Below are 72,089 nucleotides of genomic sequence, written 5' to 3'. Positions count from 1 at the left end.
TAATGTAAAGTATATGTACATGTAAATGATCTACAAATTTTATATGAAATCATATATGATATTGCTACTTCCAGACTCTTCAACAACAATACATTAAAAGCTGAAAGTGTTTATGCTTTTGCTGGAAAATTCGCACTGAAAAAATTGAACAATTTGTGGTGAAATTCTTCTCTTGACACCTCTGCTGATTTCATTGTGTGTAAGTAAAGATTTGTAATGATGCTGCTTTACTCAGGACTGAAGCAAAGGTGAAGAAGGAATATGGTGTGAAGCAGGAATGTCCTGTTCTTTTTTATGCAACTTTATCTTGCTTTTCTGCAGGTATTGAGAACTCAACTGGGTTGTTTACTTATCATCAACTCGTTACTGTGTTTAATCGAAGCAATGAATGGTCAAATAGAACATGATTTATCCACAATCCAACATAAGGGATGCAACAAACAGGAAAAATGAGATAAAGAAAAGAACTCGACTATGGATTCCGTCAGAGACTTGTTGAGAGAAACTGCTGAAGGTGACTGCAGATTTCGTGGTGGTTATCGATTAACAAGCATAGCTGCCTTATGGCCTCCCTTTTCTCTTCATCCTTTTCATCCTTCTCCTTCATCCTGTTCTCCAATTCACACATCCTCTTCTCATGTTCAGCCACTCTTTCAATTGACCGAATATTCTCCTGTTTCCCCACCTCTGATCTTTCCATTTCCCTCAGCCTCCCTGCTACCTCAGTCTTCAGCTCTTCGACCTGTCCGTGTAACTTTGAAATCTCCTTCTTATGCTTTCTCTCATGTTCAGCCACTCTTTCGATTAACTTTTTCTTCTCCATCTCCCTCTTGCCCACCTCCACTTCTAAATTCTGAACATTCTCCTTTAACATCACTTCTGACCCTTCCATATCCCTCAGTCTCTCTGCTTGATCATTTACCTCAATCTTCAGCTCTTCTACCTGTCCGTGTAACTTTGAAATCTCCTCCTTGTGCTTTCTCTTGAGTTCAGCCACTCTTTCGATGAACTTTTCCTTCTCTGCCTCCCTCTTGCCTACCTCCACTTCTAAATTCTGAACATTCTCCTTTAACACCACTTCTAAATTCTGAACATTCTCCTTTAACACCACTTCTGATCCTTCCATATCCCTCAGTCTCCCTGCTTGATCATTTACCTCAGTCTTCAGCTCTTTGACATGTCCGTGTACCTTTGAAATCTCCTCCTTATGCTTTCTCTCAAGTCCAGCCACTCTTTCGGTTAACTTTTCCTTCTCCATCTCCCTCTTGCCCACCTCCCCTTCTAAATTCTGAACATTCTCCTTTAACACCACTTCTGATCTCTCCATATCCCTCAGTCTCCCTGTTTTATCACTTACCTCAGTCTTCAGCTCTTCGACCTGTCCATGTAACTTTGAAATCTCTTCCTCATACTTTCCTTCTTTTTTAAGCAGCTTTGAGATTGTTCCTTCTTTCGATTGCACCCGTCTCTCCTTCACTTCAGTCATACCAACTTGTTGTTGGAACTTTTGTTTTAGCTTCGAAATCTCCTCCTTATGCTCTCCTTCTGTTTCCTGCAGCTCTGTGATGGTTAAATCTTTCAATTGCAGCATTGCTTCCTTCTCTTGAGCCATATATTGCAGTCGTTGGAATTCTTGTTGATCCCGCTTCAATTTATCTCCCTCCACTAACAACATAAGATTTTCGTTCACCAACTCTTTGTTCTCCTCCTTTAAACTTTGACATTGATCCTTATATTCTTTATATATGGTATGTAACTCCAAGAAACTTTCTTCTTGCTTTTTAAGCAGAATTTGCTGATCCGAAATCTTGCGAGTCAACTCATTTTTCGATTCCTCCATCTGAGTCTGGTATTCTGAAGCTTCATAGGTTTTTCTTGCGATCTGCTCTTCCAAATCACTTTTCTGGGCGCGTAATGGGTCCAGCTCCTGTCGCGGATCATTTACCAGCTGAGCTGTTATCTTCTGTATCTCCTCTTCCAATTCTTTCATCTTCTTACCCACCATTGTCAACTCATTCTTCAATTTCTCCATCTGGGTCTGGTATTCTGAAGCTTCATTGGTTTTTCTTTCAATCTCCTCTCCCAAATCAGTTTTCATTTCCTCTTCCATTTCTTTGATCTTCTCACCCGACATCATTAACTTATTCTTCAATTTATCCATCTGAACCTGGTATTCTGAAGCTTCATTGTTTTTTCTTTCAAGCTGCTCTTCCAAATCACTTAGCTTCTTTCGAAGATCATTTGCCTGGGCTGTTATCTTTTGGGTCTTCTCTTCCATTTCTTTCATCTTCTTTTCTGCAATCTCAAGGGTCTCACATGACTCTTGGAACTGATCTTTGAGTTGTTTATAATTCAAATGCAACTCACTGGAACTCTCTTCTTGCTCTTTTACCATTCTTTGCTCATCCACAATCTTGCTTGCTTCCATTTCCTTTCTTTCTCCAAGATTAGTTCCTTCTATCTTTTTTCTCTTGCCACCCATTAAAGGAATATTTGAAAACCTGAAGCAAAAAAGTCAAAAACTTAGAAATCCCATATTAATCCTGAATTTCTCAAAAAATAAGTTTATCTGATCGAATCAAGCCACCTGAGGGGGGATTCCGCAACCAAGATTTCAAGAAAATGAGAGAGAGAGAGAGAGAGAGAGAGAGAGAGAGAGAGAGAGAGAGAGAGAGAGAGAAGGGCTTTTGAAAGCTGAAAAAACGGAACGAGATAAAATGGGACGTCTGCCTTCTTCTTTCTTTAAAATGTTTGGATTGGAGTCTTTGGATCTCCCATAGTCATAATACCCATTATTTGTAATGCTGGACAAAGAGAGTGGAAATATCAATTGCAATAGGTTACTGACATTAGCACTACGTACCATGTTTAAATAAGCCCGTTTGCCACATTGTGCTCAACTCGATGGGGCTGAATCAAGGCCTTTACGTTCCATGCAACATTGCCCTTATATTACAAAGGTGTATTTTGGCCCAAGAAAAACTTTTTCAAAGTTGATTATTTTTGTTAATGAAAATAATAATGGTATGGGTGGACCTACTTCCACATTTCTTTTGATGATAAGTCATGCATGTTTCTCTTGGTCCACCCTCATCATGAATTGTAAACGTAACATGTCCACCACCGACTCTTCAAGAGTCTTTTCTCTTTTGGTTTAGAGTAGGACAATTATTAGAGACTTTGTGTTTGTTAGGACTCTAGGTGATAAGTTTAGCTAGAGATTGGTTTTATCTTATCTGTGGTTACCAAATCAAATCAATATTTCTCTTTGATGTAAAGACTACGAGATATATAAGAATAATGAATGTGGGCATCAGATTGAGCTTCCACGTTTTTGCAAAGTGTATTTACTTTTCTTTAACAGAGAGCTCCATTGCATGTGACGTTTGCATGTCTCTAGTTTTCTTATTTACTGTATCTCTTGTTAGCTTTCAATAGGTAATTCTTCTTCCCAGATTACCAAAGAAGGTTTACAGAATTATCTACAGTTAATCGATGAGAAATATGTACATTAGATTAGGATGTGTGTAAGCCGTTAATTTTCTCACAACCCAATCAAGCTTTTGGGATCTCCGTTCGACATCAGACTTGGACCCACTCGGTGGTCTTATGATGTTCCAGATCACAAATCAAACATGTCAGTCAGTAGAATAATAAGAAAGATGCTTAGGCAGACGATACTAGCATCCTTCAAGAAAAGATTGGAAATAATGTTCATTTGTTTTAGCTTATAAAATCCAAGTTTTAGGCTCTGTTCGTTTTAGATTATGACAACCGATTGTAGTGCCATTGGACTCAAATTTAAACGCTAATAGGTTTTGCACTCGCAACCAATTGTTTACGGGTTTGATGGTTTTGAATGCAAATACAATTATTTACAAATATTAGCTACAAATAAAAACTCCTTAAAATGATACATAGTTAATGGTTTCCAGAAAGGCTTTAATATCCTATTTGGAAATAAGAATAAATTGAAACAAATGTTATTTGCAAATAGAAATAATTTTTGTTGCATCAAAATAGGCCCTTAGCGAGGGTACGCACATTCAGGCCCAATCAAGGCCTCTACATATCAATGGTCAACACTTTTTCTTTCTCTGTGACTGACGAATTTGGATCATCCACTGTTATTTTGTGCTCCATCTATGGTCCCATGCAATATCTCTGGATGAACACACTTTGCTCCCTTATTGAAAAAATGAAAAAAAAAATAGAACAAATGATGTATCCCAGCCCTAAGATTAGACCATGAAACATAACAATAGAACAATCAACCACCTGGGACACCACCTAAAGAAAGATGTATTAGCCTCTCTCACTCTCTTGATTCAGCATGGTCATCCTGAATTAACCAGCCCAAAAACTGTACAGATAATTTGCTAATATACTCCATCCTTGGAAATGAGGTTGCTTTGCTTGGATGGTTGGCATGCTCAGCAAGGATACCTCAGAGATTAGCGAGTCAAATCAGAGCATTCAGCAACTGTACTAACACCCTTAAATGGAAGAGATTAACTCTCTGAAGAACATTTCAAGAATCCAACCCACAACTTTGGGATCTTCCATATCTGCTTGCTCACGAGAATAAAGAATATTTCTATAATAAATGCAACCACAGCATGAGAAGAATCATTAGCTTAATTCAATGTTCTCATGAAGAGCAAGGCAGAGAACTTCGATCAACCAATTGATTGAAGGCTTTTGCTAAGGCATACTCAGTGAAAACTGTGCATTGCTCAAAATTGGCTGAACTAACATCTGTAATATTCTTGAGTGTAATTCCATGGCCCTCAGGATCAATATCATGAATTGCAGCTAAGACTCCTGCAGGTGTCAGTGCTGGACCTGGATGAGCTGAAACCTTGGACAGCCACCTAAAGAAAAAATGTTAGCCTCTCTCACTCAATCGAATTGGGGGTCACTCCTTCAAGAAGCAGACCCTCCACAGTCTTTCCTTGACATGGATTCAACATGGTTTCAACCTGAATAACACCAGACCAAAAACTCCGCATATACATTGCTAAGAAACTGTATCCTGCAATCCGAATTCGATAAGTCAGCATCACTGGCATACATAAGGTGAGACTTCTCCAAATGTCAATAGAGCTGCTAATCAGAGATGAGTCCAGCAGGTTCTCTAACTGAATTTTAAAATGGTAACCAAAAAAAGCAATAGGGAATCTGAAGAAAAACCCACCAATTCTACGCCATGCTACGAACCAGAAACTTTCACAGGACTGCAACCTGCAATCCAGTGACAGAAAACGCCTCCTGAGTCCTGAGTGAGCTGCGATGGGATACCCTGCTGCTTTTCATACCACTGATGCGGCTTCAGTTTCCGATTCAGCCGTGTAGATTACTTCCTCCCCTTCCCTTTTCAACCTGGCCTTTGTCAATGTATCTGCCTCTTCATTTGCAGACAGACTTTTATGGCATAAATTTGGGTTAACTTCACGCACTATGTCTCTGATTTCCTCGATGATGCTTGCTAACTTCTATGGCCAGAAAAATTTGTTGCCTGCCCAAGCTATTATGACTGCCGAATCCCCTTCAACAATTAGAGGCTCGAATTTTGCATTAGGATATCATTTTAGCCCCCCATAAAAGTGTCTTTGCCTCCGCCTCATTTGAATCGTATATGCCGTCTCTTCCCGAAAAGACATTATTGTTCCACTATTAAAGTCACGAAGAATGCCCCTGATTCTTACCCAGCCTGGTTTACCCAAGGAGCTCCCATCAAAAAATTTAATTTCAACAGGTGTTGGGCCTGTAGCTCAATGGTTGAGGCTTTGTATCTCAACCTTGAGGTCGCAGGTTCGATCCCAGCTTAGCAACCAAAAAAATAAAAGAAAAAATTAATTTCAACCACCCCCTTGGTGTAGACTACCATTTTAGTGCCATAACAGATTTCCTCTCTTTTGATATCACCTCCCAACATCTGAGGATTTCATTGCATTGTATGATCTATGATGGACAGATATTTCTTGGGAAATTTGTTTGTTTTTTTAAAGGTGTTCCTCAGCAATGTCATGTCAAGTATTGTTTCTCATGGATCCAAAAAAAAAAAACTTTGCCTCTATATAATGGGTCTACCATTCCCAACTTGTCTACTCACCAGCCAGATCTGACTTTCTCTTAGCCTTTGTAAATCCGTTGGTGACATTTACTTCACTTCAGATATATGTTCTAATTATCTGTCAAATAGTTATGCTCTTACCCAAATTGAATGTCTTATTGGCTTTACCCATATCATGGAAGACTAAGACTAATAGTGATGCAGTATCACTTAATTATTGCAACGCATTACTATAATGTCATCCTTGAATAAAACCAACTCACCTTATAACAATTTTATTCATCTTAGCTCAAATTCATATGGACAGTTGATGCTCAACCTCTTCTAAAGGAACTTGTTATTACTGCAGTTAGCTTATTTGATAGACAAGTGTGTCCATGCACATGCATTGTTACATGTATGTCACAAAGTTACATTATACTAATTCTGAGCACGATTCTCCAGTGACTGCTTCTGTTCATAGAATTAGCTCATTAAGTGGATCCTGAGTAAGAAAATTCATTAGGAATTGTATGGAAATTATTTCAAGATGCTAATGCCATAGCTGATTTTTCAAATTGCTTCCATATCCTCTTTAGCTGTCTCTGATTCAAATTAAAAGCAATCACCAGTAAAGTTCTCTGCTTAGAGTCTTTCTTCTACTCAATTTCATTGACTTCATAGCTAGCCTACAACTATAGTAATACCATTGACTTTCGTATCAGATGTGGAGGTTTGCATCAAAACCCTTAAACCAGCTATCCCCGCTTTTATTGTGGCCCTTCTTCCATCGAGTGTCTATAGCATGATCGACCCAAAGGTGAAGAAGGAGCATCATGTGATTTTTGTAGTAGGAAGTAAATGAAGTAAATTATAAAAAAAAAAAAGGGCGGCCCAGTGCACGAGGCTCCCGCCATTGCGGGGTCTGGGGAGGGCTAGATGACTGCATGGAATATAAATGTCCATATCTGATACAAAATCATAAAAATGGAAAACCCTGCTAGTCCATGTTTATATTCCATGCAGTCTTTCCCTATTTGAAACGAACGCCCTGTTGGTTTTTGCATTATTTGAATGCAATTAATAAGCTTTTGTTGGAGGGACTCTAATGATGGCTGTTTAATTAATATTGTCTTTTATGATTTACATGCTCATGCCATGTTCAGGACTCTCTGTATGCTGCTTTTGCTTGCTCCATGAGAGGTATTGTGAACTCAGCTGGGCCTTTTACTTATCATCAACTTGTTACTATGTTTAATCTTAGTAATGAATGTTACAATAAAAAAGATTAGCTGCCTTATTCAAAAAAAATGAACAAGTAGTACATGATTTATCGACAATCAATGTAAGGATGAAACAAACGAGAAAATGAGAAAAAGAAAAGCTCAACTTGACTCAGGGTTACTTCTGAGAATTGTTGAGAGCAACTGGCGAAGGTGATTAACTAAAGATTTGTAATGATGCTGCTTTACTCAGGACTGAAGCAAAGGTGAAGAAGGAATATTGTATGAAGCAGGAATGTCCTGCTCATTTTTATGTAACTTTATCATGCTTTTCTGCTGGTATTGAGAACTCAACTGGGTTGTGTACTTATCATCAGCTGGTTACAATGTGTTTAAACGAAGCAATGAATGGTCAATCAACAAGCTTAATTGCCTTGTTAAAAAAATGACCAAATAAAACATGATTTATCCACAGTCCAACATAAGGGATGCAACAAACAGGAAAAATGAGATAAAGAAAAGAACTTGACTATGGATTCCGTCCGAGACTTGTTGAGAGAAACTGCTGAAGGTGATTGCAGATTTCGACGTGGTTATCGATTAACAAGCATAGCTGCCTTATGGCCTCCCTTTTCTCTTCATCCTTTTCATCCTTCTCCTTCTTCCTGTTCTCCAATTCACACGTCCTCTTCTCATGTTCAGCCACTCTTTCAATTAACCAAATATTCTCATGTTTCCCCACTGCTGATCTTTCCATATCCCTCAGCCTCCCTGCTTGATCATTTACCTCAGTCTTCAGCTCTTCGACCTGTCCATGTAACTTTGAAATCTCCTCCTTATGCTTTCTCTCAAGTTCAGCCACTCTTTCGATTGACATTTCCTTCTCCGTCTCCCTCTTGCCCATCTCCTCTTCTAAATTCTTAACACTCTCCTTTGACACCATTTCTGATCTTTCCATATCCCTCAACCTCCCTGCTTGATCATTTACCTCAGTCTTCAGCTCTTCGACCTGTCCATGTAAATTTGAAATCTCCTCATGCATTCTCTCAAGTTCAGCCACTCTTTCGATTGACATTTCCTTCTCCGTCTCGCTCTTGCCCACCTCCACTTCTAAATTCTTAACATTCTCCTTTGACACCTTTTCTGATCTTTCCATATCCCTCAGTCTCCCTGCTTGATCACTTACCTCAGTCTTCAGCTCTTCGACCTGTCCATGTAACTTTGAAATCTCCTCCTTATGCTTTCCTTCTTTTATTTGCAGCTTTGAGATTGTTTTGTCTTTCGATCGCAACTGTTTCTCGTTCTCTTTAGTCATATCAACTTGTTGTTGGAATTTTTGTTCTAACTTCAAAATCTGCCCCTTAAGCTCTGCTTCTGTTTGCTGCAGCATTGCAATGGTTTTATCTTTCGATAGCAGCGTTGTGTCCTTCTCTTTAACAATATATAGCAGTCGTTGGTATTCTTGTGGATTCCACCTCCATTTATTTACCTCCATTAACAACTCAGAATTTTCATTTTTGAACTGTTTGTTCTCCTCCTCTAACCTTTCAAATTGATCCTTACATTGTTGATACTTTCTATGTAACTCCAAGAAACTGTCTTCTTGCTTTTTACGCAGACTCTGCAGATTGGAAATCTCGCTAGTTAACTGATTCTTCAATTCCTCCATCTGGGTCTGGTATTCTGAAGCTTCATTGGTTTTTCTTGCAATCTGCTCTTCCAAATCACTTTTCTGGATGTGAAATGAGTCTCGCTCCTGTAAAAGATCATTTACCTGGGCTGTTACCTTCTGGATCTCCTCTTCCAAGTCGTTGATCTTCTTATCTGACAAAGATAAGTCATTCTTCAATTTCTCCAACTGAACCTGGTATTCTGAAGCTTCATTGGTTTTTCTTTCAAACTGCTCTTCCAAATCACTTTTCCTGGTATTCTGTACCTCCTCTTCCTTTTCTTTGATCTTGTTTTCTGTAATCTGAAGGATCTCACATGACTCCTGGAACTGATCATTGGGCTGTTTATAATTCTCATGCAACTCACTGGAACTCTTTTCTTCTTCTTTTAGCATTCTTTGCCGATCCATAATCTTTCTTGCTTCCATTTCCTTTCTCTTCGAAAAAAGAACAGCTCTGAGATTAGAAGCTGAGAAGAGCAGTTTCTTCCGATTCAGCAACCAAGATTTCAAGAAAAAATGTGTGTGTGTGTGTGTGTGTGTGTGTGTGTGAGAGAGAGAGAGAGAGTGGGACGTTTACCTTCTTCTTTCTTTAAAATGTTTGGATTGGAATCTTTGGAGCTCTCATAGTCATAATATCCACTATTTGTAAGGTTATTTCCATAATGCCACTGCAAAGGACTGAGAATCTGAGTACAAAAAGCCTCGTGTAGGGCATAGTTGAGGAGGTCGGCCAACTTCTTAAAAATGTATAAAAAGGGATTGGTAATGCTGGAAAAAGGTAGTATAAATTTTTATTAACGAAAATAAGCATGGCCTGTTTACAATGTGTTTGAGCTGTTGATTTTTACATGGCTCATTCTTGCGATGAGGTTCTTACACCGGACTTGTACGTACTGGGTCGCCCTTTGATGTTCTATCAGATCAACGGACCTGATCAATAAGCAAATATGCAAATAGAATGACAAGAAAGATGAGAACGTCACTCTTGATACTGTAGAAGTTTAAGATGGAAAAGATCATGAGTGAAGGATGGAAATGAGGAGCATAAAGTTCACATTTGAGAATATTAACATTCCCTTAAACTTTTGACAGGTATATGCTTCTAGTACAAGGCGGCAGCGATATCCAAGTCTAATTTTAATGTTGATTTGGGTGTACGTAAGTCTATTTATAGCTACACATATAGGACTTTAAAGTTCAAAGCCTTATCATTACCTAAGAATAGATGTATCCCACCACTAAGATTAGAGCATAAAAGAGAACAATAGAACATTCAACCACCTGGGACACCACCTAAAGAAAGATGTATTAGCTTCTCTCACTCTCTTGATTCAGCATGGTCATCCGGAATTAACCAGCCCGAAAACTACGCAGATAACTTGGTAATAAACTCTATCCTTGGCAATGAGGTTGCTTTGCTTGGCTTGTTGGCATGTGCAGCAAGGATACCTCAGAGGTTAGCGAGTCGAATCAGTGCATTCAGTAACTGTACTAACACCCTAAAATGGAAGAAATTGCGTCCCTGAAGAACAATTCAAGAATCCCACCACCCACAACTTTGGGATCTTTCTTATCTTCTTACACACGAGAATAGAGAATTTCAATAATAAAATCAATCAAAACATGAGAAGAATCGTTGGCTTAATTCACTATTCTCATGAAGAGCATGGCAGAGAGGACTTTGATCAACCAAGTGGTTGAAGGCTTTTGCTAAGACATACTGAGTGAAAACTGTGCCTTGCTTGAAATTGGCTGAACTAGCATCTGTAATCTTCTTGAGTGTAATTCCAGGACCCTAGAATCAATGTCATGAATTACAGCCAAGACTTCTGCAGGTGTTAGTGCTGGACCTGAATAAGCTGAAACCTAGAACAGCCACTGAAAGAAAAATATTAACCTCTCTCACTCAATCGAATTGGGATAACTCCTTCATGAAGTACACCCTCCGCAATCTTTCCTTGACATGGATTCAACCTGGTTTCAACCTGAATAAACCAGACCAAAAACTCTGCATATACCTTGCTAAGAAACTGCATCCTGCAATCCGAATTTGACAAGTCAGCACAACTGTCATAACTATGGTGAGACTCCTCTAAAAAAAGAGAGCTGCTAATCAGAGATGAGTCCAGCAGGTTCACTAACTGAATTTTAAAATGGCAACGAAAAGATATTAAAAATTTAAAATCTCAATCTGAAGTGGAAAAGCGATAGGGAATGTGAAGAAAAACCCACCAATTTTACTCCATGCTGCGAACCGGAAACTTTCACAGGACTGCAACCTGCAATCCAGTGACAGCAACCGCATCCTCAAGTAAGCTGCAACGGGATATCCTGCAATCCAATGCAGACCGACTTTTATGGCAGAGATGCAGGTTGAATTCTCACAGTAGGTCTCTGATTTCCTCAATTATGCTCACTAACTTCTATGGCCTGAAAGCTTTGTTGGCTGCCCAAGCTATTACGACCACCAAATCCCCTTCAACAATTAGAGGCTTGGATTTTACATTAGCATACCATTTTAGCCCCCATAAAAGTGTCTTTGCCTCCGCCTCATTCGAATCGTATATTTCGTCTGTTCCTGAAAAGACATTATTGTTCCACTATTAGAGCCACAAAGAATGCCCCTGATTCTTACCCAGCCTGGTTTACCCAAGGAGCTCCCATCAAAAAATTTAATTTCAACAGGTGTTGGACATGTAGCTCAATGGTTGAGGCGTTGTATCTAAACCTTGAGGCCACAGGTTCGATCCCAGCTTAGCAACCAAAAAAATAAAAGAAAAATTAATTTCAACCACCCCTTTGGTGTAGACCACCATTTCAGTGCAATAACAGATTTCGTCTCTTTTGATATCACCTCCCAACATCTGAGGATTTCACTGACATTGTATGATCTATGATGGACATATATTTCTTGGGAAATTTGTTTGTTTTTTTAAGGTGGTCCTCAGCAATGTCATGTCAAGTATTGTTTCTCAAGGATCCAAAAAAAAACATTTGCCTCTATATAATGGGTCTACCATTCCCAACTTGCTAACTCACAAGCCAGATCTGACTTTCTCTGAGCCTTTGTAAATCCCTTGGTGACATTTACTTCACTTAAGATATATGTTCTAATTATCTGTCAAAAAGTTATGCTCTTACTCAAATAGAATGTCTTATTGGGTTTGCCCACATCATGGAAGACTAGAGTAACAATGATGCAGATAGCACATAATTATTGCAATGTGTTACTATAATGTCATCCTTGAATAAAACCAACTCACCTAATAACAATTTTATTCATCTTAGCTCAAATTCATATGGACTGTTGATGCTCAACCTCTTCTAAAGGAACTTGTTATTATTGCAGTTGGTAGCATCTAATTTTCCCTACAAAGTTCATGCAGGTGGATGCACTTCATTCAGTTAGCTTTTTCAACTGACAAGTGTGTCCATCCACATGCGTTGTTACATGTATGTCACAAAGTTACATGATACTAATTCTGAGCACGATTCCCCAGTGATTGCTTCTGTTCCTAGAATTAACTCATTAATTGGATCCTGAATAGGAATTGTATGGAAATTATATCAAGATGCTAATGCCATAGCTGATTTTTCAAATTGCTTCCATATCCTCTTAGCTGTCCCTGTGTAACTCTTTTCTGATTCAAATTAGAAGCAATCACCAGTAAAATTCTCTGCTTAAGGTCATTCTTCTACTCAATTTCATTGACTTCATAGCTGGCCTACAACTATAGTATTGCCATTGAATTTCGTATCAGATGTGGACGTTTGCATCGAAACCCTTGAACCAGCTATCTCCGCTTTTATGGTGGCCCTTCTTCCATCTAGTGTCTATAGCATGATCGATCCAATTCTTGAAGGATGGTCTTGGAGTGGAGATGAGAATATCGGACTGAAGCAAAGGTGAAGCAGGAATATCATGTCGTTTTTGTTAGAGGAAGTAAAATTAGTAAAGAAATCATAAAAACAGAAAAACTTGTTAGTCCATGTTTATATTCAATGCAGTCTTTCCCTATCTTCAATTAACACCCCATTGGTTTTCTCATTATTTGTATGCAGTTAATAAGCTTTTGTTGGAGGGAAGCCGGGTGTTCTGCATTGCTTTCTTAAATCCATTTTAAAAATCTTCGAATGGATTTTTAATTAATATTGCCTTTTATGATTTACATGTTCATGTCTCTCCGTATGCTGCTTTTGCTTGCTCCATGAGAGGGTATTTTTTATTTTTTTTTTAATGATGATTTGCACGTTCATGCCATGTTCAGGTTGGCAGCTGGCCGTAAAACTTCGCCATTCTTATATGAAATGAATCCTATAGAAAATCTTGAAAATTTTCTAAAGGATTCATTAGCCGACCCCAACTAGTTTGGGACAAAGGCTTAGTTGAGTTGAGTTGTAGAATGATGAAAATTTTCATTAAAAAACAGACCAAGGTGGTCAAATACAGAAAAGAGCATAAAGAAAGATCAAAACAGGAGGCACAACAATGATAACAGACTGGGCTGTTTACTTATCAACAACTTGTTACTATGTTTAATCTAAGTAGTGAATGTTCAATCAACAAGCTTAGCAGCCTTATTTAAGAAATGAACAAAAAGAACACGATTTATCCACAATCCATTGTAAGGATGCAACAAACAGGAAAAATGACAAAAAGAAAAGCTCAAATTGACTAAGCGTTACTTCCAAGAATTGTTGAGAGCAACTGACGAAGGTGATTGTAGTTTCCACGGTGGTAATCAATTAACAAGCATAGCTGCCTTATGGCTTCCCTTTTCTCTTCATTCCGATTCAGCGTCTCTGCATCCATCTCCTTCACTCTATTCTCCAATTCACACATCGCCTTCTCAAGTTCAGCCACTCTTTCCTTTAACCTTTCCTTCTCCCTCTCCCTCTCGCTCACCTCCACTTCTAAATTCTGAACATTCTCCTGTAATGCCACTGCTGATCTTTCCATATCTGTTAGTCTCCCTGCTAGATTACCTCGGCCTTCAGCTCTTGGACTTGTGTATGTAACTTCGAAATCTCCTCCTTAAGATTTCCTTCTGTTTTCTGCATCATTGTGATTGTTCTGTCTTTCGATCTCAGCTGTTTCTCCTTCTCTTTAGCCATATCAAGCTGCCTTTGCAATTCTTGTTGTCCCCCCTCCAATTTACTTATCTCCATTGACAACACAAAGATCGATTCTTGTGCAGCTTCCATTGATTTCCTCTGGTCTTCGACCACCTTCTGTAACCTTTGAACCATCTTCTCATAATTTTCAATTGTCATATGACTCTCTTTACGGATTTCTTCAATCTTCTTTTCCGCATTCTTAAGCTTGTCGTGGGTCTCCTGGAACGTATCCCTAACTTTTTTATACTTAGAATGTAACTCCACCAAACTGTCTTCACGTTTTTTAAGTAGACTCAGCTGATCTGAAATCTTGGTATTTAATTCATTCTTCAATTTCTCCATCTGAACTTGGTATTCTGAAGCTTCGTTGTTTTTTCTTTCAATTTGCTCTTCCAAATCACTTTTTTGGGTGTGTAGCAATTCCAGGTTTTGTCGCAGATCATTTACCGGGACTGTTATCTTTTGGATCTCCTCTTCCATTTCCTTGTTCTTCTTTCCTGCAATCCGTAGCGTCTCACGTGATTCCTGGAACTGATCATTGAGCTGTTTATAATTCTCATGCAACTCGCTGGAACTATCTTCATGCTGTTTTGGCATTCTTTGCCGATCCACAATCTTGCTTGTTAAGTCATGCCTCAATTTTTCCATCTGAATCTTGTATTCCGAAGCTTCGTTGTTTTTTCTTTCAATCTCCTTTTCCAAATCACTTTTCTGGGTACGTAATGTTTCCAGCTCCAATTTCTGATTATTTACCAGTATTGTCAAGTCAGACGCATTTTGCTTTACATTTTTATGCCTCTTCACTGGATTGGAAACTCTAACCCCACTTTCTCCCAATCTACTCTCCAAATCTGAAACCTGATCTTGCAAGTTGGATTGGTTTATTCCAAAGAAAGAAGTTAGCGCTCTTTCTCTACAAGAAGAGGGTTTCTTTCTTTCCAGGGGTTTTTCGTCTTCTCTTGCAAGAGCTTTTTCGTATTCTCTTGCAACAGTCTGATCCAACGTTGTTGGGTTCCTTTTATGGTGCTTTCCGGGTTGTGAAAACATTGTAAAGAGGGAGTTGGGTTTTTGCTTGGGTTGCATGAAGAGGGTGTTGGTGGGGTTTTCACCATTATTGGAGGCATGGGTTGTCATCCTTGTTGTAATTTCCCATCATTGTTAGTGGATTTCTACTTGCCAGAGGCCAATTTCCGAACCACGTAAATCTTTTGTGTCTCTTGATTTCGTGTTTCCGTTATTTATTACACTACACTCTTAGCACGTACTTTTTTAAGCTAATTCTGTGGGTTACCGAAGGAAATTTGTTATTGTTTACTTTGATTAGTTTCCGATAATCGGATTTCAATATGATAAGTACTAACTTGGTCATTTATCACCGGAGGGAAGAATAATTTCCTAAACTCAGTTCAAAAGAAACTTGAAACCATCACGATAGTAAGTTTTCTTGCTTGTAAAGGAAAAAGGGTGTTCAACGATCCGAAAAAACTACAGATGGCATCCATCTCTTTTCTACTTTTTCTAGTACCACGGAAAAAAAGAGGTAACCAAACATGAAGAAACAAAAAACAAACATGAATAACAAAGAAACACATCGATTTCCTTTTTCATCCTTTCTTTTTCTCTTTAGGGTCCGTTTCTTTAGACCTAAAAATGGACGTAAATTTTGTTTTATGTTGAAAAAAAAAAAAAAACGCTCTGTTTTATCTTTTTAAATGAAAAAAGAAAAGAAAAGAGGAGCTCAACCATGGGAAAAATACCTCAGATTCTTCATAAACTAGTGCTGGCATCAAAGAATTCCACTCCGACTCCCAAATCTCATAGAAGAAAAACTACATTTGATCGGATCAAGCAACATGAGGAGGGATTCCAAAGGCAAGATTCTGAGAAAAATGAAGAGAGAGACGTTTCTCAATGTATGCATGGATTAGCAACTCAAAAGCCACCTAAGTGCCTAACCGCTTTTATAGGTGCAGTTTGGATTCTTTGGAGTTCCTGTTGTCATAATACCCATTCTCAGTAGGATTATTTCGATAATGCCACTGACAAAGGACCGAGAAATTGAGAATCTAAGAAGCACCAGCCCTGCATTTCTCGTTTTCTTGGCCCTTCCAAAATTTGGCAACATCTCGTCTGATCCCGAGAAATTGACGTCAAATTTTTAATATTTTCGCTCGTCCAGTGCTTGTTGTATTCGTTGTGGAGGAACCGCCAACTTTCGAAAAGGGAAATGATAAATGCGACCCTTTCATTACTTTGGACACCCACCTACAGTTTATCTATGACTGCAAAAGGCTAGTATACATCACATGCGATGAATTTAAGGGACCTGATTGCATCGTACACTGCAGCTAAGTGTCCCAAGTACTGAAAAGGGGCGCATTTATCATCTCCCCGCAAAAAATGCAAGAAACATGAGACAACTGATATCAGCACTATCATATTTTGATAATGGCAGTACCAACTTTCTTTTTACAGCTCCAAAATTATCAGTGCTGCCAAGGAGACCTAGTGGAACCGATAGTATAACAGAACGAATCCCTCAACACAACATGACATGGAAGGGTTCGGTTCCACTATCCGTTACCATATCTTTATTCTAAAATTATCTTTTAGGAATTTGCTGTACAATAATAGGCACTAACCATCCCTAACTTGGAACATGAGAGAGAGGGAGAACAAGGCTCAGCACATATGAGCGACGAACACTAAGCTTAAGAGATCTAAATGCTCAATACTTGTAATCAGTTAATTTGGTAGGGGTATGTTGGGCTCTTTGTGAACGTCTTGGCCAATTTTTTGTGTGAACTTCCTACCATGATTCATTTGATTCCTCAAATTCTGAATTCACTTCTTCACTATCCTCTTGCTTAACTGGGATCAGGCTGACTAGATGACGATCATCCGCTCATAATGTTTTTTTCGAGCTTCTCTGGGATCTTTTGTGTTTGTTGGATCGTCTTCCTTTTCTGAGGATGATTCCAACGAGGAGGGAACCTCTTCAGAGTCGGAGTAGTCCTCTGAATCAGTGTCCTCCTCACTATCTATTATGTCCTCTTCGGTGACTTTGGATTCCTTCAAGGACGGGGGATTTGCTTCTTCTCCATTTGGGATCTCAGAACTTTTATATTCTTCATAATTTTCGGGAGTGTCAAAGAAATGCCACCGTTATGATACTTTTTTGCACAAACAAATACAAATTTTTCTCCTTCTTTCTTCCACCTTGCGTTCCGTATCTGAGCAAAGTTTCATGGTGGTTTTAAGTGGACCAGTCAATTACTGCACGTGGACTGAAGCCTGTTAGGCATCTTTTACCGTGGTGTGTCGATTCGTAGATCCCGACTGCACCGTAGGGGGCGGATACGATTCTTAAGGAGAGTGACCATGCCTTCCTTAATCATCAACAATCTTATCACTGATAGTGGAGTTGCGAGGATGTGGTGGCACGAGAGATGGTCGATAGGATTAACCTTGATACAGAGAGGAGGCCTACGACTTTCAAGCTTGCATGGTTCAGGAAGGAAGGAGGTACTTGTTAATCAACACTATTTAGATTCTTTTTCTATCAACAAATAACATCAAGATGTTCAATTGTGTAATGTGGCGTCGATGTATGCTTGGCACTTATTGTTGGGTCTATCATGTGAATACAATCAAAACCCTATCCATGATGGGTATAACGCCGTGAAAATGATTTTGGATCCATCTAAGATGGGAAGTATTCCTAAGCCTTTAAAAGGATAGGGAAGAAACTTTCTATCCAAGGTCAAATTTTTGAGTGGATTGATTCGAGAGAACAAATATAATGAATTGGCCAATAAGATATGGAAGCATGTGAGATTTAAAGTAGACTCTGTTTGGATCAACATGTAGAAGGAGATGTTCTAAATGCGTAGACGTGGGGAGTTGTAAGACAGAGCTAATGGACAGGCGATTTGGTGAGAGTGATTATATAATTAATCATCCGGACTCGAGGCAAGGGCGAGTCCTTTCCAACGAAGGGAGTTTGATGCAGCTGCATCTTGTGCCAACATGGAAAGTGCCGTTCTAAATGCCAAGAGTCCAAGTTACTTTTGGAAACCTTTATATCTCCTAAAGATTAAATAATCTTAAAGATTATATTTTCGAATAATGTTTCCTTCTTTAGTTAGATAGAGACCATCATACAGAGATTTTAGGATATATTCACGAATTTTATTTTATTTAAGAGTTTTAATTAAGGAGACTTGTTTTTTATTGTTGGATATATTTTAATAATTAGGAGTTTCGTTTGAGTAGGACTATATTTTTATAAAGAGATGTAAGTAGATGTTAAGAAGGGGGGATTTTTTATTTTTACATATTTTTAAGTAAAAGTGGCCATGAGCCTTTTTCTCCTCTTATTGTGTTACGGTTTTGTAAACACCGGAGATCAAAAGGTGAGAAAATTATTTTTTAGTTTTGGTTTTGCAATTTCTTATTCTTCCTCTCCATTGGTAATTAACTTTATACAACGTGAGGTCCAGTAGGGCCTAAGCCTGAAGTCCAAGAGGTGGTGCTGATATCAAAATATGGTTCTTCAGCTCTACCGGTGAAAATATCAAAATATGGTTGCCCTGGCATCATTTTCCTTTTGTTATGGTGCCCAAGCCTGAAGTCCAATAGGACCCATTTCAAAGGATGATCCAAACCATTCATTTGTTGGGACACAATGTAAATAGACTGTACCCCACAGATTATCTCCATGAAATGATCCTAACCGTTTGCTCTGTACAGGGACAGTACAGATCGTGCAGAAAGTTGCATACGAAAGAGAAAGGACCGGTTGCATACCATATGCCTCAGTGGACCCATGAGCGATGCTACAAAATTTGCACTAGGTTTACTTATAAGGGAGATTTTATAGGTGCAAACACGGGCAGCACAAAGTCATAGTGGGCCCACATGAATGAATGAGATAAACCATTCTTTTTTTTTTTATCCTCGCTATAGATAGGAAGCACCCTACAGGTGGACGCCCTAAGATGATCATACTCCTTCAATTTGTGGAATTTTTCTATATTATCATCCTATTGTACCCATCTTTGGGGCACGGCCTATTTACACCGTGACCAAAAATTGAATGGTTTAGATCATCCATTCAAGTGGGCTCCACGGTCGTTTTGGGCTGCATGAGCATGCAACATGTAAAGACTCTCCAAGGGAGGTCCATGTGTGATGAGTTGGTTTTATTGGAGTTTTCATCTGCTAGATGGTCGCCTGGCTGCATGTGTCTCAAAAATCTTCTCCATAGGATAATCTATCTATGATGGGGCCCAACAAAGGAATGATCTAGGGCATCCAATTGCGTGGGCCACTGGGCCCCAATATACTTTTGGGCTTTTGGCTGGTGAGATATTTTGTTATACTCGAGTAATTGGTGAATTGGATGCCCTTTGATTAATTTATGTTAAAGCTCATGAGCAACTTGAAAATGGATAATCCAGGGCCCTTTTGGGTACCTCAAAAAAGGAATGATGTATTCCCCCATTTTTCTTCATCGGGCCACCCCCTCGTAGTGTAAAGGGGTAGTCATAAATACAATAGAGGGGATGGCTAGGGAAGAAAAAAGGGCGAATATATCACTTCCTTCTAAAAATTATGAAAAATACTAAAAAGAAAGTCACTATTAATCTGAACTGCAGCAGTAAATCCGATCAAATTGAGAACACCTTGACCGGATGATCGTAGGGTCTTGATCAATCAAGCTTTGTTTAATGTTCCACCAATAAAAAGCTAAACCGTTGATTTTTAGTCTTTTTTATTTTAAACATGGATGTCCATTCAGGATGGGAGTAGTCTCATGATGTTCTAAAAGATGGAACGGTGTTACTTCTGCGTACATGCGCCATACTAGTAGACCCCACATAGGTGATAGGACTCAAAAACTGCCTTTTACCATCGATCATAAAAGTGACTTTACGTGTGGTAGTTGTCAAAAATTCTAACCATTTTACCTTGAGGACGTCTAGACTAAAGGGAGCCCTTGCAAAAAAGAGGAAGTCTAGACTGAAGGGAGCCCTTGCAATTGTGATGTGTAGCCAATAGGAGAGCCCTTTCACCTCTTTTTTGCGAGGGCTCCCTTCAGTCTAGAATTCCTCTCTAACCTTATATGCAGATGGTTTTGAAGTTAAATATGATTACTTGCAAATAATAGTTAAAATAGTTTTAAACAAATGACAGAGTTAATTGCTTCCAAAGAGGCCATAATTTCCTATTTGCAATGGCATCCAATAGATCCTTTAATACTTTTATCCAATTTCGGTTCGACAAAAAAAAAGTGGATTCCTTAGAAAGTTGTCATAAGAGGTTCTCAATTCCATATTAAGAGAATTTTAAAATTTTCTGACTAGTTATTAAATAAAAAAAATTGTATATTCAGTCTCTCTTTTTGGCAATCCTACTAAATTTTCTCTTTATTTTACACTTCTCTAATTCTATATAGGCGCTGATATTCACCCCCCCACGGCTGGCTAACGTTTTCCCACCATTTGACCTCTCTCTCTCTCTCTCTCTCTCTCTCCACACACACACAACAGGAACAGTTGGTGGACCCAACAGAAACCGGGGCCCATCTTTGAACAACGTAGGCCCCGCCCATACCACACCATAGGATAATCCAAACCGTCCATTTGATGGGCCATAAACGTAAATAGGTTGCGTCCCAAAATATTATTTCCATAGGCTGATCCTAGCCCTCCGATCTAAATAGAAACTACATCTTATGCAACCTCTATAGATTGTAGGGTTGTGATCATCCGACGGAAATGATTTTTGGGGCACAACCTATTTACATTGTGGCCCATCAAATGGACGGCTCGGATCATCCTATAGTCTGGACGGTACACTTCATTTTCAAAAATATGGGTGGGGCCTAAATTGGTACGAACCACACCATAGGATGATCCAAACCATGGACGGCTTGGATCATCCTATGTTGTGGACGGTACGCTTCAATTTGAAAAAATATCAGTGGGGCCTACGATTGGGCCTTAATGTTATTGTACGACCAACTCCATAGGATTATCCAAACCATGGACGGCTTGGATCGTCCTATGTTGTGGACGGGCCTTAATGTTACTTTACAACCAACTCCATAGAATGATCCAAACCATTCATTTGATGGGCCACAATGTAAATAGGTTGTGCCCCAAAGATCATTTCCATAGGATGATCACAACCCTACAATCTATAGAGGTTGCATAAGATGTAGTTTCTATTTAGATCGGAGGGCTAGGATCAGCCTATGGAAATGATATTTTGGGACGCAACCTATTTACGTTTATGGCCCATCAAATGGACAGTTTGGATTATCCTATGGTGTGGTATGGGCGGAGCCTACGTTGTTCAAAGATGGGCCCACCAACTGTTCCTGTTGTGTGTGTGTGTGGAGAGAGAGAGAGAGAGAGAGAGAGGGGGGGTCAAATGGTGGGAAAGTGACATATACGTTAAATCCTAACGTTTAACGTTAGCCAGCCGTCAAGGGGAAATAGCCTACAAGGGCGGCGAGGAATATCAGCGCCCTCCTATATGTACTAAAATTAAAAGATGAGTCATTGACCACCTACTTTCCTTTTTATGGGAGTCAATATTTTTTCTCCCTTTTTTTTTTTGGTTATTTTCTCAGCAGGGTAGAATTCTAACCCTTTCAGCATGTACATGCCAATATAAGGGCAGCTACCCTTGATATTTGATCCAAGGATCATGAGGATCCTTGACTTTATCCTCTTGATCAAATATCATGGATGGCTGCCCCTGCCATGTATGCACCCACACCATATAATTTATCCTCTTCAATATACTCTCTGTCTCATAAATATTTTTATTCATTTTGTGGTTATGATAGATTTTTAATAGACCACTTTTTATTTTACTGATTCTTTCTCGTTACTCAACATCCTTCTACATTTTATGCCTGTAGAATATTTTTAATTCAATTTAGTAAACTATTTATTTAAAACAGTAGCTGAAATCAAAATTATTATATGTTGATAATGGCAATGGGAAATGATTTTAGCACTCCAATGTTTTGATATGTCGCACAAGCTTCTTTTCTTTTAGTGTCTAAAGGGCTGTCAAAAGGTTATTTACAGTTCCCAAACAGCCCCGACAACCGCAATTAAAACAGTAGTTTGCATGGATAAGGTTATTTTGGTCATTTTCCATGGCGAGTAATTTATAATTTTTTTTTTCCTTTTTTTAGAAAATTTTCTACTTTTTCTCATTTTCATGAGATAAGGAGTATTGGTTATTGTTCACGAGAAGGGAAAGAGCTGCTGATTAGAACTTTAAAGTTGTTTGAGAAGGATTCCCGAATGAGTATTTTAACGAGAGAATTGGATTTTGGTGTCTCTGGACTAAATCCCGAACCTCCCGACTAACTTGGGTTTTTAGAGTGTAAGCTAAAAGTCAGGTGGAACTAAATTACTACTTCTCAAGTCCTAAAGAGTTACTTAAAGTTCATCCTGACCACACACACCTCCCCCACGAATGTATTTGGATTACAAGAATAGTGAATTGTTATTGACATCAAATTCCATTCCTATTCCAATTCCCTGGCAACTAATTCCGATTCTAGTACTTGGGTGGAAAGATTCTTGTCAAGATGGAGATTTATTGCAACATGGATAGGGGGAGCGTGAAGATTCACCAACAGAGAGGGAGAGAGATTTTTCTCCATGAAATCGGCAATTGAGATTTTCTCCTTGAAATGCCACCGACATAATTCATAATTGCGCCTGCTGTCAAAGATTTTTCTCCGATCTCATCTTTATTTTTCGACAGAACGGAATCTATAAACTTATGAAAATCTCTAAACATAGAATTACGGAACAACAAATTCAAAATAGATCTTCGACATATGGTTCAGAAGAAATTTTCGTGGAGGGCATTGAGAGGAGGTTCCATGCGGAGGGAACACTTGAAGTGGCGACGTTCGACGATAGCTTCTTTAGGGTCGAGAAGCGACGACGTTTGACGACAGCTTCTTCAAGTTCGGATAAGGAAGAGAGAGAGAGAGAGAGAGAGAGAGAGAGAGAGAGAGAGAGAGAGAGAGAGAGAGAGAGGGGGGGGGGAGGTGGTAGGGCTTCAGATTTTGAAACAGAAGTACACGGATTTAGATATGGAAGATGAAGCAATATTTAGAGAGGAGAGAAAGATAGAGAGGGAGATAAACAGGAGACGGGAATCAAGAATACCACATGGGGGTATTCTTGTTATAGTCAATCGTCGAAATCGGTGAAAAAGGAATAAGATGCCTATCGAAATCCTTTATCCCGGCATACCAAACGCATCATTGCGGTAAATCATTCCAATCTTCATATTCATTTAGAAGTAAGAGAACATTTTCTCTTCCCCACTTCTTCCTTTTCTTCTTTTATTTTTCGAGTAGTTCTCTCGTAGACTCATAAAATCTTAAGAAGGATGAGCTTTTTGGGCAATAGTAAGGAAGCTCACTCACGGGTGTCCCTCACGGCCTGCACACACAAAATGACGATAAATCGTTTAGAGATGCAAATTTTATAGTTAATTTTTAAATTACATACTAAAAGAGATCTTTGGTTGATTCACTTGTTTATCTAGATGACTAGATCTCATGCATGGTTTGTGAGCACCACAGACAAATGGCAATGAACTCCGCCTTTTTTATCATCATTTTCTCATCGGAATGACTTGATTCTATCCAATGATAGGTCGACTATCTCTTCACCCGTTGGAGAAAGGCGTTATTTATCTTTTATACTTTAACACTCCCCCGCACGTGTGGCCCACTTGGCAAACACTTGACACATGTGGTCCCACTTTGGGCCCACCATCGAATGTGGATTTTTGCTATCCGGGAGGTTTGAACTCGAGACCTTTGGCTCTGATACCATGTTAACTTACCAACTTCTCCAATAGCTCAAGCTGTTGGAGAAAGACAGTATTTAATCTTTTATACTTTAACACCTCCATCCCAATTGCCTCATTGTCTCCATTGATCATTTGCCCGGTCCTTTTACATGCCTTTGTGCCAACCACTACTCCTTGCTTATCATGGTAGTTTGCCACCAGGCCATCAGCACAAGCAAAACTTCGAAAAGATTCGATTGGGTGCAAATTTCACTGAATTCCGATTTGAATTGAGTGAGTTATGGTTGTTCAATCAGAGTTAGGTCTGAAATCAGTTAGCCGAAAACAGGCGAGTTTCACCACTTTTCATCATAACCGTCTAAATACTTGTAATTTTTTACTTCCGTTTCTTTCGTTGTAAACTAGATTTTGAAAGCTTCGATTGAGTACAAATTTCACTGAATTCTAAGTTGAATTGCTTGAGTTATGGTCGTTCAATCAGAGTTAGATCTGAAATAATTTCGCTGAAAACAGGCGAGTTTTACCATTTTCATCACAACTCTCAAAATACTTGAAATTTTTCAAAAGGATTTGGCAGCTACCTTTGGGAAGAATTTTCTTTCTGGGTGTGAGAGCATTCATATTATATTAGTCATTTTAAGACTGGATTTGCCTCTCTCATCCATCTCCAAATCCTCATCTATATTTTGTGGAGATCTCCGATTCAAAGATGAGATGATATGAAGATCACTCCATCAATACATTCCTAGCCATTCTATTTTTAAAATTGAATGTGCATAATTGTTTTTTCTCAACCATTCAATTCAAATCAACTAATAATCGTGAAGTTTATTAGCCATACAATGAGCAACTAGGGCCAATTCAGTCATATTTCCCTGCTACAATTGAACACTTTCCATTTTTGTCATGATCCAAGGAGAAGATTATCTTTTTATTATGGGATCAAATGAAGATCTTATAATAAAAACAAGAGATTTTTATATGATGGACCCCACCAGCACAAAATGGGATCCAAATTATGCTAATGGCATGTAAATGAGCTCAAATCAAGCACCTTATTCTTTCTTGGTAGTAAAGTAAGGATTCCTAACAATCACAACAAGGCCCATTTTTAACTAGGCCCATGGGGAAGCTAAATAGGGTTTTGCTCTCCACGAGAGACCCGCCTCCCCCTTTCTAATTTTAACTCTTGAGTCTTGACCCTTCTTCCTATTCTCCTCCCATTCAACACAAAATCAGAAGAAAAGATTTTTCGCCTCTTCTGTTTTTAATTTCACACAGCAGACACCAAGGTAACGTATTCAACAAGATTCGAAGCCTCCTCTCTTTCCTTTCTTTCTTGTAGAAAGAGATTAAGAGTTTATTATTTGTGGAGGCTATAAATCAAGGGGATGGGATGTTCAAGGCATAACGTTCCTTCATGGTTGAGTGCTGCCTCTAGAATGGAATTCGATGGAGGGGCTAATGTTGCCACGTCGGATGTGGGTTTTTCCGAGGGATTGGAATCCTCTCCTCATCACCAACCAAACACACTCTCTGATTTCAGTATGGGTTTTAGAGAACGTGCCTTTTCTGCAGCTGGGGCTGCCTTTATCTCTGCTATTATTGTTAATCCACTAGATGTGGCAAAGGTACCTTTTTTTTTTGTTATTTGTATGTTCTTATGTGTTATTTTGGAATCTATGAGGAGAACTGATTGTTATTTTGATGGGTTTAATGGGATTCTTTGAGAACCCTAATGTTGGATTAATTCATTTTTGTTTTGTTGTCTATCTAGGAAATATTTGTTTTAGAAATCCATTTAGGCCGTGTTTGGATACCTCATGTTTTTGTATTTGGATTTGGGTTTGAGTTTTGGATACAAAATACATCAATCATCCTGTTGCTCATGTTGTACCCTAGCAAATCCCTCTGGTTTTTGGCTTCTTCTTTGCGGGTTTGCGTTTCTGTTTTCATCCATTTAATACAACTTTTTAGAGCCCTGTTCGGTTGAGATTGTGGCAACCGATCGTCACCCCCCAATCCGATTATTGGACCCAAAATTAAATGGTCCAGTAATCGGATTGGGGGTGACAATTGGTTGTCATAATCCCAAACGAACAGGGCATAAGACTGTTTTCTATATGCTTTTCTGATTTCCACAACTTTAGATACAACGTTAATTTTCGATTTGTTTTCATCTCTTTTAAACGATAGATCTTTGTTTCTTCGTTTGTCCCTTATTCTCCTCGGGTTCGGGTTTGCAGTATTGAATGTAATACGACTTTTTTAGGGCCTTGTTTGTTTAAGATTATGACAACCGATTGTGTGTGCCAAACCGATTATGACATCCAAAATTATGTTTAAATTTGAGTCCAATAATCGGTCTGGCACTCACAATCGCTTGTCATAATCTTGAACGAACAGGTTAAAGACTGTTTTCTATATTTTTTTTTCAGATTTCCATGACTTGAGATGCAATGTTAATGTTTAGATGCTTTGAGTATGATATATGGATTTTGGACTTTTTGTTGGATACTGATGGTCATCGTCCTTATTCTCGCCTCTTCAGATAAGATTGCAAGCACAGGCAGCTGGGGTTCCTTATTCAAATCCGCAGCATCATTTCAGCGGGCATGTGGCATCTCTAGGTCCAAAAATGGTATGCTAGAATTGTTTTCTTTTGTTGTCCTTCGGAAGTAATAGAGTGAATTGAGTGATTTGTGGATTAGGTGCAGTGTTTTCTCATAGTTATTTATGTTCCATCAGAATTGTTTAGAGAATTTTATAGGAAAGGTAATAGGAGAAAAATGTGGCAGTGTTGAACTTTTGGTCTCTTACCACCACATACCATAGTACCTCACAAAGCAATGACACGGTTTAAGATTGAGATAAAATGTTTCAGACGTTCTGTGTTGAAATGATGTGGCCTTGTAACCTTTTACAAGACTTTCGTAAAAAAATAGACAACATATTCTATTAGGATATGTTTGTAAGCTGTGATGAATTCCTTTGCCTAATTTCGCTTTTACGCTGAAAATAACCATGTCACTGGCATCTGGAGTTTTTGGTATCAAATGTATATTCAGTTGGTCCAAGTGCACATTCTGTGGAGAATGGCCTGAAAAGCACAGATGATCATGGTCAAATGTCTTGAAAATTGTTTACAGTGTTATCATATCATTCATTTTTTGGATTTGGCACCAGTTTCTGTTGTGTGTTCCAATCCATATGAAGTGGAAGTGATTAAATGCAGTTGAGTTGATTGAGAGATCTTCAAGCAGCTTCTTGTCCTAGGTTCTTTACCCTAGCAACTTTGGTTCTTTTCTTGAATCCTATCTGATTTCTGTTCTAGTCCATTCTTACTTTTAGGGCTTTGTGGGAGGGGGTGTTGTGACATGCAGACCAATGAAAAAGAATGTGTGGCCTTCAATGGTGTGGGCTGATTTCTTTTCATCCAATTTGCTATGAATTTGGAGCTAAAGTAATAATATAGTTTTCAGAAGAATGGTTTACATGTTGAGATGCGCTTCTAGGGCATGGTGGATAAATCTGGAAAGACTCAGTACCTTCTTTGCTTTATTGGGTTTTCTTTACCCTATTTTTGTTATGACTGGAAAAAAATGCACGAAAGTCTTCACATGCATCATAGGTCCTAAATAATGAATCCCCTTCTCCCTTCCTCTCATCTCTCTCTCTCTCTCTCTCTCTCTCTCTCTCTCTCTCTCTCTCTCTCTCTCTCTCTCTCATGGTTGTTTGGACTTTGGATCTTAGGCTTGACCATAGTTAGCAAAATGTGATTCACCAAAAACTTGGGACGGGAAAAATACCGGGTTTAATGCGGTATTGTTTCAAAAAAAAAAAGGAGTAGTACAGTCAAATAAATGAAAACATGAAAAAATGCACTTAATATGTTTAAAATTTTGTCATTTACAAAATATAGCGGGGGTGAAGTTGGAAAGTTGGCCCAGAAAAAAAACACTTTTACTACGTTTACAATGTGTTTTAAACGTTTTCCTCAAAAGACGGAGTTTTTTCCTGCAAAAGTTTTAAATTGAGTTTTAAACGTCGAACCTACAAAATGCCTGTTTAAAATGAAGTTTTTCTCACTATGGGTTTGACTGGAGTAGTAGCCTTTTTTTTTTTTTTAGGGGGGTGGGGGGTTTTGAAACCTGTTACTTCATAGAAGGTTCTATGACTCTGAAACTATACTCAAATAACTTCGACACGAATCCCAGAAAATGGTCTCCATTTCTGGAGCCTTGCCTCGTTTGTTATTGATGCAACCTATAACCTCCTAGAAAAGGGCCTATAATCAATCTTGCTTTGATGAAAATTTTCATCCATGAGATAAGGTCCTATCATCCTCCGTTGAGTAAGGAGCCTAATATTGATATCAAGAAGCAACTCCAAATTCCACCAAAACCACATCTAGAAGATGGATTCTTGTAGCTTGTCTATTTCATATAAAGAAGGGGTTTGCAAAATCTAGTCTATATGCCCACCGTAGCTCTTTCAGTCAGTGAAACGAGGGACAACTGAAGAGCTTGCAGTTCCCTTTCTAGCATACTTTAAAGTGTCGGACAATATGAGATGCTTTATTCCTGTATATCTTGGATTTTATCGGGGTTTATATGCTGAGATGCCTTATTTCGTTGTTGCATTGTATCATCCAAAGTCCAAAAACCTACATCAAACACAATTTGACCGAACCCTATGAAAATCCCTCCATAATCAAAATACATGCAACTGATAGGGACCACATGCATTGGTCACTTAATCTGTATCTTCTCCCTATCTCTTCATTATTTTCTTTCTCTTCTCCCTTGCAATTTGAGTGTGAGGGTGTTCTTGCACCCAGACCATTATGAGAGAACAATTTATCCTGTATCTGTGCATGTAGCACTGGGTTGCACATCTCTTGAAGTAACAGGAGTTCTTGCATATATTTTTAATGGAATTTGGTTTTCTTCAGCACTTTAGAACACTTGGTACTTTCTCATAAATCCTTTGTAAATGTTATTTTTTGATAGGGTAGCCCGTGTAAATGTTACAGTCGTTATTTATTCAGAATTGAAGTAGTCTTTTTACTGTTTTACAATTGTGCTTCTATACCTCAATATTGAGAGTTGTAGCCCTTTTATTTGACTAAAAAGAAAAAAAAACCTATGTGGACTGCTGGATCCCTTATCCATTTCACCTCTTCCTTTGGAATTCTAGAGCTGTTCCTTTTCTATGACACATCTTGTCCCCAGTAATAGATTGACTGACATACATTTTTTGGATGTAAGATGTTCTCCATCATGCACCCCGGTCGATTCTTGGGACTGAATTGTCTTGTCCTGATTGTTTTCAGTATAAAGGATCAATGGATGTCTTTCAATACCAGGGGACAATGGATGTCTTCAATAAAATCATTAGACAGGTATGTAAATCTATTTAGTCAATTGCGAAGATAGTTCTTGCTATTATTGTTGCCAGTTTGCCATGTTTGTATTCAGTACTGAAATCACCATGAGCAGTTAGAGCCTAATGAAAAAAGCTTTTGCAGGAAGGATTTACTAGGTTGTGGAGAGGTACCAATGCAGCATTAACATTGGCCATACCAAGTGTAAGTTTTTTTAAACAGTTTGATAGCCATGATTCCATTTTTGGATGCTCTATATGAAAGATCATTATCTATGTTACTTGGACTTATCTCTTGGTATCAAACATGTGCATGATGTTTTGACAAGATGTCCTTGCAAACCCAATATTTGGATTTTTCACCATGTCTGTATACAGTTAATTTGATGATATTAAAACTAATGAAGTGATATTTTCGCCCCTTTTCATCCTTGGGCCACACCTCTTCTAATGCAAAAAGAGTAGTCCTAAATACACTAGGAGGGGTGTGGCCAAGGACAAAAAGGGGGTGAAAATATCATTTCCCTAAAACTATATTACTATATCAATATCTTTGGTTTGTAATATACAACTAAAGAGAAAAAGTTAAAATCATACAAATATCGTAATATATAACCAGCATGTAACTGAAAGCAAGTAAAAATATAAATTAAGATTTTGCACTAATAAGCATGTCAGTTGTGCCTGAAATGTGTCTCAAGCGCGGATCGCTCATCAAGTTGAGAGATCAGTTCATCTAACATTGAAAATATGTAAGATTTTGAAATTACACCAGTTACCAAGTTCCCAAACCTTAATAATGTTGGGAGAGTTGTTGCATTATATTATCAAGCCATAAAAATGTTGATTGGCTTTTTTTTTTTTAAATATTTATGCTGATTGGCTTTTGATAAAAAAAAAACCTTTTCTCACAATTTCTAGTCTAGAATTAATAACCATCTGCCTACTTCCAAAATCCTTTATTAAGTGGACATATTTATCTCTTAGTTGACTGGATGCTTTATCGTCCTTTTGTGGCTGCTGTCTTGGAGTTATTGATGTTGCACATGTTTCTTAATGGTAAAAAAGGGCGGCCCAGTGCACGAGGCTCCCGGCATTGCAGGGTCTGGGGAGGGCTAGATGTACGCAGCCTTACCCCTGCTTTGTAGAGGGGCTGTTTCCGTGTCTCGAATCCATGACCACCAGGTCACAATGGAGCAACCTTATTGGTGCGCCAAGGCTCGCCCGCTTTGCCACCTCTCTCTCTCTCTCTCTAATAATAATCATTTACCATTAAAAAATATTTTTTTAATGGTAAATGACTTTTATTAAAAAAGAGAGAAGTGGCAAAGCCCACAACCAAGATATTCATACAGAAGGTAGAAAAAGAAAAACCAGGAGAATAATTGAAAGCAAAAGCAAACCATCCCTTCTTGCGGAGGGAGAAAGTCAAACACCTCCAACCACGGCCTACTAAACCTTGCCCGAGCTAGGCTATCCGCTTTGCTATTAGTAGACCTTCTGACATGCCAGAATGAAACTGAGGAGAATCCCCCGCACGATCCTGAATCTCATCCACCAAGTATGCAGATATCCAATGGTGGAGATGACTCCCAAGCATCTACCAAATGACACTGAGGGAGTCTCCACCAATGATTGTAGAATGCTCTCTTCAGTAAGTCCAATACCCAGAAGGACCACCCTTAGTTCGTCTTCATTTGAATCAGTTATCCTAATAGGACCAAAGAAAGCCCACTTGATGCCACCCCTCTCATCCCCAAGAAGACCACCAACCCCGGATGGGCCCGGGATTCCAAGACTTGAACCATCAAAGTTTAAATTAGACAATTATTGTCTAGGAGAATCCCAACTAGGGCAAGGGGTTTCATTTGGCTCTTCACCTACACAATTCTCTCTCCAACGATGCCATAAATCAAAAGAGGAAATCAACTTGAAGCCAAGGTTGGCTTTGGCCCAAAAAATGGTAAGTGAAACAATTTTTGCCCCCTCCCTCTCTCTGTAAGTCCGTTCTCAATCAATAAAGTCACCTTTATTAAAAAAAAAGGGTGGAGAAAAGAGAGAACGTATAAACCCAACTGAAAAGGGTGAGAGGGGAAAAGGTTAGAAAAATGAACGTAGGATGTAATAAGGGAGAAAAGGAATGAATATAGGACGTAAGTAGGGAGAAAAGGGATGAATATAGGATGTAAGAGGAGAGAAAATGGATGAATATAAGATGTAATAAAGGAGAAAAAGAATGAATATAGGATGTAAGACGGGAGAAAAGGGATGAATATAGTATGTAAGAAGAGAGAAAATGGATGAATATAATATGTAATAAGAGAGAGAAAAGAGAGAACGGTTTATAAGCCCAACCAAAAAGGGTGAGAGGGGAAAAAGTTGGAAAAATGAACGTAGAATGTAAGAAGGGAGAAAAGGGATGAATATAGGATGTAAGAAGAGAGAAGGATGAATATAAGATGTAATAAGGGAAAGAAGAGAGATGGAGACACCATTCAAAAAAAAAAAAGAGAGATCGAAAAGTAAAGGAGGGGAGGAAAGAAGAGAAAGAGCGGAAGAGACAGGGAGAGAGGAAGACGCACTTTGACGCAAGGACTTCTTTTCACATTTCTTACAAAATTTCCAAGACGTCCTAGGGCTTTCTCCTTTATATCAGTAGTAAGTCTGCACTTACTAAGAATAGCAAATCTGTATTTATTAAAAAAAGTAAAGCTCGTCTTTACTAAAAATAATAAGTTCATACTTGCTAAAAATAGTAAGGCTGTGATTTGTGAGGCTTGGGCTTGTGTTTAAGGTAGCGGGCCATAGGTAGTAAGCAAATAAAGTGGGCCATATGGTTGATGTGGACAACCCCCACATCTAGGCTAAATAAAATGTTAATAATCCAAATGGTAATAAAGGAAAATAACACGTGTCCGATAGGGCAATAGGGAAAAAACTAAATCTAATGGCTAAGATGACTAAATCACATCAACCTTAACTACCGCAATAAGGCATAGAGCTTGCCAAGCAGCTATCGAGCGCTACCTATTTTCATGGTCCGATACTGGTGGGAGATTGAGCAACTCTCCGGTCCAAGGATTAGCGTCCCTTTCGTTGCCGAATTTTTCTTTAGCTTGTGCTTAACTAACTAATATTTCTAGTAAGAATGCACTGGAAGATACAGTCAGTACCTTTATGGACATGACAATGTCCTGGGTTTTCCAAATTGTAGTGTGAGAGACCTCTCGTCCATGGCTTTGTTTCATAACTTGAAACTGAAATCTAGTTGAAGTGTGAGAGACCTCTTGTCCACAAGTTTTTACATAGCTTGAAATTGAAATCTTGTTTCAAAAGTTGGACTCAATATGGAATTTATAGTTCGGTTTTATTTTTTAGACTGGTTTTCTGATTGACCAAGTACTTTTCTAATTTTCCATCTAGGTGGGTATATACTTACCTTGCTATGACATTTTCCGTAACTGGATTGAAGAATTCACAGCCCAGAATGCACCATACTTGACACCATATGCCCCCCTAGTAGCAGGCTCAATGGCACGCTCGTTAGCTTGCATTTCTTGTTCTCCTATTGAGCTGGCAAGAACACGGATGCAGGTATCCAATTCTTCATCCCGATGCTTTGATTTACGGTGCATTTCTTACCTATTGACAAATATATTCAATGGCCTAACAGTTGGGACTTGAATTGAGTATTCACCCTTTATTGACAACAATCATGCATCTTAATTTTTCTGATCTCCACTAAATACGTCTTATATTTTCTAGAGAGGGAAACACATTGGCTGTTATAGCTGCTCTGGTTGTTATATGAGGCATGTCTCAGTTCCCAACTGTTTAGTTGCAAGGATTTTCCTTGTGTAGACTCATAACTGATAATTTTCCATAATTGATGGAAGGGAGTATGTTTTTTTATTGATAACAGGAAATTTAATAAAGAAAAGAAGATACGAAATTACAAAGAAAATGACACAGCAATCCATGAAACAAGAACTTCTCAATTTAATGCACATACCCTCTTTTGACAGCCGGCCGAAAAACCTTGCCAAATGAAACAAGCCGACCCCAACTAGTTTGGGACAAAGGCTTTGTTGAGTTGAGTTGACCCTCTTTTGAAAGAAATTGGCCTAACTGTTGGCGTTTCTATGGGTACGACCTCTAATTCCCCACTAAAATTTGAATTCTCTTTGATGACTTACCACTTGAATAGAAGAATGGAATATATAAATGCAGTTAAGGAAGCTTAAACTCCCTTGCCTCCTTCAAGTCTCGAATGGCAATAGGACCACAAAAGTCAAAGCCCAATTCACCATTTTTTTTTTGAAAGAATGCCCAAACCACCATTATTATCACATTTAAAAAAAAAAGCCCACCGTTTTTTTTTGAATGGTAAGAAAAAAACCACCACCATATTTTTTGAATAGTTAAAACGACCATTATTATCACAAAGAAAGCTTTTGATCCTCGAGCTCTTGGATAGTTGTAGCACTCCCTACGCAGCTGGGATTGGTTTCCTAACAGATATTCTTCCTCCTTTGCTTCACTTGCCTTAACAGCGCTCCAACTCATGAAGAACATTACCTTTGACAAAGCGGAAGTGCTTGCGAGCTAAAGAAATAGTAAATCCCAATATACATTCGCACTGATTACATCCTTGGCTTTCTCTTAAACAGTCCTTTTCTTTCACTCACTTCGGAAACCCCATGTAATGGCTAAAAGCGCTCATAACTGTTAGCCTCCCTATGGGTATGATGAAATAAAACTTCTAAATCCCCATAAAATTTTGAAACATCTCAAGTGCTCTGCTAATCTCCATGGAGACAACCTTTTCTCAATCCATCTTACGATGTTATGCAAATCGCCGAATCCTCCTTGATGACTACCACTGGAATAGAAGAATGGAAAATACAAATGTAGTTAAAGAAGCATGATCTACCTCGCCTCCTTCAAGTCTCTAATGGCGGTAGGACCACCAAAAGCCAATGCTCAAACCGCCATTATGATCGCAAAGAAGGCTTCTGATCCCCGAGCCCTGGATAGTTGGATCACTCCCTACTCCCTGCCCCAACTGGAATTGGTTTTCTATCAAATATTCTGCCGCCTTTGCTCTACCTGCCTTAACAGCCCACCAGCTCGTGAAGGATAATCTTTGAGAAAACGAAAGTGGTTGCCAGCTTAAGAAATAGTAAATCCCAATATTCATTCTCACATTGATGACATACTTAGCTTTCTCTTAATCTATCCTGTTCTTTCACTCCTTTAGTTAACCCCGTGTAGTACCGAAAGTGCTCATAACACTGATATAGCCAAGAATACACCACTTGACCATTTCCGCATCAAATCCAAAACCAACAAGTACAACGCATTCTACACTCATCAGACCAAAAGGAAAACACCTTGTAAGTGAAGACTTAAGCTCTTCCTTTAAATATTTAATTTCTTTTCAAAATCATGCTAACATTAAGTGTTTATTTTCTCCTGTTTCATTGCCTAGGTGACTTGGGCATCCATAGCAGGGGGGATGTTGCCTATAATGCCTAAGTCACCTGTCTTTTTCTTGTTTTAAGTGCGATATTTGGTCACCAAATCAATGACTAGCAATGGATTCTTAATTTATTGCATGTCTTGGCGAGAACAGGCATATAAAGAGTTTCAAATTGGAGCAAAGCCTCCGGGAATGTGGAAGACTTTACTTGGGGTCCTCTCATCTGTCAGGAGTACAAATGCTACTCAGAATTGTATGTTATTTCATACCTGCTTTTTTTTATAGCTCGTAGTGTCCAAAAGTTTAATTTAGCATCTGACACGTACTTCTGTTTGATTAATATAAGATGCTTACTTTCTATCTACAAAGTGTGGAAATTAGCACCCTTTCTCTAAGCATTTGCTCTTCTGTGTACTTAAGACTAACATAGATGCGATGTGTGTGCATGCCTCTATCAAATTGAGCATGTGTTACTCATCCCATCCTTGCCCCAATCTGAATGGAAGAGCCAAGCTGAATAATCTTTAAATTAAAAATTCAAGCATGCACACACACATGTATGTATGTATGAAAGGAATGCTAAACTGAAGGGCGCCCTTGCAAAAAACTAGCTACAAGGGCACACCACCATTGGCCATCTCACCAAAGTGCATTTACTATTCATATAATTTTATATTTTTCTGTGCCATTATAACTATGATTTAGCCGACACTTTGAATTTATTGCTGACACGTGCCGTGTCGTGTCCAACACGACATCCATGCCCATACTTGTGGACACTCCTTTCAACACTTGTAATGTACTACTCCAAGACTTAATGTAGGTGTACCAACACATTTTTTGTACCGTGTCAAGCGTGATTCATCATTGAATATTGTGTTTACCTCTTTTATCATTAACTCTTCTTTTTGCTCTTCTTTAACTATTTGATTTTATATTCCCTCTCCTAAACCTATAGCCCTAAACAAACTCTTATTCCAATATTATATTCCTTGTATCCTATTGGCTTTCCGTGCCCCATTTCTGGTTTAGCCGTGTCCCCGTTTCTAAATTTTGGGGGTTTGCCGTGTCCGACACTGTGTCCAAGTTGAAACGTGACACTTGTGTCCATGTCCAATCATAGCATTATAAATGCACTTTGGTGAGATGGTCCACTGAGGACGTCGTTGTAGGTGGTTCCTCTCTCTCTCTCTCTCTCTCTCTCTCTCTCTCTCTCTCTCTCTATATATATATATATATATATATATATATATATATATATATATATATATATATATATATATATATATATATATATATATATATAGTAGAAGAGAAAAGAAGAGAATTTTTTGAATTTTTTAAAAATTCTATGAGAATTACCCATCACTTTTTTTGACTTTTTTAACAAATGCACATATTTTCAATCCTCCCCCCTCCTTTATGCTTTTTAACAAAGGCACCCATTAAAGCCACATAATTTCAATCTTACCCCCCTCCTTTATGGTTTTTTAATAAAAAATCTATAGAGTGATCTTAACCATCCGATTTAAGAGGAATTATGGAAACCTCTATAGATTGGAGGGCTAGGATCAGCCTATGGAAATGATTTTTGGGGCACAACCTTTTATGTTGTGTTCCATCACATGGACGGTTTGGATCAACCTATGACGTGGTCCGTACAGTTCTTTGTCGGCCCATGCATCGCACGGGGTTTTTTACTAGTATATATATATATATGGGAAAGGTGAGCGTACTCGGTCGAGTAGATAAGCTTATCTACTCGGTCGGGTTAAAAACAGTGAGGGGCCCACATTTTTGGGGTGATCCAAACCATTCATTTGAAAGGCCCTTACCTAGATAGGGTGTCCACAAAAATTCAGCCCCATAGGATCATCCTAACCCATCCAACAGTGGAGGGAAAAATGGGGAAAAATGGACAAACACAGCTTGTCCACAAATCTGCCCATTTTTCCCTCCACTGTTGGATGGGTTAGGATGATCCTTGCAAAAACCCATCTACAAGGGCGCCCCATCTCTCTCTCTCTCTCTCTCTATATATATATATATATATATATATATATATATAGAGAGAGAGAGAGAGAGAGAGAGAGACAGAGAGAGAGGAATTATAAACTGAACGTGACCCTTGCAAAAACCCATCTACAAGGGCGCCCCATTGGTCAATCTCAACAAAGCGCATTTATTGTTCCTTTGAAGTTTGTATTTTCTGCACCATTTTTATACTTTTCTGTCCTTATAAATGCATTTTATTGAGATTGACCTATGGGGGCGCCCTTATAGCTGGTCTTTGCAAGGGAGCCCTTCACTTTATCATTCCTCATATAACGGCACCCTTGCAAAAACCTATCTACAGGGCCCCCCATTGGTCAATCCCAACAAAGTGCATTTATTGTTCCTTTGAAGTTTGTATTTTCTGCACCATTTTTATACTTTTCTGTCCTCATAAATGCACTTTATTGAGATTGACCTATGGGGGCGCCCTTATAGCTGGTCTTTGCAAGGGAGCCCTTCACTTTATCATTCCTCATATACATACATACATAAACATTGACTTGGCCACATCTATTTATGTTGTCATTAACTTGGCTTAGTGAAGATTTTAAACCCAATTGTAATATAAACATTGATCTACTTTCACTGCAAACAGTGCATTCCTATCGCATCCTATGGACAGGTGTTGGGGCACAACTTGCTCGGGATGTTCCTTTCTCTGCAATTTGTTGGTCGACCCTTGAGCCTGTGAGTTTTCTTTCTCAATTTGTCAGTGTAGCTACTAATTTTGATACATAAACGACGTGTATAATTTGACTGTAAAACACACATTTCTGCATTTTTTGCTAATTTCATGCTCTATGATGTTTATGCCTGCTCTTTTTATACAGATGAGGAGAAAACTACTTGGATATGTTGGTGAGAAGGCCAATGCTGCAAGTGTTCTAGGAGCAAACTTCTCCGCTGGTTTTGTTGCAGGAACCCTTGCTGCTGCAGCTACATGTCCTCTAGATGTGGCCAAAACTCGAAGACAAATAGAGGTTGGTTCTTTAAGTTGACCATGTCAACCTAACCTTGTGCTGCCTATTTTTGGCAGTCTTTTTCATTTTTGAATTTTTTACATTGATGTTTCTCCGTTGTGCATGCCCAAATAACAAACTTTACTTTCTGTGTCTAACATTTCAGGACCATGTATTAATCTGTTAATGTTGGGACACATGTTCTACTCTTGACCTTGTTTACTAATTAGTGAAGTTGGAAATCATTTTTCAGAAGGATCCAGTTAGGGCAGCAACAATGACGACTAGGCAAACGCTAACTGAAATCTGGAGGTAATTTCCAGCATAATCTCTAGTCCCTGTTTTCATGTTTTTGGTATTTGGATGATTGTGATGGAGATGATGTCAATAGCAGTGAATAAACAAATGTGTGAATCACATTTGTATACATATACTGATATACATGTAAAGTATGTAACTACCAGATACGACATCTGTACATAACATATACATATGTGCATGTCCATGTTGCTTGTAGAATAGCTTCTAATGGCATCGTCCTCTCTCAATAGTTGCTTAAGAACCGAAGTTATATATTTTCCCAATTCTTTCATTGGTAGTAATTGGTTTGTTTTCATTGATTTAATGTTTGGCATTTATTAATCTTGCTATTGTAACAGGGGTGGAGGGATGAAGGGACTCTTTATGGGTGTTGGACCGAGAGTTTTTCGTGCTGGTCCTTCGGTTGGGATCGTTGTTTCCTTTTATGAAGTTGTTAAATTCACTCTGCATCAAAGAAGCACAAACCCATGAAGGGCAGCGAGTTTGTATGACTGTTCCATAATCCAATTCTTCCCCTTGAGCTACAGGGCGGTTCCGTGAGCAAAAGATACCCAATTTTTCTGAAAGTCTACCAGGCGTGAAGATGGCTGCGCAGATTTTGACTTGAATGCAACAAAGTGACTTTAGATTATGGTCAGCCCCAGCTGCACTTGCTTTATCATGACCTAATCGGAATTTTGTAGTTACAGAAAAAATAATATTCTTCTTTGTGCTGTATGACCTTTGAAACACTATTTAAAGCATTTATTTGAGCATTCTGGGGAGGTCATGACTGATTTCATTCCCCCTTTTGTCCTGTTGTTTTTTTTAATCTGAATGTAATTGGCGGGTGACCTTTAAGGTCTATTATTCATAAGCTTCTGGAGCAGAACCTTGTACATTGAAGTTTGAATTATTGGATGATTAATGATAAGATCTGTTGGAGCAGACCTTAATTCATATGATGAGAGGAAATGAGGTTTGGGTTTTGATTGGAAAGATGTCTGATGCTCACAATGATGATGGGGGCAATTGTCCTTGTGATGATCTCTGTGTTGATTAAGCAGAGATATAAAACAGGGGGAAAGGGAGGCGAGATAATAAACAAGTGTGAGGGATTGAAGGCAAGAAAGTCTCATGCCTTCCATGGTAATTCAAATTAGATTACTTGACTTAGTGCCCCCAAATGATGATGGAAATATTGATATGATTTGCTTGCAATCAATCAAAGCTTAGCCTCATGAGAGTAACACACTTCGATTCCATAATATTCTACAATGACTAGCATTTGGTTTCTATCATCTCGACTTAACCTCTGGCAACTTCCGTTGTTCTTGATGTTTTTTTTGGGTGGTTTAGTACATGGAAACCACTATGTCATACATAGCCACTAAGCTGTGTTTGCCTATCCACTGCACGGAGGCTCAAGTAGGGGTGTAAACGGATCGAATTCGAATCGGATATGGCTATATCCGAATTCGATTACCGTATACACTATTTGAATCCGGATTCGAATTTGAATTTGACGGATATTTAATATCTATTACCGAATTCGTATCCGTCGGATATTTTTCGAATTCGGATATTATCCGTATCCGTTTATCCGGTAAATTCGAACATTTTATTGCAGCACTTTATCTTTCTTCTCTTTCTTACTCCTCGAATAAATTTTCCAAACCTTAAAACCAAACCTCTACCTTCTCTTCACAAAATTAACTCTCAAACCCTAAAATATATGAGATCCTCTTCTTCCTTTTAAAACAAAGTCAGAGAGAGAGGCGGTGGGGATGGATGATGGTGTTGGTAGTGATCTTTGGGTTATATATATATATATATGAGAAAATATTTCCTACACACTAGCTTAAAATACAATGGGGGCCCACATTGTTTGGGTGATCCAAATCATTCATTTGAATGGTCCTCGCAGAGATAGGGTGTCCACAAAAAATCAGATCCATAGGATCACCCGTTCCTTATATTCGCATTTAAATATTCGCCTGGACAACGCAGCAAATTTTGGGTCAATGATTATGAAAGATATTTGCTGGGAAAATTCTGGCAGGCTTGTTAGAAGAGTAGCCTCTGACCGGCTTGTTGAAATTCCAATTTCTGGAGGAGAGACTTTTCACTTTTCTGCCTGTGGTAGCTGGTAATATGGAATTCTCCTACAAATACATACTTTAAAAAAAAAAATTCACCCGCTGTTCTAATTATTTATATGTTTAAAAACTTCTTTAAGCATTTCATGAAGACGACTGTTCCCCAACCAAGTCCGTCCTCCTATCCACTTCTTTCTTGTTTTCCATGGAAGCGTATGGGCCCGCTTTCAGAATTATGCAGACTTTCGGCTGTGTTTGGATTATCGGGAATTGGCATATTCCTATTCTATTCTATTCTCCTGTAAACAAACTGGAAAATAAAAATTTCATTCTAACCAAGGCAGAATCACAATACCACCTCCTTTTTTCTGAATGGTAGGAAAATTTCATTAGATAAAAAAATCAAATACTGAAGGAGTCGATGCTATCACTAGACCTGGCAAACGGGTGGGTCGGGCCGGGTCAACCCGCGGGTGATGCGGGTGCGGGTCCACAGGTCGGGTGAGGAAATGACCCGCATTTTTGCGGGTCAGAATTTAGGTGACCCGCGCGGCCGGCGGGTGGGCCGGGTCAACACGCGGGTCACCCTTCAAATATGGGATTGTTATCTGGATTTGACCGCATCGGTTTTTCAGATAATTGTCATAACTTTTTATATTTTATTGGTTTTTTTTTTCGTAATTTTATAACTGTATAACCATTTGTGGGTAATTTTTCATCTAAAACTTTATAATTTAGCAATTTTACTTTTTCTCTGATTACTTTTTTTTGTTTGGTAGCAACATTTGCCATGTGCGCATATTTGCACCCCGCCACATGCCGAGAAGTTCCCGGAGGAGAAGTTTGGTAGCAAATTGTTATAAAATAAAAAACATAAGAAAATGTTATCAACACTCTTCTTATGACCGCACTCTCACTTTATTATAAGTATGGTATGGCCCACACCATAGGATGATCCAAACCGTCCATTAGATGGGCCATAGCCTAAATAGGTTATGCTCCAAAAATCATTTCCATAGGATGATCCTAACCCTCCAATCTGAATGTTAGAGGGTTGATCCTAACCCCCTATAGATCGGAGGGTTAGAATCAACCAATGGAAATACTTTTGGGGCATAACCTATTTAGGATATAGCACATCTAATGGACGGTTTGGATAATCCTATGGTGCGGGCCATACCGTACTTCCATACAGTACTTTTATAAAGTGAGAGTTCCCTCTAAAAAAACAGTACTGCTGAGTGATGATGACATTCTAAAAAAAAGATTAAAAAATGCGGGTGCCTGCGGGTTGACCCGACCCGACCCATGTTTTTACGGGTTGGGTCACCCGCGGGTTAGATTTTCACGGGTCACTAAAACTTAGACCCGTGCCCGCAAATTTGCGGGTGGGTCGGGTCGACCTGCGGGCACGGGTAGCTTTTGCCAGGTCTAGCTATCAGAATGCCGCCTCTTAGGATAAGAAATAGATTCCAGCATTTTTATCCCCCTTTGATTCTGCACCGCTACCAATTCTATCCCCCTAATTCCAGCAATCCAAAGACTCAAAACGGACAAGGCATAAACCTTTTTTTTTTTTAAAATGGAAGAATCATTTCTCCATGCGGAGAACGTTAGGTATCCAACGTCAACCCCCAACATTTTTTTTTGGATATGGGTCTTGCTCTAGGGATAACGTATGACCCGAGGCTCACCAATTGCACAAATCCAGCTCATGTATTTCTTTTCTCTTGCTTGTTTTGCATTTGTCATTAAAGGTATCACGACCCTAGTTGTTCTGCCTTTTCTTTAGACATTGTTCTAAGAATTAGGCAATGGTCTTGTTTTCTACTATTGTATCACTTTCTTTATTTAATATACTGGAATTAGTCCCCACCTAAACCCAGCTTACCCATAAAAAATGATTTTTTGGGTATTATCACTCCATTAATTATACAGGAGCTCCCCTTCAATACGTCCAGTTCTAGTTTTTACTGAAATGCCGTTGCAGAACGGAAATGTGAAGATAAGGAATGAAATGGAGAGAGAAGGGTGAGGAAAGAGAGAGAGGATCATTACCAAGATATCATAAAGCTATTGATACCCGCACGACCACGCTTTGATAACAAGACTCATTTTGTTTTACATCTCTTTGGTTGGCTGCCAAGAGCATTATGGGAATTGTAATGGACCAACTGGAATAGAACCAGACAGGGCAACACCTAATCTAAAAGTACCACAAAACCTCGGGGGAGTTTAAAGATGAGACGGAGAGGATCTTTGGTGTAATTAGAAGAACGAAGCATGGGTCGACAAAACTGCCGATCAGATAAACCTTCGAATCCACAACAGAATGCTCTACGTATTGGACCCTGACAGTCTTGAAATATGTGAGTGCTATTTAGAGAAAAACATAAACAAAGCTGCAAACTTAGAACTGGGGAAATAGCTTGCCAAATTGAAGACAAGCCCGGGTCCAGAAACTTTATCATTGCACAAACCCCAACCCAACAGAAACATTAGCACATTCCTACGGAGCTCAACATTATAGCCTTTCACAGCTAAAAAGTAGAAAAATTTGAATGGGGAAGTGGCTTAATAACATGTCCCAAGGATCACTCAGCAAGATTATTCCAAAATTTGAAGTTAGTTTCGTTATTCAATATATTTGGAAAAAAAAAAAAACAATTGGAATGAGATTTTACATAGAAATTGCATAGAGAATGTAGTTAGATTGAACAACGAAGCGAACATTTGATAGTGAGAGATAGCTAGCGAGAGGGAGAGAAATGTAATAAGAGACAAGGCAAAAGAAAAGAATCTGTCAACTCTCCCAAAGCAAACAATTAGAACAGGTAAATTGAGTTTCTGGGAACAGAAATTAAAGAAAAGAACAAAAGAAAATGAGAAAACCAGAAATCCCAAACCATCAGCGAAGAAATTGGAATGTCAAAACACAGAACATATATGGTACACAACATCTCCCAGTCTTCTACCTCCCACTTGTTTCTCTATAGAATCTCCATAGTTCACCAAATCAAAAGAGCTTGTATGAGGAGGATGCATCCATGGGGTGGATGAGATATGTGAGAACCAGGGCTACCAGCATCAGCAAGTATGCAATTCCTTGGTCAATAGAAGTCCCTGACAAAAGCAAAACAAATTAACAAACATACATTAGAATTTTAAGCAACAAAAATACAGTTTCCAATGGGTGGGCAACCACAAAGACGATCAGAGCAAGGTCGCTCACATAAAAGGCATGTATGGCAGCAGTGAAAATTATTCACAGACAATTATGAGAGAGGGGCAAGGAAAGAGGGAGAGGGGGAGAACTGGGATGACCAGGATTGGAGAGAGCATGAGAAATCCATAAAAATGGGCAAAAAATAAGCCGCTTCAAATCATGACTTATTTTTCATGTGGCTCGGGGCTTTTCATGTTCCCTCCTCCCACCCAACGTCTCAGGTCTCTCATCTATTGCCCATCTCTCACAACTGGCCCCAAAACTATTCCAAGGACTATTGTTTCATGGTTGTCAAACATGCCCAAAAACATGGTAGAGTTCTCCCCAACAGTGAAAGAAATCAAGACAAATTTCCGAAAAAAGGAGGACCTTTCGATGAACACTGGGACGAAGAAAACTCAGTTTAAAGCATTTTCACAAAAACAAATCTCTTTTCAGAAAATGGGTGCCATTAGGAAACAGATGTTCAGAAGCCCCAAATTTTCGAGGAATTCTTTTAAAATGCATTATATTAGGCATTAGCACCAGACAGCGCTGCCTGAAAAGCAGAGCACTTTCGTAACCAAGAACATCTGAAAATGGAACTAGAAGGAATATACAGATGGTGAGAGAGTTAAAAACGATGGGAAGAAATTAATTTTTCTTCAGAAAAATGTTGTATCAGCTGAAGAGTGTTCAACAGATATTGTAATGAAAAACATGTCATAACAGAAGCAGATGCTAAGAGGGTAATATTTTTCAGAGACAGAGAAATTCAAACAGATCTGTACAGGAAGAGAGAGATTCTTGTTGGAGAGACCTTTTAGGAGAAAAAAGAAACGCCCTAGGAAGAAAATCCCTGAGATCTGAATGAATATGGCAAATATGTGAAGCCTTATTAACCTTTTTCTCTTGAAAGCAATGTGAGGGAAAGAAATTCAGCCTTACATACAACAGATCTAAAAATAATTCAGTAGAAAATGAATGTAAATCAAACAACAGAGTGATGTTACGAAAGACATTAGAAAGAAGGAAGAATTCTCGAAAGATCCTAAAAACGAGAAGAAGAAAAAATACCATCACTTGTGGGAGCTGGAGCGGGAGCGTGGCCCAGTGCCTGAACTGCAGGCAAGACAATGCCGAAAATGAGAGCAACGATAGATATAGCAACAAATGAAACCCTAGAAACCGCCATATCCTCTTCTGAAAGAACGAAACCCTAAAAGCGACGAGCTCAAACGATCTATAAGCCCTAGATCTGTAATGTGTAACCCCCCCCCTCTCTCTCTCTCTCTCTCTCTCTTCTGGTTTGAATGAACGCAGAGAATTTGGAAATTCTCGAAGAGTCGGCGAAGAGAGAGAAAGAAGAAAAAGCTCTCAACCACAAACCCTAGAGTTGGACCGGGGACTCCGTTTTATACTCGCTTCCGGGAGGCGGACGAGGAAACCGGGGAACCATTTAGCAGCCGGTATAGTGGGGCCCGCCCGTATACCTATGGCCCAAGTGATTGCCCGTTTATTCGCGCTTCTTGGCCAGTCTGCCCTGTAAGCCCCTGTTTGTTGTTGCCAGTTGCCACTTGCCAGCTGGGTATCATGAGGATGTATACGCGCGTGCCACTCTGTGATGTATTTGTTAGATTATTACTATAATAGCCCTTGAATATTCTTAAAATCAAGATGCTACCCTTTTATTGTACCAAACATCGCTCTCTTTGGTTGTTTGTTTTGGCAGGATTGTAGGAGTTTCAAATGCATGAGATCTCCCAGAGATCTCTCCGAAGCATGTTTGATTGTCATTTGCACCTTTGACCACTAGACAACTTCTAGACATCATTATTTGTTTTTATCCTAGGTGGTGGAGATGTTCCCCCCATAATCTTCTCCGCTTTTTTCACCAAAATGGAGAAATTTGTTGGGGGGAGTTAGGAGAAATTCTTGTCTTATTCTTTTTATCTCTTTATCTCTCTTACTTTTCTCTCTCTTCCACTATATTTTGATAATGACACCCTACATCTTCCGCTAATTTCCTCGCGCAACCAAACACCACTCGCAAATCTTCCTCCTAATAGTCTCCCCATCTTCCATTCTCTTCCATTCTTGTCTGATTCTCTTTGACTCATTTTTCTCCTATTCTCCCAGCCATCTACAAGCAACCAAACACTAATTGATGTAGGTGAACCGTGGCCTTCGCAATTGATGTAGGTACCCAAAATCTCCCACTTGATGATCTAGGTACCTAAAATCCCAATTTTTCACTAAACTGATGTTTAGCTGTAGGGGAAAATATTTTGGAATTTATTTTTCCATGGGCCTCTTTCCAAAAAAAATAAATAGATCTGTTTTTAAAAAATTTGCAAACCTACTAAACCTTGGAATTTTATTTTCCCTAGATTCAAACACTTGAGTAAAGAACATCCCCTTCTTTTGTTTTTCTTCTTCTTTTATTGTTCTTAAGAAAAAAGTTGGGTGCATTTCGTATTGAAAGATTCATGAACCTTCATCTTCTCTATTGTCGTTTTCTCATTTTATTTTGTTTTCATCTTTTGCACAGCCTGTGCATCAAATTTTACCTATATGAGCCCACTGGATGGGGCGCCATACCTAGGCTCGGAGAGAGATTGGTCTCCATTAAGACTTTGACTTTGCTGCATGCCACCTCCACATGGAAATGAGACCCTGTGGATGAGAGTCTAGACGTCTATTTAGTGGGCCATAGTTCGGAGTGAACCACTGTTTGAAAACTCCCAATAATAAGTTTGGGGCTCACAATCAGTTGTCACAGCCCTGTTCGTTTGAGATTGTGAGAGGCGATTGTGAGTTTAATAATTGGTTTTGGACTCACAATCGGTTGGCATAATCTTAAACGAACAGGAAATTAACAAAAAAAAATGTGCAATTTCTAATTTCTGAGCGACGCACTTAGTCAGGATGGAGGTAAACCAATCTCTCAAAAATTTTATAAAATATGGGAATTAAAAAATCGTCATTATTTGGGTAATAGTTTCAAAAGTTTGCCGACCATTATGGCATAGCATTACTTTATACAATTTTCAACATGGTCACTCCATGGTGAGGGGCCACTAAATGATGATCCAGATCATCTTCCATGTGGTTAGGTGGAGGTTTTCAACATACCATGTTACAAAGCTCTAAAGCATAACTATTTCCAAAAGAAAATGCCGGTAACATGGTAGCTGTTACACTCATTCCCAAGTTCATGATCGAATGAGTCTCCTTTATGATTCTGCAAACAAACAAAAGGTAAGATGTTGATTTTTTTACTTCTTTAGCTCAAGGATGGGTGTTCATTTGACACGGGACAAGAGGCTAAGTGGTCACCTTCAATGGATCTGATTGCACATACATGTCCTCGTGTGTGACCCTAGAATTACGGTCATCATTGTTGTGACTAGTCGTTTGCATTTCTAAGGCCCTTTTTGTTTTGGATTTTAAGAACTAATTGTGAGTAAAAAACTTATTATTTGACTCAAAATTATGGCCGTTAGGCTCTCTGTAACAATTACTTTTGGGGCCAGCATATGTGACATGAACATATGAGGGTTTGGATCTTTGATCCAAGTCATCTCCATAGGAGGGTTTGGATCATCCTATGGAGATGATTGTATCCACTTTTTACGTTGGGGCCCAACAAATGAATGGTTTGGATCTTTGAACCAAGTGGGCCCGAATTATTATTTTTAAATATACTATTTATGGGGTCCACCTTCTCCAATGATCTAAACCATTTATTGTTGGGCACACCGAGGGTTTGCCCTCAAAGAGAGAATAGATAAGAGAGAGTACTTACAAGTGGTGCTAGGCCCCACGAAAAGTTCGCCTAGGGAGGCAACCTGTTCGACGTCAGAAGTGACCCCCTCATGGTTCTTTTCTGGGTTGGCCATACAGGCGCATTTTTAATATAACGGAGTTTTCCGAGAGGCAATAGCTCTCATACCCTATTGGTTTGAGGGTTTATCTTCCAGTATCCCGTTGCAGATCTCCTTGTATTAATCTTTTGTTGTGGTCTGTGTTGGATTCTTATCCCCAAGTTGTTAGCTTTTAAGCCTCCTTGATTGTAATTTTTCTTTTATAAATGAATTCTGGTAGGGGTCTGCCTAACCCCAGCTTACCAATAAAAAAAAAAAATTACACAAAAAAGCTTAAGCAGATAGAAATGGTGTTATTTAATTATTTAAATTTCAACAAAGCGAGATACCTTTAAAGATAGTTTAGTCACTGAAATGAAAACAAAGGAAGAATACACTCGTCAGCGAGAGCATTAAAAAATAGTTTACTCATAGAAATGAAGAAGACACTTGTTTTTCTTTCTGATATTCGTTTCACATGGGTCACAACGGAGTTTTGAAAACATTAGAGTCCGAACTGCCACGGCCTCATATTTAATTTCACTTCTCTACGACAGTTTTTCTTAAGTAATTTACGAGGATGGCTAGTGCCAACTCGTATTCTATCTATGTCCATCTCACCCTACACGTGGTATGGGAGGGTCAATGATGAGGCGATGAACGATGCACATTAATTAATCATCACCATTTCAAAAAATAAAATACTGACTATACTTCTCAAGTGCATTCTGGTACTACTGATTCCTGAATTGTTTTCCTAGCAAACGAATTTTTCATAAGAACAGCAAAACAACAGAGACATGGAACTTTTCTCTTTTCCTGTCCTTATTATATGATGTGTCTCCATAGTCCATACCTTCACCTCCCCATATGGGAGGCATGTTCTAGAGTAGGCGACTTGGTTGGTAAAGGGGAATAGAATCGTAGACATTAGCTTTTCAATGTCGGGTTCCCCTTGCAAGTGGGTACTCAAAAATAAAATCATGAAAAAATTTCCAATGAGGTACACACCAAAATACGAGAATTGGCAACGAGGACACTCTTTTGAAAAATTATAAAGGGGAGTGGAAAACAGAATTTGCAGAAAAACCTGAACAATATATCACTATGGGGTTGTCAAGTACGTAAACAGGGATTGTAAAGTTCATAGAGACTTGATAACCCCTGTTTAGACTTGACTTGATAAACCCTTGTGAGACTCAATAACCCTGTTGAGAACTTGATGTCCCCGGACATGATAACCCCGTGTCGGATAGAGTTGTTAAATCATGTTTAGACCTGTTAACTAGTTGACAACCACTTTTTAGACTTGATAACCCAGTGCTCTGTTTGGTTGCCAGGTTTTTTTTGTTCCTGGGAGTTTTGTGGGAGAGTAAGTTAAATTTTGGTCCCATCCCATGTTTGATTGCCTTTTAGCACTAGGTTTATTTTAATCCCACTCTTGTAATGATTACTTGTGGGGTGAATTTTTTAATCCCACTTTTGTAATGATTGCCTTTTCATCCCATCCCAAGATAACCCCAGGAACAAAAATAAACTCAGGAACCAAAAATATGCTTGAGAAGAATTTTTTTCTACCCAACAGTTCAAGCAACCAAACAAAGGTTTTTTTTTTTCCCACCATATCTCCCAGGGTATTTTTTTCTCCCACATAACCAAACATGGGATTTTTATTTTACCAGGATACTTCCAGGACTTTTTTTTTCCCACCTATCTCCCAGGGTATTTTTTTCTCCCACATAACTCCCGGGAACCAAAAAAAAACCGGCAACCATACAGAGCGGGGAATTTTGGTCAGGTTTTCTGCAAATTCCATTTTCTCACCCCCTTTATAATTTTTCAAAACAGTGTCCCCCTGTTGGCAATTCTCGTATTTGGGTCTCCCATTGGCAATTTTACCTAAAAGATTTTCATTAAAATATCTTTGAAAAACACATCCCTGCGTTTCTAGGAAAATTCACTAGGGCCCTGTTTCAAAAGGAAAAACTTCAGGATTTCTCACTGTCTCACTTTCCATTTATCTCATTACACATGAAAAAAGTAGCTTAAACCAACATAGTTAAAGTTTTATTTATAGGAAGTTTTAGGACGCATTAAGCTACCAAGAATTATTTTTTTCGTAGGAAAAAATATTTTGCCTAAAAAACAACTTCCACAAACTATTTTTCAGTGTTGCTAACAATGGCCTAAGGGAAACTAAACAATCTTTGATATTACACAACCAGTCCATAGCAAAGTAACCTTGAATAGCTTCGAAAGGGGTTTCTAAACATCAATATAAATTTGAGAATTTATATGAAGGGTGGCCGTGAAAACACTTGAAGTCTAAAAAAGTAGGTACCGCCCACTTTTCTTGATGATCCAAACCGTTCATCTGTTTGGGCACAACGTAAATAGGATGTGCCCCAAAAATCAGTTCCATAAGATGATCCTAAACCTCCAATCTGAACTGATCTGAAAATGGAGATTTCCAAAAATCATTTATGGAATCTTCTACAGAGCAGAGGGTTAGGATCATCCTATAGAAATGATTTTTGGGGCACAACCTATTTACGTTGTGCCCAAACAGATGACCTGTTTGGATCATCAAGAAAAATGGGCCGTACCTACTTTTTTTAGACTTCACGTGTTTTCATGGCCACCCATCATATAAATTCTCTATAAATTTAATGGGCTAAATGTTAACAACATTGCCCTGAATGTGGCATGTGGCAGCATAAATGAAGGGCGTCAATGCAAACTCGTGAGGGGTATATCATATATGCAAAGCAGTTCAGGCCCATTCATTTATTTCCTCATCAACAGTTGCATTTTTGTGGAGTGCAAACACTATAGCATCAGATTCGAAAAATCGAAACTGCCTTACTAAGTAAGAAAATAATTTAAAAATATCCAAATGATTACTGACAGAAAATGGTAATTTTAAAGCAATGCCCATGATTTAGCATTCCAAAAGAAAATGTTCCATAGAATTTTTGTTGTTGATTGAAAGGACAAGACCATTCACTGATTGAGTGATTGTTTAGATAAAGAAACCCCTTTCCTGAATTGAAGCAGTTTTGAAAGCTAATTGAGATGAAAATGCATTCTTTGTGCGAATTCATGAACGCAAAAAGAAAAAACAGTTTGAAAACATTACCACAAACCAGATGTATATCATAAGCATTGGACTCCATAAATACTTGGCTAGTACTACATGATCTGTCTCATTGGCAGTATCAATGTATAAGCAACAAACTGGGAGAGACGGCTAGTGAACTGAAGACTGATAGTTTCAAACTGATTAGAGAAATATACAGTAACAAATTCAATAAAAGAGGCTACTTATAAATAAAGAGAATTTCACCTATTTCAGAAGATCATTACAAAGATAAATGGGCTGCTAGCAAAACGGGATTTCATTTGGAAAATAAAGACGAAACTGTGTCGCGATACATGTGCAAGAAGACAAGTGAACGCAAATCCCCACAAAATGCAAAAATCACTATGGAAATGACCAAATCGTTGGTCAATTTTACTTTCATCTTTATTGTCCAAACGAAATCCCATTTTGGAAGTGTTTTCCAATTTCCCAGGACTAGATGCACGTAGCTTACTTGATATTTACAGTGCTAATTTAGGATCAACCGTTCCTGTGACACTCCCTTCTCCCGTCATAGTTCGATCAGGGTCCTGAATAAAATGCAAACCCAGTGAAGTTAAGATAGAAATTGAACTTTTTTCTGGGACCTAAAAAAGAGAGGTTTCGCATAAAGATACCTCCATTCCCCACTTGATATAATCTGGTGACTCGCATGCCTTGTATTCATCAACCAAGCTCTCTATAATTTCCCGAGACTCATCAAATTCGGAAAGATCATTGTCCTGATGGGAAAAATTGCTCGAGGTAACTAAAGATGCATTATTTCATTCATAGTCAAATGAGCGGAAAAAAAGAGAGCAGTGTAGAGTTTCCACAATTTCAAAAGAAATTAGAACTAAGGTATAGTTCCAATACTGGCAATTCATGCTATTTGGCATCTCATTACACCATGCCTAGGTTAGCCTTTTATACAACTAAAACATCTATATTAGGAACTTCACCTTTAAAGAAAGGGATTCGTTGGCATCATATTACCTAACTAAAAATTAAAAAATCCTCACCCATATGGCTGTTAAACAAATTGTAACAATGACGCAGATTGTCATTCATAGCCTACAAGGCTTGGTGAAGATCAAAACACTTAGCAGAAGTAGAATAGAGTATTCAAAGTTGGGAGTTTTTTTTTTATAAGCTTGAGCTTGAGCGGGAATATTAATGTATTAGAATATGTTTGTGTACTGAGTAGCATTATTGTCCTTATTCATTCTTTTGTTAATAATAAAATAGAGAGTCAATAGGGATTGATGCAACTCCTCGTGTCCCTCCTCTATTGACGCCATCATCTTCCCCGTCTTCTTTTTTTCCTTCTTTCCTTCCTCCTTTCTCCTTCTACTACTATTTCTGAGAGCATTGCACTACTAAACTTATTTATTAAAAAATGTAAAAAGTAGAGTGAAATAACAGTATTTTCAGTACGTAACATTTTTTTCTGACTGATAGATACAAAGTATCACAGTAATAAATGATTTCCGAAAAGTCATGAATTCCTTCTTTCAAAACAACACAGATTTTTATCAGCTGTGGTTAAGACAAAACATCAAGTAAGCAATGTAGAAAATAAAAATAACCAATCAAAATACCTGTAAGCACAAATTATTTCGACACTTCAAAGAGGAGGAGAAAAAAGTAGCAGAAGAATAGGAGAACCTGGTCAAAATTGTATTGCATAAATGTATGGGAGTTCACAAAACAAAACTCGAAAATTCAAGTATCACATAGACTTTCTGATTAGTGATATCAATGGTTATGTAATTGCCTTTAGAAAGTGGAAATTGACTCTCCACAATACACCTCTATGTTACGCGACCTACATCGGGATCTAGTCAGTACATAGATGATGATAAAGGATCTACATTTCATGATGAAATAACTCTGTAAATTAAGACATCTAAAAGTAAATGCAACTAAGGTATAATTATGCAAGTGGTAGTAACTTACTTTAAACATAGGGAACTTCCGGTAATTGTCCAGGAAGGCCTGTTTCTTTCTCAACTTTTCATACTGGCTCAAACACTTGCTGAAGAGATGCCTTATACTAGTGTGGCTTGCTAACATCAAGCCACTAACCTATTAAAGAATGTTCCAAAGCATCAAAATTTTAAAACTTTGGATATGTCCTAGCATTTCGACAGTCCAATCAAATGCCACCAGATCCAGCAGTAACCAGTTGAAATTTCAAAAGGCAAAATCCATGATGGGGCGAAAAGTTTCAAATTGGTTTAAAATTTCTTGGGAGGAAACAGGAACGAAATACAGATGGTGATAGAAAAGAGAAAATAAGACCTAGAAAATCAACAGAATATCTCACTCTATGAGCAGTTTGAACATACGGAGACTTTCTAGACAAGGCAACCTGCAAAAGAATGATTAATCCATGAAGATAATAATAAAGGAATTGAATGACATAATTTAAAAAAGAGGAATTGAATGACATAATTAATTTATAATTTCTTTTTTACAGCAATAGACCTGAATGCTTGCAGGACCCCATTCAATGAAATTCACAAGTTTTCTTTCACGTATTCTCTGTAAGCTTTCATGCACCTGATTCAAATTACATGATGACAACTGGTAAGCAGATAAAGAATTGCCAAAATTCAGATAGATAATTTAATAATAAATTTCTAGGTTTGTTGTGAAGGTGAATGTGACTTTTTATTTCAGAAAAACTCGAGGACATCAACTTCAGCTGCTGCAATTAATATTGAATTAAGAGATTCAACACATTCAAGTTTGCCTCAGCGAGTTAAACTGCATGGAGTAGATAAGCTATGAATGATGACTTAGTGTAGCTGTAACAATGAAAAAATGCAAATTGAATTTTTTTTTGTTTTTTTTTGTTTGTGTGTGTGTGTGTGTGTGCCGCGGGATGGGGGAGGGGGGGGGGTCGTCTTTGTGGATTGAGCTGTCAATCTGAACTGTAATTTCCAGCAACAAAACAATTACACATGGTTCAGCACGTTGTAGAGACATGGTTAGCAACGTCTGTTAAGTATCTTCACACTCCACAGCATATTCCTAGACCATTTATGTACGTCTTGGTACAGGAATTGAGTTAGTGAACTTCTTTTTGTATTTTTGGCACCCAGTAGATGATCACATTTTTCTTTTGCCTTTTCTTTGGCATTTCAAGTCGTTTAGTTCATGAAGAAATATAATATAAAAAACATCAGGATTGTGGATAACAATTAGAAGTTAAAAGACAAAACTCAACGAACATTTACTATGACAAGATACTTAATTTTTCTTTGCAAATCAACAAAAATGTCAGCTGAGAAAAAGTGCCCATCAGTTCACCTATAAGTGGACTAAATTCAATTATAAGTGGATCATAGACAAAGTAATAAAATGTTTTCTTATGGAAAAACTAGGAATATGACAAATCAGTTTCCTAAACTCCAAAAAAAAAATATTTATGTAAACATTTACAAAAAATGGATTCACTAAAAAAATTAAAATTAGATCAAAAATAATTTAATTATATAAAAGAATCCCATGACAATTATTTAGACATGTAACAATAACAATTAAAATTTTGAATCTCATTTCATTTTCGTTGAAATGCGTAAGGATCATGGTTGTTACATATTTTTGTACCAGAGAGAGTTGAAACTTGAAACTCATTTCAATGGTTTTACTATATTTTAACTCAATATCATTTGGACCAGTTCCCAGAACAGGGGACAATCATGGCAGCACAAGATGTAAGATAACTCAAGAACGGTTTCAGCTTTCAACCATAATGAGAATATTTAATTATTGATTTGAGGCCGGTCAGACGTGCCAAGACCTCCACTTCATTTGAGTCCGCCACCCCCATTGGCCAGGAAAAGGACATCATAATCTCCCCTAAAAATTCCAAGAAACACCTCCTACGCTACTTGGACCTGGATTCTCAAGAGAGGACCTGTCAAAGCTAAGGTTAAGATATTAGAGCCAACTGGATTCTATTTCACTATCCTTTTTCTCTTTATGCCTTCTAATCATGATGATCACTTCCCACTTTCAAAATCTATCTTAGAATGTATAACCCTTGAACTATTTCACTGCAAATGCAAAATTAACAATGAGGCTCTTAACATCCAAAATAAAATTTACCACCAATCTATTTTTGGCCTCCAAGATTTGTTATTTTTCTGTTCCAAAAATCCAACATCATCACAGAAGAGGCCATAATTCAAAAGGACGGTCTTTCTCTCCCAAAACTAGCATCGTCATTCTCTAAAAAGAAGGGGGGGAAAAGAACAGCGGAAAGAGCAAATGAATGCAAAGTTGCAAACACATCGACTATAGGGCAGGATATGTACATAAATAACTGTATTTGTGTAGAATTATTTTTGTCGAACAATCAGGCTGTTAGAGTAGGATATGAACAAAAATAACTGCACCTATGTAGGTTTATTTTTGCCAATTAACTGTTACTTATGACTTGATTAGATATTCTTTAATCAATGCGTATAAGTCAAGGGAATTGACTTTTTGGTTGGAGAAGTTAATTAAGCTCTCCAGAGATTTCTCATATGCATATGCAACTATTAGAATTAAAAGACATTGCTTAGTCACTAATTAAATTTCTTAAGGAAAGAAAAAAGTGATTAATGGAATCAATTAAATTATAATCTCACTCCCTTTCAGCAGGAAACAGCTCTTACAATTACACACTTTCTGCTCTGCCGGAATTAGGCACAAACAAGATAGTTTGTATATAACAGTGAATAGAATGGTGTGGAACCTTCAGAGCAATCATGTGAACAACTGCAAACCATTCTTCAGGCCGGATAAAAAATATCTGAAATGACACTGCTCTCTTTATTTTCCACTTTTCCAAAAAGCTATCAACAGCTAACCAAAAACATGTTTAACAAAGAGAGAATTTCTATTATCAAATTCAAAACAAGGGAGTGTGGATATAATTTCCCTAGACTTTTCATAAAATAAAAAAAGCATAATATGTTCTTTTCATTCCAAATGGATTTGTTGTTTGAATTTCACACTTATCTATCAAAAGGAAAAGGATTCATTGTATGAGGTAAATACAAAAGACATGGTCACATAAGGAAAAAATAGAAAGGAACTTATTTGGACCTACCTGAGTCGGATCAACTTCTCCTTGAATGATGTTCAATATTGATATATATTTTGCCTGACTAGCTTCTTTCGTTCGAGCATAAGAAGAAACCATGATATTCTTTGTCTGCAAAACACCAAACAGTCAAAGAATGCAAGAGCAGTCCAAAACATTTCAAAAAACAATGATCTTGCCTGTAGAAGTCTTCGCATAACGTCTAGTACAGTTGTTTTGCGAATCACATTAGCCTGCTCACAACAGAAAGGTCTATATTAATATCAGACAGACGCAATTAACTATTACAAAGAACCATGCAATGATTATTTCAATGGAGTAGAAGTTAGTAATACTATTTAGTGGCTCATTAGCAACATGATAGCTGCTTGGTTCCAATAGGTGTTTGCCCACTTCAAATTTGAACCAAACAGTTATATATATTATATACAAAACATGAATGTTTCCTTTGTCATTCGTTTTTTTCCCTAGAAAATTGTACTTGGAAAACTTTTTCCATGCGAAATTTTTATTAGAATTTTCCTATGGTAGATTTTCTCATCTAATGCATAGCATGTGCGGGGAGCACCATTTTACATCACATGTTTTGATAGAGTGAGCCCCACCATTTCACACCCCGTGTTTTGATATGTTAGGCCCACCATTTTATACATGTTTTGATAGGGTGCGGTCCACCATCTCCCATGCAAACACATGCATATGGTTGGCCCCACCATTTTACACCATGTTTTGATGGGGTGGGGCTGACCATCTCCACCTAAACCCATGGATATGGTGGGGCCCACCATTTTACACCATGTTTTGGGGAAGTGGTACTGATATATTAGCCCCCCTTTCTTCCTTGGGCCACCCCCACCCCCTCTCTAGTGTATTTATGAATACTCATTTTACACTACAAAGGGTGATCGAGGGAAGAAAAGGGGACAAATATATCATTTCCCCATGTTTTGATAGGGTTGGGGGGTCCTCTGACCAACTCCACTCAAGCCCATGCATTGGCGAGGCCCACCATCTTTTTTGAATGATGATGGGTGAGGCTCACGACTTTGCTTCATTTTTTGATGGGGCGGGTCCAACGATCTCCACCCAAGCCCATGCATAGAGTGGCGCCCACCATTATACACCTCATGTTTTGATGGGGTGAGGCCCACCATCTCCAAGACTCCACCAAACCCATGCAAAGGGCGAGGCCCGCCATTTACACCTAAGAGTTTGTGTAGTGGGGCCACTATGTTACACCTCATGTTTTGATAAAGTGGGGCCCACTACATTACGCCCATGCATAGCATGGGCCAAGAATGGTAGCATAGGTATAATTTGGTGACGTCAGAGCAGTACTGAATTGAGAAGTACAAAATAAAATACCACCTCAGCAGGTTCCACTTGAAGTCAAACATTAGCATTTAGCAAGTTCCAAAGATTAACTAGTCAGCCTTTAAGAGTTCCTATTCTTAGCTGACCAACCCTCGTCACAAAATGGTTAATATATACAAATTAAGGAATGCTCCGAATCAAAACAAGGGCTCGCTTTCTCAATACACCTCAAAGTTTCTGAATTAATCAAGGCTGATGCTAAATCAATTATCATGCTCCAAAACAGATATTTTTTCAGGCATGTCAACCATGAAATATATGATCCAAATAGCTTTCCACGTTCCGTCTATACATATATTTCATGCTTGAGATCTTAAGTTAATTTCATTTTTTAATTCTTGTAAAGTTAATTCTTGACATTAAAAAATGAATGAAGTACAAAAACAAGAACATATCCCTATGCATATATGCAAATATGGAGGAAAAACTGTGTCAAAACCCCACAAAAGAAGACATTATAATGCACTTGAGAGGATGAACAAGTAAGCAGTTTCCAAAGCAAAGACATGGTGGCATGATGCATAATCATAGATCATTCTTCTAGGAAAGTGTATCATCTGTGTAAAACCTAATGTTTCTTGGATGAAGCACACTAGAATCCTTAGCCGTAGTAACTATAAACATAAAGAAGTGTGAGCATGCAATGGTGAAATTGCTGAAGCAGCACAGAAACAGAATAAGCAGTTTTGGGGCCTGAAATGTCTGGAAGGAAAAGAAGCACTCCCAAAAGGCCAAACCCTCGTATTTTTGCTCTTTGGTAAAATTATGATATTTAAGGGATTTTACTTTAGAGTTATTTTTTAATTTTCTTCAAATTATTAACTTTATACTAACAAAGAACTTTGAACACAATTGTGCAACCTAATGTCTATACCCCACATATTGGTTAAATCGTCTGATCCTTTTACAGATTTTTTGTAATTACTCCTCAAGGACTGAATTAAATATAAAGATATTGGAGAAGGGTCCTGCTCATTGTTTAAAATGTTGTCTGGTAAGGTCAGTCATTGACTTGCCCAAGTTTACCCATTTCTAGCCCTACCAAGCCTATAAAAAGTCATTCAACTTGCCAGATGTCAGAAACAACTTGTTACATTAATCATTAACTCGCCTGAGGAGACCTAATTTCGCAAACTAAGTTAAAGTTCTTAAACATTGATCATACGATCCAATTGATTCAAGACAAAAATGAATTAAAAGATATTTTATGCTTAAGATAGTATATATCGCGGCATTTTGTTTTTGTCTACGCCTTTGCCCCAATGCAACATGGCATGCCATGGGATACACTATATAATTGTTATCCTTGCCAAAAAAAAAAAGTAAAAATGTGAGACACAGGCCATGTTAAAACGAAGCTGTACAATTAGTTAATGATGAGTTGATGACACATCCACATGAGCCCATGGTTTCTAACTGCTTAAGAGTCCAAAGATGTCTGATTTTACTACTGAAATAACATATCTAACCCCAAGTAACATAGAAATTCTGCCTTCTGAAAGAAATATTAGATAATCAAAATCAAACCTGACGCTCCACAGTGAGTGGTGTATACCCTGTCATTAGAAAATGACATCTTGGAGTTGGAATCAAAGAGGCAAGAAGGCCAACCAAGTCATTGTTCATGTATCCTGGATAGCGCAGGGTAGTTGTGCTCGCGGACATGACTGTAGAAACCAGTGAATTTGTTTGTGCAAAGGTTGGATTAGTTAGATGAAGGCGTTCCACAGCAATCCTATTTAGTGCAGTATTGTCAAGAACAACAACACAATCAGCATTTAGCGTCAGCCTCTTAAGAGTCAAAAGTGAGTTGTAGGGCTGGACCACAACATCACTTGTCTCCATTTGATTGGGAAATACACTATATGTCTGAACAAGCTTTTTGCTATAACGATCATTCAGGGTCTCCAACAGATATGAACCCATTCCTGCAAGAAAGCATGGACCCGTTGTTAAAGGGAAAATATGCTGAAAAGGCAGTAAGAAAAATACTTGAAGAGACTACCTTGGAAGAAGAGGCACAGTGAATGGTAAAAGAGCCATTCAATGCGAAACAGGTAGCTTTAGCAAAGAGCAAAACATAAAACAAAGGCAGGCATTCAGAAGAAAAAAATAGATATGTATTTAACAAGGGATTTGCTAGCGTCCATCGCAGAAGGCGTTTCGCAGATGGTCTATTGCATCTGACAGCAGCCACCTCGTGAATGAAAACAAAATCTGCTGAAAAGTGAGCCCCTGTGGCTGCTGTCAGATGCAACAGACCATCCGCGAAATGCCTTCTGCAATGGACGCTAGCAAATCCCATTTAACAATTCTATAACAAAAGAATTATAATTTGTTCTTTTTCTCAATCTATCAATGTTACTGATTTTAATTGCTGTTTGAAATGATACAACAACATCAAAACTACGAATACCATTTAGATAGCATGCATCACCTGTTGAAACCAAGGAAGCAAGATTCTTCCATGGGAGTGGGGAACCTCGATTCCCGGGTTCTCGAATCCGAAATGGAAATCTTTTCGAATCCCCAAAAACTGAAAATCCCAGTTCGGATTCGCCGGAAACCCGATTCCCACTTTTGGGAATCATGGTTTATGATTCCCCGGAAAGCCGATTCCTACTTTTGGGAACCGCTGTTTAATGTTATGAGAAACGCGATTTCCTGGCGATTCCCTGGAGATGCCCAATTCCCCGGCGATTCCCCGGCGACTTCACGATTCCCGCTTCTAACCATCCCAGGAGACTTCGATTCCCGCTTTCGATTCCTATTCTGGCAACCTTGGTTGAAACATTAACCTCACAAGAACATTTCTAGAACATTGTAATATTCTCCTAATCCTAATCATGTCAAGTTGTCAACCATTTGAAAAATTAACAAGACAAGATATGTTAATGTAGATATACCAGCCATGACTGCCTGCTAACTGCTAACCTATTTCTGAATTCTGATAAATGCGATTCCTTTGCACAAGTTCTCACACCCCTCCATGCCCTGGGTGATGAGGAAGAAGAAGCAGAATTATGCATCATGCACAACAAAAATGCCTCTTAATAAATATGTTTGGGATAAGAGAAATGGTTTCCTCGATCGTCTCATTGTAGAGGGAAATTCCCTCAACGTAACCATTGGACTAAGTCAAGTTTGGGAGATTCCCTCAACGAAATCCGTTGGACTAAATCAGGTTAGTCTTTCATAAGAGAATGGCAGACACAGTAAAAGAGATTTTGGACCAGATTGAGGGACATTCAATCACTATCCAACATGTTTGGAGGCCAACAATGAGGCAGCTAGGTTGGCTAGGGTCAAGGTTAACATAATGAAACTGGAGTTTTTTTATTATCTTGATCCTTGATTGTATTCTTCTTTTCTATTATTATTTTTTGTTTGATTAGAAGCTGGCCACCTCAGTCCTTTTCATTAATAAAATCATTGCCATTCAAAAAAAAATCCCATAAAGTGACCTGTGATCCCTAAGTTTGCACCAACTCATCATCTATAATTCTATACTACAAATATCGAGAACCTCCTCTACTACTTTTTAAGGAGAAATCGTTGACCATCTCAAAATAAGTTTAACTCCAACTACCCATATTATATAAAGAGAATCCTCTCCTACTCTCTCCCTCCCCTGTTCCTTAATGGTACATTATGAGGAAGGATAAGTTAACCAATAAGTTTGATAGCGCTCTCAAAACTGAGTTCAGTATACCAAAGCTAACTGTGGCATAGGCCTGACTGTTTCATATGATACCCATGTAGCGGAGCGCATTTAGGATATAAAGAGACAATGAAAGACCTTAGTGATGTAAAAATAGAAGGTATACAAGACTAATCATTCTACTTCCCAATACATGGCATCAAGAATTCTTTACGTTCAGAAAATATAAGAGAAATTGACTTCAAAATTGGAGAACAAATGATTTCTGCTGTATAGAAATCGAGTGCAGAGGCTCTATTTATCCATGATAGAAACAGTCACCAACTCTGAGGTGTAAAAACATGCAATGTAAATAGTTCTGCTATAAATAACCAGGGAGATCCAATATACCTTGTGAACAAAAAGGATTGTCAAGTAATACAGAGGTATTTGACAGGCAAGACTATAAGAGCTCAAAGATCAGAGGGTCAAAGACAGGAAGTTGAAGAACCATTAAAAATGTGAAAAAAAACCTGAGCCTGTCCCTCCAGCTATGGAATGACATAGAACAAAACCCTCAAGGCTATCGCTTCCATCTGCTTCTCTATCTACCATGTCCATAATATCCTCTTGAACCTGCTCTCCCTGATGAAAGAAGCCATTGTTTTAAGGCAATACTCTAAGCTATTGGCAACACAGTGCGCATGATCCAACTTACCATATGCTTTCACCACTGAGTTTTTTCGAAATCCAATGGGGTAGATAATTGATGCATTAATTAGAAAAATGTTATATTTGAAGGGGAAATAACAAACCTGGTGATAACCACTAGCCCAATTATTTCCAGCACCACCTCCGTGGTCTGAGACAAATATGTTTTCATGATTGTAAAGATTTCGATATTCACTATTTTGAATGCCATTAATAACTCTGGGCTCCAAGTCTATCAGAAGAGCTCTTGGTATGTAGTGCTGATCATCAGCTTGATAGAAAAACACATCTTTCCTATCACCTCCCTGCAAGATCTCATATTAGATACTAACCAAATTTAAAGCTCTGTCCATCGGAATGATTAAATAAAACTGCTCACGAAGCTCACAAAGCACGAGGTCGCATATTTGATACAATCAAATGTAAAGTTTTATGTTCATACTTCATACCATTAAAAAAAATTCTATGTTCATTGGTATCATTCCATAAAACTGCTCACGAAGCTTACAAAATGATCAACAAAAGAAAGAAAAGACATTGAAATTGCAGATAAGTATCACAGTGTCTACAGAGTCAAGTAATCAACCATTAGAAATTGCAAAGGGAAGAAAATATTCAGAAAATTGATTCACTAATAAATTTCTTAGAAATATACCTAATGATCAAATTAAGGCCGGTGCCACAGTTTAAAATAGCTTTTAGTAGTTAGGCATTGCCCTGTCGATTTAAAAACAGAAAACCAACAAGCAGAAACCAATATCATCACAACACTGATAACATCTTGATGTTAGGATTTCTTGGCATTGTCAACCATTCATAGGCAGGATGCTAACCATTAAGTGGACTGGCTCGGGATACAACCAGCGCAAAGAAAGTTTTACAGCTTTGGATGCCTAACTCTGTTTTGAAGTAGTACATATAAAGATGAGTCTCTTAAGAACAGCATTAATGTAACTTTTTGGGAGGCATTAAAATTCTCTTAAGTCTCCCCGCTTAGGGTTGGTTTTACTTTACCTCCTTATTGCGAAAACAAGTTTTCCATTGTCTATTATTGTGATGTTAACCCATTAGGAGGTCAATAAATAACTCAAATAAGTTTAATTCCTTTCTAACAATTCCTGCAATTTATTGTTAGGAGCAGCCACGATCAGACTGTAGTGAAGCAACAAAGCTCAGAGATAATTCCAACATTTTACAAAGTTCCTGTGCATATCCAAAACATCACATTAAACAATCATTAAATAGATATGGAAAGCTATTTGCTCTATCGATTCATGCATCGTGGTGGAATTTCTACGGAGCTATCATGATTTGTATGTCCATTCCCCTAAAGTCACGGCAGGAAGGCCCTTAATGCGATTTTTCTATTTGTCTCATCCTACAGAATGCGATATATGTACATTTCCAGTACATCAACATTCATTGCAAAAAGCAATACATGGATGGATGTTCCCCACATGAAGTAAAATGAAGTGGTGAGACTTCCTGAGGTTAATAAAAAAAGGGGTGCGTTTAGGGTAACTCTATTTTTGGTTGAGAAATTGGTTTTCTAATTATCAGTTCCAAAAGGTTAAATATTATTTTATTTTGTTCTGGCACATGGTATTGGTATCTGTATATATGCCTTTGTAGATTAACATGTGGTTCATGGTTTTGTGAATCAGGTCAGCATGATTTCACATCTGTTTATAAAATTTCCCACAGTAGATGTTAAACAATTCCACTGAAATTCCTGTCAAACTGACTACAATCCCATTGCATTGAGTCAAAATTGCATGTAGAAATGCAGATTTAGCAATTTAATTTGAGTATTCCACTGAAATGAAATTATCAGAACACAGTCTCCCAAATTCACAGCAAACAAAGTAACATAGAATTTTTTATAAAACTGACTTCAATCCATAACATTGCTAGGTTATTGCATGTTAACATACTCATTTTGGCAATCTAACCTAACAATTATACTAAAACCAAATGATCAAAACAAGAAAAGGTAAGAAGTAGAGAATCAATAGATCTTAGATAAAAGAAAGAGATATCAATCGATCTTAACATAAAAAATACCTGCGTGGCGAAATCTTCGAGAATCCCTTCCTTACTGATGCCGTGCTCGAGGCAGAGCTGTTTCCAAAATTCCATTCCGATCTGATTCCCACATTGTCCTACCTGTAGAGTAATGATCTCTCGAGGCATTTTCGATGAATCGAGGGTTGAGAGAGAGAAGGAGAGGAACGCTAGGGTTTTCTCTCTTTTTTCCCTTTTCTTCTCTCTCTCTCTCTCTCTCTCTCTCTCTCTCTCTCTCCACTCTCTGTGGGGTTTTGAAAAAAAAAGAGGGAAAAAGCGACTCCGATCTACGGACAGAAACAACGCGTTTCTGGATGGCGCGTTTTTACGTGACGAGAAAAGAATCTTCCGGCCGGCTAATCGCTGTGTTAAGGGCTTAAATTGATGCGTGGCAGCGTTTGGATTATCGAATTAGGAATCGGAATCAACTTCATAGTCCGACTCCTAGTGTGATTCTTCTCTAAACGGAATGAGAAAAAAGTATAATAATAATTCTATTCCAACTAGGGCTGAATCAGAATAACACGGGTCTGACCAAATGTTAGAATTGGAATTGGAATTGGAATTGGAACGCAACCTCAAGTGTTATCCAACAGGCAAGATTGAGAACTGATTGGTTAGATCAGAACAGCAATGCAAATAATAGATGCCTTTTTTAACAGGCAAGATTGAGAACTGATTGGTTAGATCAGAACAGCAATGCAAATAATAGATGCCTTTTTTTCTCGCTTGCTGACTGATCAACTATCTTTTTATTTGGCTGGGAGATTAGTAGAAGAAGAAGTCAGAGGGAGGAAGACAAGCATGGAAGATGGGTAGAAGAATAGTGAAAGATTGGTAACATTAGTGTTTGGTTGTGTAGCAATCCACGAGAAGATTAGCAGAAGATGTAGGGGTGTCATTATCAAAATAGAGACTGTAAAATAGAGAAAAGGAAGAGAGAGAAAAAGAGAAAAAGAGAAAAGGGAATAAGACAAGAATTTTCCCCCAATGAGGAGAAGATTAGAGGAGGGAACATTGCTGCCATGTAAGTGCCACGTAAGAAAAAAGCTAATAATGATGTTTAGAGATTGTCTGGTGGAAAGGGAGTTTGGGCAACCAAACATGTTGTGGGCGGATCTTCAGAAGATCAAACGCTAATGATCTCCCATGTTTGAGCAACCAAACATAAGTGAAAACAATGTACAAGTAAAATATCCTATTTACGTTCTCTTTCCTCTAGATTTGGGAGGAAACTCAAAATGCTACTATTTAAAAAATTCATTGCAAACTATCGTTAACCATAGAACTAATCTCTTTTGTTCATGTTCCTATGAGTGCAGATGATTTAGCCGACCGCTTAGCTATATAAGGGGCTTTGAGGGACTCCTTTTACTATGGGTCTACTCTCCTTGTTGATGTGAATATGTAATTTCTTATTTTTACTTTCAATATCATTACGTTTTAAAAAAAAATAAAAAATCCTTGCAAACGAGGAAAGTAGAATGAAAATGTGTAATGACCCTTTTCTTCAACCTCTATAAAGAACATTAAACACTCAAGAAAAAGACTGCATTGCATTCATATAGCACTAATGGCAGCACTCCATTTAATATACCATATGCAAAAACACAATATAAAGATAGGTGGAAGATGGGCAATCTAAAGTTAATCTCTTCATGTATCAATTCAGTCACATACAAAAGATTGGGGGCATTACATGGAGGGATGTTGTGGAGAATATGTAGGGAAGGAGAAGAGTAGATGGGGAAGGATAGATGGTTGCCGCATCCAAGGGCGCACTGCTCATGGAAGGGGTGTTCTCTTAAATGATTGTGGAAGATGGGCGATCTCCAAGTGCACACTGCTGCGAGGAGGATGGGGGATTGAGGAAAGATGGGGTGCTCACTGCACCTTCACCATGTAGAAGATGCACTATCTCACTACTACGGCTGATCGGCTACACTAGCCAACTTCACTTCGAGACAAGTAAATAATAAGCAAGCATAAGCCCTTTCCTTACCTATCCAACCTACTTATAACCAATACAAAACAAGGTGCCCATATCAAATCAATGCCTAAGCAAAAATGTCAAAGAGAGTGGCTTTTGCCCAATGCACACAGAAGAGGTGCCCCTATCATTTCAGCACCATGAAGAGATTGCCCAAAGGAGCCCTTGCATAATCGTGTATTTCTTGGCCCAAACCCACCAAAAGTTCCACTCACCCGTACATGGGTGCCAATATCATTTAATCCCCCAGGCGGAAATAGTGCAAAATAGTACAAAATATGGCCACCTCTCATACCCTTTGGACTCTAGATGGCTCTCCGACCAATGCTCCAAAGACTCCCACTCCAATGGCCCCACAAGTGGACCATCTCCACCCGATCTAACCCCACAGATGATGCCAAAACACACAGAAAGCGGTCACACACGGCCCAATCCCTGCACTTCCATCCGATCCGTAATACTCGTTCAATGTTCCTAAAAAGGAACATTACAAATCTCCCCCTCTCAAATTGCTTGCCCCCAAGCAATTGCAAGAGGGATGGTACTACCATGTAAGTGTATCATCCACGATCAAATGGGAACCTGGGTGGTACGTCGGGATCATCTGCTTGATGTCGTCTATGAGAATGGAACAAGAATTGAATGCAACATTGTTGATCAATGTTGGGGCCCAAACGGTCCCATGACATTTCCTCTAGACCAAGAAGAATTACCAATCGAGATCCTCTAGATGGCATGCCCACAAGAACTCCTTCCATTGAGTGGGTTGATGAGCAAGGAGTGTGCGAAACAAAATCCCCATCACAGAGTGAACCATACACCTTGATTGCCTCCTCTTTATATAGAGAAACAGTAATGATCTCAACCTGAGGCGTGCGTGCCTCGTCCTTGTCGTCACCCACGCTCTCACCACATTCCTCTTGGACCTCTTCACTCTTGACCTCTAAATCAGCCCCAATGGTCTCAATGTCTATTGGACTCTGTTGTGTTGGCGACTGTAGTGGCTGTGTAGGAGTGCAAGTCACCATGGCACTCACATAGCTATTGACCGATGTATTAGTAACAATCTGAGCTATTGGTCGGTATGGATGCTGCGTTGGTATGTCTATGGTAAGGGATGAAGAAATGGATCTTTCCAAATCAGGAGGCTCTATCACTGCCATGAACTCAAAACCCCTCTTGGACTCAGCCGCCAGCCTCTCTATAGCCTCTAGTAGGGTGCGCTCAAGATGGGCAAAGCGGTTGTCAATAGCCTCGACGAAGCGTGCTACCAACGGTGCCTCTGTATTGTCATCCCTAGACCTCCTCCAAATTGACTCCATGAGGTCTTTCCAAATGAGTCCACCTAATGTGTAGGAAGTGCTTCGAATAACTCTAGGTGTGGCGTCTCACAGACCACATAACGGATACTTTGTGTGCAGCCATATATTGGATGTACAGTCCCACACAGCCCACTCGACAAGCAGTTGGTGTGCAGACTAGAAGGCCTTGCTATCCCTTGTAGAAGATCATGTACAACGCTTGCATTTCTAAGATCCAGTCCCAACTGCTTCTAGGGCCAATGCTTGATGCCTCATAAGAGGGGTGGCATGCCAAGTGCTCCAATCAGACCAGTCAACAAAGATGGAGTATAGATGTGCCAACTACACATTCAACTATACATGCCCCTCTCACAAGCAATAGGTGTACAACTTCAAGCTTCAACTTGGTGCATGCGGCCTCGTGGGCAAACATTGACACAACACAACCCACCTAATAACAGCTCTTTCAACAACTACAGATGTGTCACAGACCAAACAATAAGCACTTGTTGTGCATGCCTTTCTAACGTCTCACAGGGCACCCAACAAATGGTTGGTGTGCAGGTTCGAGCAAACAAGTTGTGTTGAATAAGGTATGTAGGTTTACGCTATGCCCCTTCACAATATGGTTCGCATAGACGTTTCTTCAAACACCAGGTGGGCATCACTGCTGGAATGTCCCTGCAAACAATAGTTTGCAAGTCTCTTTGAGGCATTTCATCAAACATCAAGGAGGCGTCATTGCAAGAGTATTTCTGCAACTTTAAACTGCCTAGAACCGTGCCCTTCACTGGAGAATTTCCTCAAATAGTTGGAGAGTGTTGTAGCTAGAGCAATCCGGTCACCCAATGCGGACCAAACATTGCTCCATTTTCATTGCAGCTCTTGTGTGACGTCGACTATATCATCGGCAGGAGGCTTTTGCAACAAACAGTTGGCAGGCTTAGTGAAGCATTTCATCAAACATACGGAGGGCGTCCTTGGATGGGCATTTCTGCATCCAAAATTTGGCCAAATTCGTGCATACTCTTGGGTCTTTCTTCAAACAGTTGGTGTGCCAATGATAGAACGACCCTAAAACTCCCAGTTAGCCCATCTCATTGAGGCATTTCTTCAAACACTTGGAGACGTCCTTGGGCAAGTCTCTACAGCAACAAAAAAAACATATGAGAAGTGGCTCGAATTCTTCCCAGCTTCTTCGTGACTTCTTGGGGCTACAAAGGATGGCAGGACGCAACTTTGATACCACTTGTAATGACCCTTTTCTTCAACCTCTATAAAGAACATTAAACACTCAAGAAAAAGACTGCATTGCATTCATATAGCACTAATGGCAGCACTCCATTTAATATACCATATGCAAAAACACAATATAAAGATAGGTGGAAGATGGGCAATCTAAAGTTAATCTCTTCATGTATCAATTCAGTCACATACAAAAGATTGGGGGCATTACATGGAGGGATGTTGTGGAGAATATGTAGGGAAGGAGAAGAGTAGATGGGGAAGGATAGATGGTTGCCGCATCCAAGGGCGCACTGCTCATGGAAGGGGTGTTCTCTTAAATGATTGTGGAAGAAGGGCGATCTCCAAGTAGACACTGCTGCGAGGAGGATGGGGGATTGAGGAAAGATGGGGTGCTCACTGACCTTCACCATGTAGAAGATGCACTATCTCACTACCACGGCTGATCGGCTACACTAGCCAACTTCACTTCGAGACAAGTAAATAATAAGCAAGCATAAGCCCTTTCCTTACCTATCCAACCTACTTATAACCAATACAAAACAAGGTGCCCATATCAAATCAATGCCTAAGCAAAAATGTCAAAGAGAGTGGCTTTTGCCCAATGTACACAGAAGAGGTGCCCCTATCATTTCAGCACCATGAAGAGATTGCCCAAAGGGGCCCTTGCATAATCGTGTATTTCTTGGCCCAAACCCACCAAAAGTTCCACTCACCCGTACATGGGTGCCAATATTATTTAATCCCCCAGGCGGAAATAGTGCAAAATAGTACAAAATATGGCCACCTCTCATACCCTTTGGACTCTAGATGGCTCTCCGACCAATGCTCCAAAGACTCCCACTCCAATGGCCCCACAAGTGGACCATCTCCACCCGATCTAACCACACAGATGATGCCAAAACACACAGAAAGCGGTCACACACGGCCCAATCCCTGCATTTCCATCCGATCCGTAATACTCGTTCAATGTTCCTGAAAAGGAACATTACAAAATGAACCGTGCATGGCAACAAAATGTCTAGGAAAAGGATAAATTACATCAATTTATTTCCTTTCCCAGACGTGCACTATTTCGATGACAAGCAAACCGACCCAAAAAAATAATAATAATTAAGGAACATGAAGGAAAAGCAAAAGAAATTAGAGCACCTGGTTTTCGTACGACTTAATCAAATGATCATGATTCGCTAGTGATTCGCTAGCCGATCTGCGGGAATCCTATTGAACTTGGGTTTTGGTCTGATATCATGAAAGGAGTATTGTTTATGGTAGTATAATGTTGTAAACCCTTGTGGCAACACGGATGTTGGCTTGTGGGCATTGATTTGTTGCAATAGCACACCTTGCTAGGCTCAACAGTTGCCCTCGCCCTATATGCATAAGGTTGCATATGCAACATCTTTGGTGGCCGATGCTGGCCTGGTTGGGTGGTTACCTTCCCCCAATGTGCACAAGGTTCCTTGCCTTGCATGTGCACAGCTATCCCTTGCCCTATTCGGTTTTGTCATGCCCTAGCATCATAGATCGCCCTCTCTGAAACAACCAATTATTCCAAAAGCTTAATCAATTAGAGTTGGTATGTTATTTAATCATTTATAATTCTGCACCCCCCCTCCTCACGTGTGGCACCTCTTTTTTTGTGTTGGCCTTACACTGGACTATTAATATCATGAGTTGTGAGTTTTGAACCCAGAACTTGTTGTCATCTGCACAAGGGCGGGATGATCTGCATGAACATGGCTACTCGCATGGTCTTCTTTGCTAGGCTTGGTTTCGCTTGGCTTCTCTTTGGATGTCTTTTGGGTTTAAGTTTGAGTTTTTGTATTAACCAAATAAAATGGAAATCATGGGGCAAAAAAATTAGTATTGCCACTCTTTATGAGCAAAATAGAAATAAGAGAAATTTGAAATTGTGTTTTAATCGGTTTAAAAATATGAAGAAAATCCTAGTTGACTTGGCACGACGCGGTCGGGTACTCGGTTGACGCGGCTGAGATCTTTAGAAATCGCTTAGGGCCTATCGATGGATGGTCTAGATCAACCCAAAGGTGAAGTCTTCCTCTTTATTCATCACATCAGCTTCAATCTTAACACGAGTCACCAAATGGACATACACCCTTTCCTAAAGTGGGATATGTGGGACCCAAGGTGATACATGGGAGGTGTCCAGTTACATAGAGATGGGCCCACAAGGTCACCATGGGTCCTATATTTGATTGATCTGAAAAATCTAATTGATAGGTCTTGCTTTTGGTCTCCTATGTTCTATAAATCACGCCAATCATCCGATCCTAATATGTATATGTACACATAGGGGCGACAAATCAGGCCGTTCATTTGGTGGCCCCTACATTGATCAATCATGATTTCACAGCAACAGCACAATCCTAACAATCTGATCAATGGTCTGAAATGAACAATTGAGTACCAAGAATTCGCATTGTGCGGTTGGGATTGCAATTGTTACCAAATCATGGTTGGGATTGCAATTGTTACCAAATCATCTGACCAATGTGAATCCTGAATCGTCCATCACCCTTGGCAGGGGCCACCACATGAAAAAACATGTGGACTGTAGAACATGCTGGGGGCAGTAATTGGGAATGGTTGGATGGGTTACCTTTCCATAAAAAATGCAAATCGACAATACAAATTACCCCATCGAACTCATTTTTCATAAAATAAATTGTAATTTGACTCCACTACTTAATTTCGTAAAAATAAATTCACTTATTATTTATGGGGAAGGTTCAGGAGTTTTCGAGAGTTAGATGGATCATGACTCCTTCGTTTGGACTCCAAATCGCACACCGTTGGACTCTTTGCGGTAAGGAGAATCCAATGAACCTAATTTCATGCTTTGAATTGGTGTGGGTAATTTTGGTATGATTTTTACTCAAAGTTAAATTTGATTGTGCCGTAATAAGGGGGAGCCATCTTTGCAGGGCATCGCTCACGTATTATTGGATGAGAGAGCAAGAAGTTGCAATTAGAGAAGCGGGTGTTACTTTGGAGGAAGCGAGGTTGGCTACGAAGGAAAAAACATAAATCATAATTGAACGTTTTAGTTGTTAATGATGCTGAAGGTCTAATCTTTGGTGGCTCTGAAACTGCTGAACAAATCATGAAAGAAATGGAGCAAGGTTCTACGAGTTCTCAGTCAGGCTTTGGGAGCTCTCAGGACTATTCACAAAAAATAGAAGGACAAAGCATTTCAGACTGATGAAGCATACACCGACAAGGAGAGAGATCGAAAAGATTTATTTGACTCCGCTGCATTGGCCACACAATTGAAAGTGGTGGGTAGTGTGGCATCTAATGGAACTATCACTATCAACCCGTCGGACGCAGCTAGATTTTTCTCCATTGAGCATCCCGCTGGATTGGGACCTCAGTCCCTTCCTTGAAACCCGCTCCACGATGGAACCGATCAAACAATTTTACCCCCTCGATCTTACAGTTGTAGGGGAATCAAAAAATAAAATGGATGAACAAGAAAAAAAAAACCCTAAGAAAATACATCAGATAAGAGTGAAATTCTTATGCCTTGTTCATAGACTAGGTCATTCTCCCAACGACACGGTGGCCGCTCAGGTTATATATCGGCGGAACCTTGCTGAGGGGATCAGACGAGGGAGACAAACCAGTCCAACTTTTACCCTTGAAGCAGCAAAAAATACGGTATTGAAACTTGAAACATCCAGGATGGATGATTTGCAATGTTCTAATCCTTGGGAAAAGTGGAGTGAGTAAGAGTGCTACCATAAACTCCATTTTCAGCGAAGAAAAGACCCCATTATTGCGTTCGAGCCTGCGACAATCATACTGAAAGAGATTACTGGAAGAGTAGGTGGGGCTAACATTCGTGTAATTGATACGCATGGTCTCAAACATTCTGTGATGGACCACACTTCCAATAGGAAGATCTTATCATCTGTAAAGAAGCTGACAAAAAAATGCCAGCTGATATTGTTTTGTACATTGACAAGCTTGACTCTCATACTAGATACTTTAATGATTTGCCATTGTTTAGATCGATTAGTAATACTTTGGGTTGACACAATTGTTTCTCTGACCCATGCTACCTCTGCAACCCCAAATGGACTCAATGGGTCCACTGAGTTACAAGGGATTCGTTTCTCAACGGTCCCACATCATTCAGCACTCTATCTGCAAAATAGAAAAGGAAAGTAAAATGACATCGCTCTGTTTGGTTGCTTGAATTTGGCTCGGAGATTAGTAGAAGAAGA

The 72,089-nt window shown here is 38.8% G+C and overlaps 4 protein-coding genes across 5 annotated transcripts; 1 reads left to right on the top strand and 3 right to left on the bottom strand.

The window, feature by feature from the left end:
- The first annotated feature begins 25,037 nt into the window (after positions 1–25,037).
- On the top strand, positions 25,038–39,064 carry LOC143860634 (mitochondrial carrier protein MTM1-like). The gene is made up of 10 exons (XM_077371378.1): positions 25,038–25,566; positions 26,487–26,576; positions 29,271–29,339; positions 29,466–29,525; positions 32,744–32,914; positions 34,956–35,055; positions 37,453–37,544; positions 37,688–37,837; positions 38,070–38,128; positions 38,476–39,064. The coding sequence occupies exons 1-10, from the start codon at positions 25,327–25,329 to the stop codon at positions 38,606–38,608; spliced, it is 1,164 nt and encodes a 387-aa protein (XP_077227493.1). The 5' UTR covers positions 25,038–25,326; the 3' UTR covers positions 38,609–39,064.
- Positions 39,065–43,023: 3,959 nt separating this feature from the next.
- LOC143862232 (arabinogalactan protein 41-like) lies at positions 43,024–44,851 on the bottom strand. Its single transcript, XM_077373240.1, has 2 exons — positions 44,498–44,851; positions 43,024–43,338 (listed from the first exon to the last, which is right to left on the bottom strand). The coding sequence occupies exons 1-2, from the start codon at positions 44,613–44,615 to the stop codon at positions 43,232–43,234; spliced, it is 225 nt and encodes a 74-aa protein (XP_077229355.1). The 5' UTR covers positions 44,616–44,851; the 3' UTR covers positions 43,024–43,231.
- Positions 44,852–50,592: 5,741 nt separating this feature from the next.
- Positions 50,593–63,723, bottom strand: LOC143861871 (tubulin gamma-1 chain-like). 2 transcript variants are annotated; one of them, XM_077372822.1, is made up of 11 exons: positions 63,301–63,720; positions 61,341–61,541; positions 61,059–61,170; positions 58,413–58,813; positions 55,691–55,744; positions 55,518–55,622; positions 52,898–52,972; positions 52,737–52,781; positions 52,367–52,495; positions 51,046–51,150; positions 50,593–50,958 (listed from the first exon to the last, which is right to left on the bottom strand). In XM_077372822.1, exons 1-11 carry the CDS (start codon positions 63,427–63,429, stop codon positions 50,890–50,892), a joined length of 1,425 nt encoding a protein of 474 aa, XP_077228937.1. In that variant the 5' UTR covers positions 63,430–63,720; the 3' UTR covers positions 50,593–50,889. The 2 variants fall into 2 exon arrangements, with proteins under 2 accessions (XP_077228937.1, XP_077228938.1); XM_077372823.1 differs by lacking the exons at positions 50,593–50,958; positions 51,046–51,150 and having other exon boundaries at positions 52,366–52,495; positions 52,712–52,781; positions 63,301–63,723.
- Positions 63,724–64,856: 1,133 nt separating this feature from the next.
- LOC143861182 (uncharacterized) lies at positions 64,857–68,555 on the bottom strand. The gene is made up of 2 exons (XM_077372115.1): positions 68,048–68,555; positions 64,857–67,736 (listed from the first exon to the last, which is right to left on the bottom strand). Exon 2 carries the CDS (start codon positions 66,610–66,612, stop codon positions 65,851–65,853), a length of 762 nt encoding a protein of 253 aa, XP_077228230.1. The 5' UTR covers positions 66,613–67,736; positions 68,048–68,555; the 3' UTR covers positions 64,857–65,850.
- Positions 68,556–72,089: the final 3,534 nt, after the last annotated feature.

The sequence above is a fragment of the Tasmannia lanceolata genome, unplaced genomic scaffold (assembly GCF_043159265.1).
Source record: "Tasmannia lanceolata isolate RefF3 unplaced genomic scaffold, GAP_Taslan_0.1 ptg000037l, whole genome shotgun sequence".
Taxonomy (NCBI): Eukaryota; Viridiplantae; Streptophyta; class Magnoliopsida; order Canellales; family Winteraceae; genus Tasmannia; species Tasmannia lanceolata.
Note: the sequence above shows the minus strand (reverse complement) of the source record. Positions and strands in the feature narration are given on the sequence as shown.

What these genes read in the sequence shown, in the direction of transcription:
- LOC143860634 (XM_077371378.1), top strand. Translation starts at nt 25,327, where the DNA reads ATGGGATGTTCAAGGCATAACGTTCCTTCATGGTTGAGTGCTGCCTCT. An exon ending in TGGCAAGAACACGGATGCAG is followed by an intron (nt 32,915 to 34,955) that starts GTATCCAATTCT and finishes TGGCGAGAACAG; the next exon opens with GCATATAAAGAGTTTCAAAT. An exon ending in ACGCTAACTGAAATCTGGAG is followed by an intron (nt 38,129 to 38,475) that starts GTAATTTCCAGC and finishes CTATTGTAACAG; the next exon opens with GGGTGGAGGGATGAAGGGAC.
- LOC143861182 (XM_077372115.1), bottom strand. Translation starts at nt 66,612, where the DNA reads ATGGAGTCAATTTGGAGGAGGTCTAGGGATGACAATACAGAGGCACCG.
- LOC143861871 (XM_077372822.1), bottom strand. Translation starts at nt 63,429, where the DNA reads ATGCCTCGAGAGATCATTACTCTACAGGTAGGACAATGTGGGAATCAG. An exon ending in TCGAAGATTTCGCCACGCAG is followed by an intron (nt 61,542 to 63,300) that starts GTATTTTTTATG and finishes GAGATCTTGCAG; the next exon opens with GGAGGTGATAGGAAAGATGT. An exon ending in GGGCTAGTGGTTATCACCAG is followed by an intron (nt 61,171 to 61,340) that starts GTTTGTTATTTC and finishes TTCTTTCATCAG; the next exon opens with GGAGAGCAGGTTCAAGAGGA.
- LOC143862232 (XM_077373240.1), bottom strand. Translation starts at nt 44,615, where the DNA reads ATGGCGGTTTCTAGGGTTTCATTTGTTGCTATATCTATCGTTGCTCTC. An exon ending in TCCAGCTCCCACAAGTGATG is followed by an intron (nt 43,339 to 44,497) that starts GTATTTTTTCTT and finishes TGCTTTTGTCAG; the next exon opens with GGACTTCTATTGACCAAGGA.